This window comes from Primulina tabacum, chromosome 12 (genome assembly GCF_025594145.1).
Source record: "Primulina tabacum isolate GXHZ01 chromosome 12, ASM2559414v2, whole genome shotgun sequence".
Classification (NCBI taxonomy): Eukaryota; Viridiplantae; Streptophyta; class Magnoliopsida; order Lamiales; family Gesneriaceae; genus Primulina; species Primulina tabacum.
The window spans coordinates 29,116,657-29,188,745 of NC_134561.1; the positions used below are offsets into that span (position 1 = coordinate 29,116,657).

At 37.8% G+C, this 72,089-nt stretch overlaps 1 protein-coding gene and 1 long non-coding RNA gene across 8 annotated transcripts; one reads left to right on the forward strand and one right to left on the reverse strand.

Moving 5' to 3' along the window:
- The first annotated feature begins 23,416 nt into the window (after positions 1-23,416).
- On the forward strand, positions 23,417-26,733 carry LOC142521084 (uncharacterized). The gene is made up of 4 exons (XR_012814076.1): positions 23,417-24,098; positions 24,189-24,245; positions 24,328-24,368; positions 25,926-26,733. It is a non-coding gene; the product is annotated as an uncharacterized LOC142521084 (long non-coding RNA).
- A 31,937-nt stretch (positions 26,734-58,670) lies between these two features.
- Positions 58,671-71,344, reverse strand: LOC142520807 (uncharacterized). 7 transcript variants are annotated; one of them, XM_075623952.1, is made up of 10 exons: positions 71,196-71,344; positions 70,992-71,053; positions 69,733-70,428; positions 69,251-69,628; positions 69,068-69,132; positions 68,602-68,676; positions 66,681-66,777; positions 66,492-66,566; positions 66,264-66,368; positions 58,671-59,112 (listed from the first exon to the last, which is right to left on the reverse strand). In XM_075623952.1, the coding sequence occupies exons 3-10, from the start codon at positions 70,426-70,428 to the stop codon at positions 59,053-59,055; spliced, it is 1,551 nt and encodes a 516-aa protein (XP_075480067.1). In that variant the 5' UTR covers positions 70,992-71,053; positions 71,196-71,344; the 3' UTR covers positions 58,671-59,052. The 7 variants fall into 7 exon arrangements, with proteins under 7 accessions (XP_075480067.1, XP_075480065.1, XP_075480069.1 ...); XM_075623950.1 differs by having other exon boundaries at positions 69,733-70,456; XM_075623954.1 differs by having other exon boundaries at positions 66,492-66,563; positions 69,733-70,434; positions 71,196-71,343.
- Positions 71,345-72,089: the final 745 nt, after the last annotated feature.

Sequence of the window (72,089 nt, forward strand, 5' to 3'; positions counted from 1 at the left end):
ATTTAGTTGTAGTTCAAGTTTTTCTTGTCTTCAATGGTCTTTCATATGGTATTTATAGGCATTCGGCTTACCGTACATGAAAACTCAATGATAATGTCTGTTGCATTTGCATGTGCTTCCTTTGGACATGTCTTGTCATTCTGACAACTGTTCTGGAATATTTTTCTTTTCGGTTTTGCTGCAACATCCTTTATTGTACCTTCGTCTATGAATTAGCTTATAGCTTATATATTTGTGCTTACTTGGATTCCATTAAATAGTCTTGTCATGACATGCGAAAAGATCAATTACAACTTATGATTCTAAAATGGTATTGTGAAATCAGTTTGGACAAAATGATTTCACTGTATCAGTTCATTTTTTCAGCTAGGTTCTTCATTAGTAGCTCTTCATCACCTGACTAGGCTTTTAAAGGTCTACTGTTGAACCACCTATCAGCTGGATAATCAATTGAGCTGTTCTTTGATATATTAGTTGGACAGGTTCAATTTTGGCAATTAGTTGGCGCTTTCAGTTGGCTCTCGAAAGATTCAGTTTTGGCTTCGGGAACTGATTAGTTTGGGATCTGATCAGTTTCAACTTTCTGGGCACTAGATAAATTTGTTAGAAATTAAATAATAAGTTTTATTAACATCGAAATCAAGATTGCAAACATGAAATGTTCCAACAATCTCCCTTTTTTTATGATAACAAGACTTAAACATAAAAAAAAAATTAGCGTTTTAAAGAAAACTCAGTTTGAGGAGTAAAGAAAGAAAAGCTCCCCTCAAAATCTGAACTGGAAAATATTTTAAATAAAACATTTTAAAATATAATTTTAAGAAAGTTTCAGTTCGAGGGATAAACTATTGAAACGAATTTTAAAACTCCCCCTTAAAAACTGAATTGAGAACTCCTTTTTAAGATGAATTTTATCAGCCTTGGACATTCAAGTAGTTTAGGGAACAGAATTGAAATAGCAGTTCAGTTATATACAAACTAACTGGAAAAACGTAATGTTTATTTAATCAAATAAGCGTCCCTTGTATTAAAAATTTAATTACTTCATCATTTGTAAGGTAAATTGCTACTACAAAAGCTTATTTTATACAACATGAAATATCAGTCATTTTTATACATGATAGAACTGGACATACCAACAACTGGTTGCCTTGACCACTTGATTTGTTGGATCGATTCTGAGTTTCTTTGCCAGAAGAACATCTAACTTCTTGGACTTGATCTCTTTACTGGAAAACTGGCCTAGCTGATGCAAACTGGACTCAACTGATGCTGAACCGAATTGATCATTTTGGTTTGATCTGATCAGGCAATGAAGCGGCAGCATACTGCTGATGATTAAGCTTCATCCAACAGTTTCAACTAAAAGTTGGGTTTCGTCTGTTGATCATTTGAACTGGTCTGTTCGCAACTGAAATTTATTATGATGATCAGTTTTGCTGAAATGCTGATAGGCAAGACTCAGAACCCTGCAGGTTGATTAAAGCACCAAGCTCGGAGTCGAGAGAAGTGGCCACAATATTAATTGCAGACCAATCCTCTCTACTCTTTTCATTGCTTGTTATATAAAATTTTTAAAATTATCTTGAAAATAATATAAAGTATTTTTAAATAGCATATAAAATGTTTTTAAAGTAAATAATTTTAATCAATTTTCAAATGTTTTTCGAACAGCTAGCACTGATATCAATTGAATGATCGGTTTTGACACCTTTGAAGGTTATTCAAATACAATATTCTCCATAAGCTGCAATAGGTTGTGTTCTAAGAATAAATACGTCGATGAATTAAATCGAGTTTGGTTTTCAAACCAAGAGGAAGATACTCGAAATAATCTTTCTTTAAGAAGACTAAACATTTTAAAACTTTTAGCTTGTGTTTAAACTGTATAAATGATGTAATGTCAAAAAAGCGATAACGTAATCCAACTGCATGCAAATTTAGGAAAAATAGAAATTCTTAATTGAATTATTTTAATTGCATTAATTAAACGTGGTAGGCATGTTTACATGTTCAAAATATGGGTTTCTATTAGAATGCACAAAACTATGTTTTTTAGGGCTATTCGAGACGGGATCGAGGAACGGAGACCGGGGACAATAAAAGAAAACTTTTTTTAATTAAATTATAAATTTTAATTATTTAATATATGGTATATTTTAAATGGAATTTTTGAAAATGATGTTTTTTGAGATGTTTTTACACGCCGAGTCGTTTTTTAAACCAGTATTCGATTTTTGACGAAAATAGGGACTTTTTGGAGGCTTGGTTAATTTTTTTGAAAACTTTCCCAAACGAAATAATTTTTCTACTATCTAATGGGATTAATTGGTCAATTATACCTATATTATTAGGCTTAACTTACTATTTAATTATTTATACCAAAACTTGAGTTGCAAAATCCTAACCTACCACATCACACATAACACATGCACACACCTAGAAAACACTAGAACTCTCCTCTCCCAAGCACACAGTCACACATCACACATAACACACGCACACACCTAGAAAAGACTAGGACTCTCCTCTCCCAAGCACACGGTCACACATCACACATCAGAGCCTTCTCGTGAGTTTGTTCAGGGAAATTTTAGCAAGCTTCCTCCCCATTTCTCCGCCAACATCCCTCGCATCAAGGATTGTGTTTTGTGTGTGAAACACGCAAAGACATGCCTTAATCTTTCTTCACTCATCTTTCATACCATATTGTGTGTGTTTATATATGTTTTCATGAAAAATATGTTACTCTTCTTATATTTTCGTTTTTATGGCTTGTACATGTTGAAACTTGAGTATTTATGCTTTCACATTGATGTTTATGTTGCACAAAGGGGCTGCCATGATAGGGGTATGAAAGGGGACGTTTTTCAATAGGTTTAGGGACTCCTAGATGCATGTTTAAGGGTTAAAAAGTAAGGAGGGAAGGGCTGCACGATTTGGGATCCATAGGGGCAAAGGTTTGCGTTTTGGTTGGAAAAAAGGAAGCGGTTATGCATGGTGCTTTCCAGGTGAAGGTCTGGGCTCATGGGGGTCATAGACACAAACCATGGTGGTCCAAGGACGGCTCAGTAGGGCAGTAGTCGCCAGGGGAGGGCCGCATGTCTCGTGTGTGCGCAACTTAGGAGAAACACACGTCCTTGTGCATGGGAAGTAGAAAAGAGGTCCAGTAGGTTGTTAAGGGCTAGGTAATGGTCCTAGGAAGGTTCCATAGAGTCTGGTTTGGTCAGCCAAGAGCTAGGAACGAAGGGGCATGGTGTTTGTTTAAGCTAGGGTTTCATGTGTATAGGGCCGAAAAGTTCAGTATACGTATAGGCTTGATCATGGGTTTTAATTGGCTTGATTTGGGTTGTATATGGTATGGTTTGGTGTTAATTAGCTATGGTTCAAGTTTGGTAAGTTTTGGTTAATTTTCAAGTCGATTCGTGTTAGAACCGAGACGTAGGTTCAAGTTTTAAAACGAATTCGAAAATTAGTCGAGGAGCTTAAGTTTACATCTACGAAATGTCTATGGGTGTATTTAAGGTGTCGTATTAAGTTTGGATGGATTTGGGTTGTTGTTTCAAGATCTAGGGGCAAATTGGGAAAGTTAGGTTTCCAGGGGCAAAACAGTCATTTTACACCTAAAAAATGTTAGACGTCCTTGCTTTGCCCTTAATAGTGTAATGAATGTTAAAATGTTTATTTTGAAAGTTATGGGATTTTATGATGAAAAACGATAATGATAAAAGATGTGTTGAATGCTTGGTTTAAAAGAAAAATGATATATATGCATGAATTTTTATAAGTGATGAATATAATGAAAAGCTGAAGGAGGTGACTTTTTTGTGACTAATACGAAAGGATATGATGATATGTAAGGCCAAGGCTCAATTGACGGTGAGAGTGTTGTTGATGTCCCTGGTGCCTGGTACCGTGGTTATACGTAGATGAATCCATCGACCAAAAACTGAATAGAAATTCACAATTACTTATCTGGATTCAATAAAATAGAAAATTATATGTATATGATGAAAGGAAAAATGATGTAAAGTTATGAATGTTCATTAAAGGATATTTTATTAAAAGTATTTTCTACTATTGCTTATGAATGTATAAGTATTACTTGCTATTATGGTTAAGATTTGCTGAGTCATTAGACTCACTAGTTGTGATCGATTCAGGTGAGCATGACTTCGTTGATTTTGGAGGACTTTATGGTTGAACTAGCTGGGCTGATGGTGCACATAACTCGACGACATTTGCTAGTTTTCTACATTATTATGATTTAAGATTACTTCAAATATTTTATGACTTTTATACTTTTGAGAGGTTTTGAGAAGATGTAGGAGTTTTTGCTATTTTGAAAATGCTAGGTTTAGGTTTGGTTTGACGGTTTATGATTTTATGTTTTGCAATCGTTCTTTTTGAATTTTAAATATATATATATATATATGCATTTTCAGCTGAGAGATTTAAAGAAAAAAATTCTAGTATATTTTACAGAAAAATGAGTAATAGACGTTTCAGTTGGTATCAGAGCAATGTTCTTGCAAAGGGTTGTGCCACCGCCAGTTCCGTAAAGCTCAGTCGTCAAGCCTCAAGTTTGTAAGTTTAATTGCTTTAAATGATTTTAATGATAGTACCTGCATATTTACATGGTTCATATGTTTCAGTTACATCTTTAAAAGTTTTTTGAAGTGAAATGATATTTATACTTAAGTTGCTAAAAAAATATTTTTATATGTTGCATGATTAGAAGCTTTGATTTAAATGCATGTTGGTTACGTTTAGAAATTTGGAAAACGTTCAGATATATTGTCTCCTAGACGTGCACCTAGTACTGATAGGCCAGCTGATACTCATGAGGACCATAGAGAGAATTCACCCACACCTCCCAATGGAGATGATACTAATAGAGTACTGGAGGGTATGACACGTTTATTTGAGCAGTAGGCTCTGAGGCCACAGCACGATATGTTCGATCAGATCACCGACCCATTTGTTGCTGAGGTTTGGATTCAATCTCTTGAGGTGCATTTCCGTTATCTGAATATGGAGGATGCTGACCGAGTTAGATGTGCTACTTATATACTTATATCCTTCGAGCTGATGCTTCTCTTTGGTGGGAAGGAGCTGAATATGGTATTAATCTAGCTATCCTCACTTGGGTGCAATTTAAGAACATTTTCTATGAGCAGTATTTTACTGTTGACGTCGGAGGACGCTTGAAGAGAGAGTTTATGAGTCCCCGTCAAGGGACATGAATGTGTCTGAGTTCGTTAGGAAGTTTGATAGGGGTTGTTACTTTGTGCCCCTCATTACTGGGATGCTACTGAAAAACTAAGACATTTCTTGGATGGCCTTCCAACTATTTTACGCTGTGATGTGATGTTGATGCGACCGGCAGATTATGCAGCTGCCACTGCTTGTGCTTTCCAAGCTGAGCAAGCCCGGAAAGATATTGACTTTTAGATGCACACAAAAGACAGCGGCACCAGCAAAAATCTTAGCCAGTCAAGAGGCAATTTATGGGACCTCCAAAAGCTCAAGGGCAGCAAAAGCCTCAAGAACAGTGGAAGAAGTGGGGGCAACAGAAGACACCACAGTCCAGAGCACCAAAACCTGAAGAGAGGCCACTGTACAAAGAATGCAATTGCCCGAACCTTGGCAAGTGCATATGGGGAACATACAAGTGTTATATTTGCAAAAGTCATGGACTGCCCAAAGAAGAAAGGACTAGCTGTTGGCAGAGATTATGTTGTGCATGCTGAGAAAGCTGAAGAAGAGCCAGACACGACTTTGATAACTTGTAACCTAGTTGTTTAACATTTTTATATTGATTTTTTTGTATGAAATGTTAAATTGGTTATGGAAATTGATTGGGATAATAATAACCTAGAAAAAAATAGGTTACACGCTCTATCTTAGCTTGATTTAAGGGATGACTTTGAGAATTATAGAATTGGGCATGTAGGATTGGTTTTGACACCCTTGAAGGTGCTTCAAACATAATATTCTCCATAAGCTGCACTTGCTTGTGTTCTAAGAATGAATACACTGATAAGTTAAATCGAGTTTTGTTTTTAAATCAAGCGGAAGATAATCGAAATAATTCTTCGCCAAGAAAACTGAACAGTTTAAATCTTTTAGCTTGTGTTTAAACTGAATAACTGAGGTAAGGGAGATAAGTTTTGGCTTGGATCAGTTCAGTTATAGGAAGAAATGAACTGATATCAGCTGAACTAATCAAATCAGTTTTAAAACAATAGTTAAACAATTAGATACACAAGATATGTTTATGGATGTTCGAATACTCCAACTCCTCCTATGTCACCTCTTCTACCACCTCGGTTAGGATATACTAGAAAATTTTTTTTATGCAACACCTAGTATAAACCTACTCAGCTTAGAACTTACGCTACTGCCTAACTGAACTCCTAGTCTAGACTGAAGGTGGCACCTTCCAGCCAACACTTGTTTAATGTCTATGTGTTAAAGACTACAGACACAAGTTTAACGTCTTTGTGTAAGACTCACTCAGCTAAACAATGAACTCAATTCTATGTGTATGTGAGTGAATGTGTGTGAATGTGTGAGAATTGATCTAATCAGTACAACACGAAGATGTTCTCTCACAGCTGGGCTAGTCGATTATGGTAAGCTGATATGAAATAAGCGTGCCCTTATTTTTCTTCACACACTTGTATTATTTTTTTGTCGATTTTGGTGTCATTGTCTTCAACGGTCTTGGTCTGGTATTTATAGTCGCTCTGGTGACTGTACATGAAGACTCAATAATAATGTCTGTTGCATTTGCATGTTCTTCCTTAGGACATGTCTTGTCACTCTTACAACTGTTCTGGAAGTTTTTCTCTTTTCAACTTTGCTGCAACGTCCATTATTGTACCTTTGTTTGTGAGGTAGCTTATAGCATGTACCTTGTATATTCACGCTTAGATGTATTCCATTGATAGTTATGTAATGATGTGCGAACAGATTAGTTACAACTTATGCTCTGAACTGGTCAGTAGAACTGTTTCTCTGAACTGGTCTGTTGAAATCAGTTTGGACTGATTTCACTGTATCAGTTTATTTGTTCAGCTGAGTTCTTCATTAGTTGAGCACTTCATCAGCTAGCCAAGCTTCTGAAGGTCTTCTACTAAAATGCCTATCAGTTGAACAACCGGTTGAACTGGTTCAGTTTTGGCAATTAGGTGGCGTCTTGACAGCTTCAGTTTAGGCTTCGGTAATTGATCATTTTTTGACCCGATCAGTTTCAGCTTTCTGCGCGCTATATAGATTTGTTAGAAACAAAATATTTAGTTTTGTTAAAATCAAAATCAAGATTGCGAACATTAAATTTTCCAACATGGCATAAAATATAAGCCTTAATCATACAATGGAATGAATAAAACCAAAATAAGAATTTTAGGATTTCAAATTGAAGGGACCGAATTGATAGGCCAAATTTGGCTTAATCTGAAAAACAATTTAGGAGCCAAAATGCAAAAATTGAAATTTTAAGGGCTTAATTGCACTTGGCTGAAAACTCAAGGGCCAAACCATAATTTCTAAGAGGTCTAGAGACTGAAATTGAGAAAACCAAAAACTCTAAGGTGAAATATGGAATTTCAAAAATTCAGGGACTAAATTGCAAATTTTAAGAAGTTTAGGGGTTGTTTTGAAATTCTAGAAAACCAGCGGATATTTCCGTATTTTTTGAAATTTTAGGGACTAAACCAATGATTTTCGAAAAACTTAGGGCCAAAATGAAGAAAATTTCAAACTTTAAAGGTTGTAATGCAATTTCCGAAAGTTATTTGGGGTCAAAAGTGATAATTTTCAAGAATTTTGTGTAATTAATGATAGAAATAATTTAAAAGTTTCGATGCGATTGGATTTGATGGTATATTTGTTGCACGAAGGATATTCATTTTAGGTGTAGCTACCTATGCATTGCTAAATTCAAGAGCTACACACTCATTTATATCTGAGACGTTCATCAAATGAGTAAAGATTATACCTGAAGATTTGGGATTGGGCTTTAAAATTTCAATTCCTTTTGGTGATCAAATGGTTACTACGAGTATTGTGAAGAATCTGAAGCTTCGTTGGCAAAAGGATGTGGTTCGATCAAATCTTATCGTACTCCTGGTGCCTGAATTTGACATCATTCTTGGCATAGATTGGCTATCTATGAATGGAACTTCGATAGATTTTCGGTATAGGTCAGTATGTATTCGACCGCTCAAGGGAAAATCTTTTATCTTTAAGGCCTCAAGGAACAAGCAAATGCCGCACATTTTCTCCTGTATCTGTGCGAGGAAGCTTATGAGACGCAACTCTTGAATTTGTGAAGAAAAAGATTGATAGTATGCGGCTCTGCATTGATTAAAGAGAGCTGAACAGAATCACCATCAAGAACAAGTATCCCTTTCCTAGAATCAAGGATTTATTTGACCAATTGCAAGGAGTTTCGATTTTCTTGAAGTTAGATCTTCGTCCGGGATACCATAAGCTGAAGGTGAAGGAGTCTGATGATGGCTTTTAGACTCGATATAGACACTACGAGTTTATGATAATGTCACTCGGGTTGACCAATGCGCCAGCGATTCGAGCTTGCAATGTATGCTAGGAGCGAGGCTCTTAATCTTTCTACTACGACAGTACAGTCGACTCTGAGGGATAGAATCCGTGAGGGTCAGCTTTCTGACTGAGCAGTTGAAAAAATGGAGACTGAAAGATGAGTCTAAAGGTCGGAAGCTGTATTCCGAGGAGGATGGCTTCGTTCGATATCGAGATCGACTATGGGTTCCTAGTGGCGATTCACTGAGAGAGGTTATTATGAAAAATCTCACAATACCCCGTACTCCATTCATCCTTGAAGTACGAAGATATACAAGGATTTACAATGATTGTATTTGTGAGGACCCGGACGCTAATCAAGTTCATAATCGTTATTCGGATAATTTAATCAATTAAAATAAACAGGGTCTAAATTTTTTTTTTTAAATGCGGAACGTAATGGGATTCAATCTAATATACATATCAGTATTAAAGTACACGTCTTGTACTATATATACAATCATTCAACTAAGGTTCAACAACTAACTATCAAGTGTTCAAACCCTATTTACAGCAACATCAAAGTCCGTGGTCTCCACTCTAATCATGATCTCTCGTCATCTCCTCGACCCTGATCATGTCCCACCTGTTGTCATGCACACATACAAACACGACAACAGCCGGATAATTCCGGTGAGAATATAATACCAGTATAAATCAACGGACATACAATCATATAATCAATATAAAGCATGAAGCAGATATCAGATATATATCAAAATCTGAAACATAATTAATGTAAAACTATCAATCATACTCGTGACTCCACGACTCAGACTAGACTCAATCCTAGTCTAGGGATCCCTGTTTCCAGATGTTGGTATTCCTATATCGACCAACAGTAATAGAACAAACTCTGATTCTATCCATGTCGATATAACCAAACATCCAGTCTCTTGACCTATCCGTCACAAACTGTGGCACTATCGCCAATACACTATCTTGTGACATCGTGCAATGTACCCGTGGCGATCCTACCACTATCAGACACTTCTGTCACAAGATCACTCGTCTAATACTCGTTTAATACATGCTTCCTATAAATCAATAGAACAGCATATAAAATCAAATCAATGCATATAACAACAATAAGTATGTGATTTAGGGAAACCCAAGTATATCCTACTTGAGTCGATCTCCCAATACCACATTGACTTATACCTTTCTTTTATTGAAATTCTGATGTCGTTCCTGTTTGGAATTCAAAGTCTGTCAACCCTCAATCTGGCAATGACAATATCATAGTACCATATCAATATACTACTCCAATCAATACCAACTCTGATCAATCTGGATTTAATTAGAAAACAACTGCATAATGGAATAATCTGAATATCCCCGTCAATACAATCTCAACATATATTAATTACAAATCATAACTCATGTCCAATACCATCTGTAATCAATCTGTAATTCAAATCTGTTCAATTCTCAATCAATATGATCAGAAAATCATAACAATTCCAAAATCAACTTGTTCTTCGATCTGACTTCGATTATACGATGTCTAGTATTCCAAGAACACATAATAATGATCAAATCACAATTTCTCCAACATCATATTTTTGAATCAAGATAAAACTTAATAAAACTTACGACCTTGTGTAGCTCTTGACGAGGGGATCTCAAAACTGTGCTCGGATTAAAATTCGGATAACCGGATCTTGTACAATCAAATTTTTAAGACAAAATGAAGCTTGAGGAATTTTCCATTCATGGAAGTCTCGGTTCTTTGTTGAAGACTTAAAGGGAATTGCAAATGTATATAACAAGTTGTATGGTGGTGACAAGTGTCCCACTCAATTTTTCATATTTGCACTTTAGTCCCTCAATTCTTCACTATTTGCAATTTGGTCCTCAAAACTCTTTTTAATTCCATTTCAAACCTAATTAATTACAAAAATCGTGGAATTTAATTCATCATTCCAAAATTCATAAATTAAATAATCTCGGATTAAAATGATATAATCTCGGGCCTTACAATTCTCCCCCTCTGAGACATGATTTTGTACTCGAAATCTCAAGCAATCATATCACAGGCATTCAAATCAGAAATAACAGAAACTGAAATAGTAAACTCACATCAGTGGAATAACTCTGGGAATTCCTGTCTCATATCTGATTCAGTCTCCCAAGTAGCTTCTTCAATACCATGACGAGTCCACTGCACTTTCACCAGTGGGATAGTCTTCGTTCTGAGTTTCTTTTCTTTACGATCAATAATCTGTATCGGCTTTTCAACATAACTCAGAGATTCATCAAGCTCGGCCTCGTCGGGCTGAATAATATGAGAATCATCGGGGAGATATTTTCGTAACATAGATACATGAAAGACATCATGTATTCCAGATAGAGAAGGCGGTAATGCGAGTCGATAGGCACGATCTCCTATCTTCTCGAGAATCTCATATGGACCAACGTATCGTGGAGACAACTTCCCTTTCTTGCAAAATCTGACAACTCCTTTGAAAGGTGAAATCTTCAGAAATACTCGGTCTCCAACCTCAAATATCAACGGTCTACGTCGGACATTGGCATATTTGGCCTGTCTATCTTGAGCTGTCTTCATTCTCTTCTGAATCAGCTTTACCTTTTCAGTCATTTCTCTGATCATGTCAGGCCCAATCTCAGGAACTTCAGAGATGTTGTCCCAATACAGAGGGGATCTGCACTTCTTACCGTACAACGCCTCGAAAAGAGCCATCTCAATACTCGTCTGATAGCTGTTGTTGTACGAAAATTCACAAAGTGGCAATGCATCTTGCCATCCAATGCTAAAATCAAGCACTACAGCTCTCAGCATATCCTCCAATGTCTGGATCGTCCGCTCTGACTGTCCGTCAGTCTGTGGATGATATGCGGTACTCAGATGCAACTTCGTACCTAGAGCCTGCTGTAAACTCTGCCAGAAGTGCGAAGTGAATCAAGGATCACGGTCTGATACAATTGACTTCGGCACTCCGTGCAATCTGACCACCTCTCTAACATAAATTTCAGCCATCTGGTCATACCTGTATGTCATCTGGTACGGAATAAAACATGTTGATTTGGTCAATCTATCAATCACGACCCAAATCGCATCACCACCTCAGGAGGATCTCGGTAACTGCGTCACAAAATCCATAGAAATGTGATCCTATTTCCATTCACGAATTGATAAACTGTGCAGTAGACCTCCTGGTTTCTTTCTTTCAGCCTTTACCTGTTGGCAATTCAGACATTTTGACACAAATTCAGTGACATCAGATTTCATTTGCTTCCACCAAAATTGTGTCTTCAAGTCATTATACATATTTCTGCCACCAGGCTGAATACTGAATTGACTACTGTGCGCTTCAGTCAATATCTGCTGTCTCAACTCTGAAACATTCGGCACAACAATACGATTATTCACATACAGTACATCCTCACGTACCTGAAACTCTGATTGATGACCTGATCTGACCATCTCAATCGATTTCTGAACTTCCTGATCAACTTTTTGAGCCGCTTTAATCTTCAAAATCAGCTCTGGTTCAGCTTGAATAGCATATAATCTCAACGGTCTACAACATGTCTCAAATACCAATCCAGACAAACAGCAGTCTTCAATCAAATTTGAAACACCTATTGTCGATAAGGATAACGAACATACCTTTCGACTTAGTGCATCAGCTGCTGCATTCGACTTTCCAGGATAGTATTTGATTTCACAATCAAAGTCTTTCAGCAAATCTAGCCATCTTTGTTGTCTCATATTCAGTTCTGATTGTGAAAACAGATACTTCAAGCTTTTGTGATCAGAATAAATTTCAAATTTCTCACCGTAGAGGTAGTGTCGCCATATCTTCAAAGCAAAGACGATGGCAGCCAATTCAAGATCATGAATTGGGTAACGAGTCTAATGTGGCTTCATCTGTCTCGAGGCATAAGCAATAACATGTCCTCGCTGCATAAGTATACCACCCAATCCTCGATGAGATGCATCACAATAAACCACAAAATCACCTGTACCTGATGGAATCGTCAAGATCGGTGCACTGGTCAGTCTTTTCTTTAATTCAAGAAAATTTGTCTCACATTCCTCAGACCAAACAAATGGAGCATTCTTCTAAGTCAACTGAGTAATAGGTTTAGCAATACTCGAGAATTCCTTAATAAATCGACGGTAATATCCTGCCAAACCCATAAAACTGCGTATCTCTGGCACAGATGTCGGTCTAGGCCAACTGATCACGGCCTCAACCTTGCTAGGATCCACAAAAATCCCATCTCCTGATATAATGTGACCCAGAAATACTACATGTCTCAACCAAGACTCACATTTCGACAGTTTAGCATATAATTTCTCAGTTATCAGAATTCTCAACACAGTCCTCAAATGCTCAGCATGCTCAATCATATTCTTTGAATAAATAAAAATATCATCAATGAATATGATAACAAAATCATCCAAATATTTCTAAAAGACTCGGTTCATCAGACCCATAAAAACAGTTGGGGCATTCATAAGACCGAAAGGCATGACAATAAACTCGTAATGTCCATACCTGGTTCTGAATGCTGTCTTTGAGATATCAGAATCCCTGACTCTCAGCTGATGATATCCAGATCTCAGATCGATCTTGGAATAGACAGATGATCCCTGCAACTGATCAAATAAATCATCAATGCGAGGCAAAGGATATTTATTCTTTACCGTTGCTTTGTTCAGTTGCCTGTAATCAATGCAAAGTCGCATAGAACCATCTTTCTTTCGCACAAATAACACTGGAGCACCCCAAGGAGATACACTAGGTCTGATATATCCCTTGGCCAGTAAATCCTCCAACTGATCCTTCAATTCCTTCAGTTCAATCGGTGCCATTCTGTACGGAGCTCTAGAAATCGGAACTATACCTGGCATCAACTCAATACTGAAGTCTATCTCTCGAATCGGAGGTAATCCAGGAATATCATATGGGAAGATATCAGCAAACTCACATACCACTGGAAAGTCCTCCAATGATGGACTCGATTTCAGTAAATCCACTGAATAGACAAGGAATCCATCCGCTCCTTTCTGCAACAATCGAGTCATAGATAATACGGATATCAAAGGAATTCTGGCTCGAGAACCCTTACCGTAAAATTTCCACTACTCGGCCATGTCAGGTTTGAATCTCACTATCTTGTGGAAACAATCAACTGTAGTTCTGTACTTGGTCAACATATCGATCCCGATAATACAGTCAAAATCAGACAACCCAATTACAATGTAGTCTAGCTCAATCTCATGCCCATCATATCGTAGTATACAAGATCTAACAGAAGTCACTGATACAAGACATTTCCCCAAAGGAGAAGAAACAGATACTACAGTAGATAGGGACTCAACAGGTAATGCATGCATCAATGCAAATCTCTCAGAAATAAATGTATGTGATGCACCAGTATCAATCAATGCATAAGCAGGGTAACCAGAAATAGAACAGTTACCTGCAACGATATCATCAGGTGCATCCTGTGCCTGCTCCTCAGTCAAAGCAAAAACTCTGGCCTGCTGTCTCGGAGGCTGGCTCACTGTCTGGCTACCTCCTGGCCTCTGCTGTGACTGGGTCGATGGTGCTGGCTGAAATGAATGGACAACAGATGGTCGTCTCCCTGTCTGAGCCACTGATCCAGATGACTCCACTGCCTGGGATCCCTGAGCACCTCTCTGGGGACATACTCGGGCAAAATTTCCCTGCTGTCGGCATATACGACAAGAGCCAAACACTCCTTGGCACTGCTCTGTGGAATGCTTCCCTCACAAGTGCTGCAATAGGGTCCTGTGTAACTCTGGCTCTGACCAGTCTGTCTCGAGCCACTGGAACTGGAAGAACTGCTGCCAGACTTCTTGAGCTGTCTTCCTCTGGCTTTCAGATAGTCCTTCTTTCCACCACTGCTGCTTCCACTCTCGAATCTAAGAGGGGGTTGCTGTGGTATCGGTGTTGGGGCCACAAACGAAGCTCCTCTCTGTCTCATCAGACCGGCTTCTGCTCCCTTTGCTCTGTACAGAGCGTCCGCAAAGTTGTTTGGTCTCCCAGTGTTCACCAATGTAAATATCTCCGGATTCAAGCTATTGATGAACTGATCAGCCACTGCTTCTTCATTCTCGGCCACATGTGGAGAAAATCTCAGTAGTGTAGAGAATTTAGACACATATTCCTCAATGTTCAACTGCCCTTGTCTCAGATTCGCAAACTCAGCACCTTTATCCTTTCTGTATGACACTGGGAAAAATCTCTGATAGAATTCAGTTTTGAAGACATTCCAGGTAATAGTCGTGCCTCTATGCTCCAGTGCCTTCTTCGTTGTAATCCACCAGTTCTTTGCAACGTCATGCAACTGGTGCCCTATCAGTTTCACTCTTCGCTCATCTGTATAGTCCAATGAGTCAAACAGCATCTCTATGTCATCTAGCCAACTCTCACAATCCACTACAGTCTCAGTACCCTTCAGAGTCGATGGATGGAATGACTGAAATCTCTTCAGAAGTGTTTCCATCGGAGTTGCTGTGACATCCATCGGAGGATTTGAAGTACTGCCCTGTTCCGGAATTCTTCGGGGAGGCATATCTGATTATCAAAATGATTAGTAACCCAAAAAAACAAACCTGTTTCAGTCCTTCTCCGATCATCTTACTGCTGATCTAGAATCGGTGTTGATTCATTCTCAATAAAACATATTACCATATCAAATCAGATAAATCAAGTAACATGTATTAAAGCAGTAAGACATGCTAGCAATCAAAAGTAGGAGAGAAAACTCAATCTACCCCGCTCACTAGCTTCTATCTCGATCTAAAGGATCTATCGCTCTGATACCACCTGTTATGAGGACCCGGACGCTAATCAAGTTCATAATCGTTATTCGGATAATTTAATCAATTAAAATAAACAGGTTCTAAATTATTTTTTTTTAAATGCGGAACGTAATGGGATTCAATCTAATATACATATCACTATTAAAGTACAAGTCTTGTACTATATATACAATCATTCAACTAAGGTTCAACAACTAACTATCAAGTGTTCAAACCCTATTTACAGTAACATCAAAGTCCGTGGTCTCCACTCTAATCATGATCTCTCGTCATCTCCTCGACCCTGATCCTGTCCCACCTGTTGTCATGCACACATACAAAAACGACAACAGCCGGATAATTCCGGTGAGAATATAATCCCAGTATAAATCAACGGACATACAATCATATAATCAATATAAATCATGAAGCAGATATCAGATATATATCAAAATCTGAAACATAATTAATGTAAACTATCAATCATACTCGTGACTCCACGACTCAGACTAGACTTAATCCTAGTCTAGGGATCCCGGTTTCCAGATGTTGGTATTCCTATATCGACCAACAGTAATAGAATAAACTCCGATTCTATCCACGTCGATATAACCAAACATCCAGTGTCTTGACCTATCCGTCACAGACTGTGGCACTATCGCCAATACACTATCTTGTGACATCGTACAATGTGCCCGTGGCGATCCCACCACTATCAGGCACTTCTGTCACAAGATCACTCGTCTAATACTCGTTTAATACATGCTTCCTATAAATCAATAGAACAGCATATAAAATCAAATCAATGCATATAACAACAATAAGTATGTGATTTAGGGAAACCCAAGTATATCCTACTTGAGTCGATCTCCCAATACCACATTGACTTATACCTTTCTTTTATAGAAATTCTGATGTCGTTCCTGTCTGGAATTCAAAGTATGTCAACCCTCAATCTGGCAATGACAATATCAATAGTACTATATCAATATACTACTCCAATCAATACCAACTCTGATCAATCTGGATTTAATTCTAAATCAACTGCATAATGGAATAATCTGAATATCCCCGTCAATACAATCTCAACATATATTAATTACAAATCATAACTCATGTTCAATACCATCTGTAATCAATCCGTAATTCAAATCTGTTCAATTCTCAATCAATATGATCAAAAAATCATAACAATTCCAAAATCAACTTGTTCTTCGATCTGACTTCGATTCTACGATGTCTAGTATTCCAAGAACACATAATAATGATCAAATCACAATTTCTCCAACATCATATTTTTGAATCAAGATAAAACTTAATAAAACTTACGACCTTGTGTAGCTCTTGACGAGGGGATCTCAAAACTGTGCTCGGATTAAAATTCGGATAACCGGATCTTGTACAATCAAATTTTTAAGACAAAATGAAGCTTGAGGAATTTTCCATTCATGGAAGTCTCGGTTCTTTGTTGAAGACTTAAAGGGAATTGCAAATGTATATAACAAGTTGTATGGTGGTGACAAGTGTCCCACTCAATTTTCCATATTTGCAATTTAGTCCCTCAATTCTTCACTATTTGCAATTTGGTCCTCAAAACTCTTTTTAATTCCATTTCAATCTTAATTAATTACAAAAATCATGGAATTTAATTCATCATTCCAAAATTCGTAAATTAAATAATCTCGGATTAAAATGATATAATCTCGGGCCTTACGGTATTAGTGGCAAGGCATGAAACGAGACATCTTGCGTTTTGTGTCCGAGTGTTTGACATGTCAGAAAGTTAAGGCAGATCATCAGAGACCAATAGGGAAGCTTAAGCCACTTCCTATTCCCAAGTGGAAATGGAAAAATATTACTATGGATTTTGTAGTGGGATTGCCAAGAACTATTAATGGATTTGATGCCATTTGGGTGATAGTTGATCGTCTTACAAAATCAGTGTACTTTCTACTGATTAAGACGACATTCACCATGACATAGTACACAGAGCTGTATATCCGAGAGATAGTCTGCTTACATGGAATTCCAGTGTCTATTGTTTCTAACATATATTCGAGGTTCACATCGTCCTTCTGGAAGAGTTTGCATTCATCGATGGGAACAAAGTTGTTGTTCATTACATCGTTTCATCCTCAAACCGATTTTTAGTTTGAAAGGGTGATCAAATTTTGGTGGATCTACTTCGAGCTTGTGTGATCGATTTCCAAGGAAGTTAGGAACCAAAGTTACCTCTAATGGAATCCACCTATAACAGTAGCTACCAGTCGTCAATAGGGATGAATCCTTATGAGACACTTTATAGGAGGAAACGTAGATCACCAATACATTGAGACGAGGTTGGTGAAAGAGGAGAATTCGGTCTGGACTTGATTAAGCAGATAGCGGAGCTAGTAGTCAAAATCCGAGATAGGATGAAGACTGCTCAAAGTCGCCAAAAAAATTGCGCTCATAAGCGACGAAGGGGAGATAGAGATTGTAGTAGGTGACCACGTATTTGTGAAATAATACCTATGAATGGTGTTATGATATTGGCAAGAAACAAAAATTAAGTCCGAGGTTCATAGGACCGTTTGAGATTCTGGAGAAGATTGAAACATTAGCTTATAGAGTGGCGTTGCCACCGACGCTAGCTGGAGTGCATAATGTGTTCCATATCTCGATCTTACGAAAATACATGTCGAATCCCTCATATGTGTTAAACTATGAGTCTGCAGTTATCTCCAAATATGTCTTACAAGGAGAGGCCTATAAAATCCTGGATAGGCAAGAAAGAAGGCTCTTAAATAAGGTCATTCATATGGTCAAGGTAAAGTGGCTAAATCATTTGGAGAAGGAAGCTACTTGGTAAATTGAGACTGGCATGAAGAGTCGCTACCGGGAGTTATTCGGTAAGTTTTAATTTCAAGGACGAAATTCATTTCAGGGAGGGAGGAATTGTAATATACAAAAGCGATAACGTAATCCAACTACATGAAATTCTAGGAAAAATGGAAATTGCTTAATTAAAATATTTTAATTGCATTAATTAAACATGGTAGGCATGTTTACATGTTCCAAATATGATTTTCTGTTAGAATGTATAAAACTGTGTTTTAAGGGATATTCAAGACGCGGTCGAGAAACGGAGACCAAGGTCCATAAAAGAAAAATATTTTTATTAAATGATTATTTTTAATTATTTAATGTATGGTATATTCGAAAATGGTGCTTTTTGAGATGTTTTTATACACCGAGTCGTGTTTTAAACCGGTAATTGATAAAAAATAAGGATTTTTTGGAGGCTCGGTTAATAATTTTGAAAACTTTCCTAAACAAAATAACTTTCGCACTATATGATGGGCCTATTATACCTAGGTTATTGGGCCTAGTTTACTATTCAATTATTTATATCAAAACTTGAGTTGCAAAAACCTAACTTACATCACACATAACACACGCACACACCTAGAGAACACTAGGACTCTCCTCTCCCAAGCACACGGCCACACATCACACATCACCACCTTCACGTGAGTTTTTCCAAGGAAATTTCTGCAAGTTTTCTCCCTCGTCTCTCCGCCAACGTCCCTCGCATCAATCATTGTTTTTCGTGTGTGAAACACGCAAAGGCACGCCTTAATCTTCCTTCGCTCATCGTTCATACCATACTATGTGTGTTTATATATGTTTGCATGAAAATAAGATACCCTTCTTATATTTTCGTTTTTATGACTTGTATATGATGAAACTTGAGTTTTTATGCTTTCAAATTGATGTTCATGTTGTACGAAGGGTCTGCCATGATAGAGGTACGAAGGGGGACATTTTTCCGTAGGTTTAGGGACTCCTAGATGCATGTTTAAGGGCTAGAAATTAAGGAGGGAAGGGCTGCACGATTTGGGATCCATAGGGGCAAGGGTTTACGTTTTTTTTGGAAAAAAGGAAGGGGCTGTGCATGGTTCTTCCCAGGTGAAGGGATGGGCCCGTGAGGGTCCTAGCCATGAACCATGGTGGTTCAAGGGCGGCTCGTCGGTAGGGCAGCATCCACAAAGGAAGGGCCGCGCATCTTGTGCGTGCTCAACTTAGGAGAAACACATGTCCTCGTGCATGGGCAGTAGAAGAGGGGACACTTCCCTTACTTGAAGTGAAGTTACTCTCTTTAGAGCAAGTGAGTCAGGTTAGACTAGATTACGCTTTGGCTTTTAAAGAAAGAGGATCCTTATGCTTAAGGCCTCAATTAGCGTTATATAGAGCCACTTCTTAGCAATATAGCAGTCATTGAGACAAAGACTTAGCACAGGAATGGGATTCGGATGTGTAATCACTCTTTTTATAATGTTGTGTGGTTGAAAGCTGCTAAGCCCAGGCAATGAAACTCACTATTGGTGGGACGTGCCTAGAGTTGTTTTTGCTAGAATAAGCTCTCTCTTTGGATAGTAAATAGAAAACCAAGTAGGTTGTTAAGGGCTCGGTCATGGTCCTAGGAAGGTTGCATAGGGTCTGGTTAGGCCAGCCAAGTGCTAGGAACGAAGGAGCATAGGGTTTGGTTAAGCTAGGGTTTCTTGTGTATAGGGCCGAAAAGTTCAGTAGACCTCTATGCTTGATCAAGGGTTTTAATTGGCAAGGTTTGGGTTGTATAGGGTATGGTTAGGTGTTATTAAGCTATGGTTCAAGTTTGGTTATGTTTCGACTCGATTCGGGTTAGAACCGAGACGTAGGTTAAAGTTTTAAAATGAATTTGGGAAATTAGTCGAGGAGCTTAAGTTTATGACTAAGAAATGTTTATGAATGTATTTAAGGTGTCGTGTTAAGTTTGGATGGATTTAGGTCATAGTTTTAAGGTCTAAGGGCAAATTAGAAAAGTTGGGGTTTCAGGGGAAAAACGGTCATTGTACACCTAAAAAAGTTAGACGTCCTGGCAGTTTCCTGAATGTTATAATGAATGTTAAATGTTTATTTTGAAATTTATGGGATTTTATGATGAAAAACAATAATAATAAAAGATTTATTGCATGTTTGGTTTAAAGGAAAAATGATATATATGCATGCATTTTTATAAGTGATGAATATAATGGAAGGTTGAAGAAGTGACTTGATTGTGAGCAATATGAAAGGATATGATGATGTGTACAACCAAGGCTCAATTGATGGGTGAGAGTGCCACTGATGTCCTCGCCGTCTGGTACCATGGTTATACGTAGATGGATCCATCGACCAAAACCTGAAATGAAAGTAACAACTTATGATCTGAACTCAATAAAATGGAAACGTATACGTATATGATGAAAGGAAAAATGATATAATGAAAGGAAAAATGATTTAAAGTTATGCATGTTTATGAAAGGCTATTTTATTAAAAGTATTTTCCATTGTTGCTTGTGAATGTATAAGTATTACTTGCTATCATGGTTAAGGTTTGCTGAGTCATTAAACTCAATAAGTGTGATCGATGCAGGTGAGCATGATTTTGTTGATGATGAGGGACTTGATGGTTGAACTAGCTGGGCTGATGGTGCACATAACCCGATAACCTTTGCTAGTTTTTCACATTATTATGATTTAAGATTACTTTAAAGATTTTATGATTTTTATGCTTTTGAGAGGTTTTGAGAAGATTTAAGAGTTTTTGCTATTCTGAAAATGCTAGTTTTAGGTTTGGGTCGACGATTTACGATTTTATGTTTTGCACTTGTTCTTTTGGAATTTTAGATAATAGGTTGGTTGGTTTATTTTAAATGGTGCAAAGTGTATATATATGTATGCATTTTCAGCCGAGAGATTTAAAGAAAAAAAAAATTCTAGTATATTTTAAAAAAAAATGAGTTGTAGACGTTTCAACATAAATAAGTGAGATCAGTTCTGGTAGCGCAGCTAGCTCAACCGACTGAATAGGAACAGCTAGAAGTGGTTGTTGAGCTTCGGAAGGAAAATATCTGAGTACAGGAAGAGCTCCAGGAGTAGCAGTTGGTTTGCTCTTCTACGACCTCGGTTTCTTCATCAAAACAGGAGAAGGAGTTTTCTATGAATCACTGGTAGAAAGGACCAGTTTTCTCTTAGACTTGGGGGCAACAGCTGGTTTTGTCTTGTCAATTTTCTTATCCTTTGCTGCTGATTTGGCAACCCCATTCTTCTTCAGTTGTACTTTAGAGGCTGCGAAAATCTTAAATTTGATGAGTGAAGAGTAGGGTAATGGAAGTATCCTTGAGTCCTCAACGAGCCTGCTCAGCTGAAGTGCAAAGCCTTTTGACTGCTTCCTTTGGACTGCTTCGACGTCTGAATCATGTTGCTCAAGATTGAGAATAGAATTGATGACTAGTTCATCTTTATCCTCTTGACAATAGTAGTCATACACTAAGAACTAGCGAATATACGAAGCAATCAAACCAATCAATTGTGATACACTTCACGATCATATTCTCAAGTTTTCAGATCGTATATCTAAGCTCTGCACTCGTAGTATTCAGGATACGAATTAGAGCATATTTCAGTTTTACAAACTCCGTAAAAAGTGTTAGACTAAGAGTTTCAGTTTGGCAGTGTGTAAGACCAACTGAAATGGGTTATTACTATTTGTTGTAATATATAAAAATCTTTTCGTGAAATCCTATCCTTGTAATAGAAGGGGTGACGTAGGAGCATTTGAAGTCTCCGAACATCCAGAAAAACTCCCGTGTTCATTTGAGTTATCATTTGAATTTATTTTAAGTATTCAATCTATATTTTAGTCTTATTCCGCAGTTGTGTAAGTTGACTGATTTATATCGACACACAAGATTCTCGGATCAGTTTGTCAAAGAACTGATTCACATTTCCATAAAAGAAGTTAAAAAAGCCGAGACGTTTATTCAACCCCCCTTTCTAAACACCTTAGTCATCCCAAACGACTCTAACATAATGGTCCAACTATACGGAGCATGAAGCTACATGGGAACTAAAATTAGACTTGTGCAATAGAACCCTTACATTTTTTAGCAACAAAAGGAATCAAGTTTCGATGACAAAACTTCTCAAAAGGAATAAGAGATGTGAAAAACCCGAATTTGAGCAAAGTTAGAAGCAAAGCTAAAAATTTAGAAAATATAAGAATCCTCGATTTTAGCATACGATTTTCAACAAACCATTTTCAGCAGCCAAGTTTCAGCAGCTGCAACCAACTTCCAAAAGATTATCCCAATAGCATAAGCCATAGAGTAACTGACGAGCTAATTCGAATTAATGATTAGTTAAATGACTATAAATGAGAGGCTAACCGTCAAATTGTACCCTATAAATAACACACGACTTCTGAATCCTTGTTACAAAAAAATTCTAAAAAATTCACCCTAATATTTGAGTAAGGAGAAGACTTATTCGAGTGCCATTCCATTAGAAAAGGAATATTTTTGTCAGACATCAACCGAAATTTTGTTAGCCATAATACAATAAATGGGCTTTCTATTTTAACTTGTGTATTCTGATTTAAAACCGGGCATCATGTATTTTGTGTCAAAAATTTCTTGAAATTTGTATGTTTGAAGTACTGAAGTTTAAGAACAAATGGTAAGAATATATATTCTAAACATACCTGATTCATGTTATTCATGATTACTCTCTCACCCAATAGATGATTACAATGTGGGATACTGACATCAATTATTCATATAATTCATAATTTTTTGTTCATAAAATGATAACTACTTGTTCCTGAAAAATATATTGTTTTTGTTCTTAATATTATATTCGAGCTTTCTATGAAAAATATATTAAAAGTTGAGAGGACTTTCTCCCACTTATTGAGTGACGACCATATCACTCACTCACCCCTATCAAATAAGAATGTAGATGAGATTGAAGAAGACAAGAAATCCTATTGAATGATGTTAGTTTTGGACATAATTATGCGTGATTTTGTTTAGTTTTTTTTCAGCCATATGACCAGTTAGGATTAGATAAGATGTGGTTGGAAGAAGGAAAATATTTAAAGTGACAAGAAGATAAGGAATGAAGAGTCCATTGAATTCAAAACATGTATCGAGTCAAGACTTGGCACCTCAGCGCCAAATTATGGAGAAAAAAAAAAGATAAAAAATTGTAGCTCAAGTGCCTCATCATGGATGAACTGGCGACTTAGCGTCAAATATAGAAAATTAAGCGAGGAAATGCATAGCTTCGTTGTTGAGCATAGCTTCTGCGCCAAACTACGGTGCCTCAGTACCAGTGCATAGTGAAGAGATGCGCTTCAGCGCCAGACAACAACGAAGCTATGCATTTCCTCGCTTAATTTTCTATATTTGACGCCCTCAACGCTTGAGCCACGCATTGTAATGACCGGAGAATGAAATTAGGTTCCTCAGTGCCACCTGGCCCAGAGCCCAAGTGCCGAAGACTCCTGCGCAAATCTGAAGACGAGTCCAGCCAATGAAAACGTCTATCAAAAGGAGTTTTAAAGGGAGATACCAGGAGAGTTGAGGAGACACGATATACAGAGGAGAAAACACGGAGAAACACATACATCACACGTAGAAACCACACGAGATCGATCAAGGGAATAACACGATAAAGAATTGGAGAGCGAAGAACTTGGAACAAAGACGAAGACGCAGAATCTGGGGACGGAGAAACAAGAATGACGGTGGTGAAGAACAAAAAAACGAATTGATTTCTAATCGTATTGGGACTGGTTGGCGTGAATGCATTGATTATAGGAAGTTAAATAACGTCACACGTAAAGATCATTCCACACTTCTTTTTATTGATAAAATGATTGAAAAAATTGCAGGTTTTTATTACTATTATTTTCTATATGGTTATTCAGGGTATAATCAGATTGTAATCGCACCAGAAGATCAGACCATCTTCACTTGTCCTTATGGTACATTCACCTTTAGGATAATTCTTTTTTGCTTTGCAATGACCTGCTACTTTTCAGAGGTGTATGATGGCTATATTTGCAGACATGGTGGAAGAAATCATGGACGTCAACGACGACTTCTCGGTATTGGGCTCATCTTTTAATCATTATCTGCATAACTGTAGAACCCGTAAATTAGACTACGTATAAGCCATGCATAATTCTTGTATTTTAAATTAAAATGATTTTATTGCATGAGTATTTAAATGTTTTTCTTTGAAGTTAATTATTTTATGCAGTAGTTTAAATTTTTATCTTTTCAGTTAATTCAGTGAGGCCGGACTGGAGTTGGAGTTTTGAGATAAAATTTAAGATTTAAGAAATCATTCCCAGAGTTTATTTTAGCTAGCTAATAAGTTAATTTAAGTTAAAAGAAGGTTTAAGGAATTATTTAAGTAACTTGAGGTAAGTAGGAAATAAGTTCATTTAGGTTCCATAATTAAGGTGTTAAGTCCCTAAATTATTTAAAGGATAGGTAAGGCTCTTAAGGTTTAAAATACACTAACTAAACAATATTTTCCTTCCATTTGTTAGATTAATTCGGCCACCCCCTTAGTGTCACAACAATTCTTTGACAACTCACCACCTTTGACTCATTTTTTATTATTTCTTGGCATGATAATCCTTTCATCTATTATGTAATGCCTGAAGTAATATCACAAGTAGTTGATTTAGTAATGTAATATTACTAAATAGTTAATGATTTTTTAAGAATGAAATATGACATATTTTGGTCATATGAAGTCCAAATGATTTGAAATTTGAATTTAACGTAGAAAACTCAAAGATATAGAAGTTTCATGTTTTGAGTTTGAAAAATTTGATCGTTTGACTTGTCCAAAGAGATGTATCGGTGTTAAAATGTTAAATATATTATATTATATTATTTTATTAGTATAATATAATATAATTAAAAAAAAGAAAATAGTTGAGTCGGTGGAATTCATTCAAATATGAATTCCACCAAACTCACAGAAGATATACGACAGAGAGAGATAAGAGAGGAGAGGAAATAACATTTTGAATTTTCTTTTCGATCGTGCGACTTATCGGTTTATCCAATCGACGAACCAACTTCAGTTCTGGGATCGTTGACACGAAGTCTTCGATTTGATGTATAAATTTTATAGTTTTGGTGATGTTTGAAATTCGTCGATTTCTGGAATAAATTTGATAAATTATTAAATCATACTGAAATTGAAGATTGTTGAGTAGTGTATGATTTTAACGAAGTAGAGAAGATTATAGTGGTGTTATTTTGAATTATTCCTAATTTGTTTTAATTAGGGATTTTTAATCGTTGGATTGAGATTGGAGAGTTATTTGTCAGTTGTTATTAATTCTGATTATATATTCGGAGTCTACGAAGTATAAGCTACACGTTGATATAAAGTTTTCGTAATATGACGGATGTTGTAAAATAGCCTATTATTTGAAGTTAATTAATTAGGGTGTATTTGATGGTAATATTGTGAATTAAATACACCAGAATATTAAATTGTTGAACAATACGAATTTATAATCGAGTTTTATATTTTGTTGAATTAATTGTTGTTGGGCTATTTGATGTTATATATTGAGGCTGTTATAACTGTGTTGATACGGTGACAATGATCTGATCATTATTGTTGAATTATTTAGATACATCGCAAGCCTCAGGATCAAAAAAGTAGCCAAATTTGATATATATACTCGATTATCAGGTACGTGTTGACGTACGAGCATATGTTATTATTGTTTAGTATTGATGAATACTATTGAGTTGAATGATGATAAATCATCGGAATTGGGTGATTTGGTATTATATTTGTTGTTGTTTATTATTGTTGATATTGTTGACTATCATTGTTGGGAGAAGTCTTGTTGATGTTGTCACGTTGATGTTGTTCGTTCAACGATATTGCTGTCGCCGGAGTTGGGGTGCGACGTATCGTTGATGTTATTCGTTCGACGATATTACTGTCGCCGGTGTTGGGGTGCGACGTATCGTCGATGTTGTTGTTCGTTCGACGGTATTGCTGTCGCCGGAGTTGGGGTGCGACGTATCGTCGATGTTATTGTTGCAGTGTGATGTTGTTGAGGTTGTTGATGGTTGATTGTCCAGAAACGGCAAAGGGGGTATTTCTGTTATCATTTCAGTTATATCTTATGTTGTTGTTAATATAACTGTTATGTATTACGATGATGATTGTTGTATATGCTCACCCTTTGGGGGCTGTTTCTATTGGACAGGTTACAGGACTATGCCGTGAGACAGGATAGTGGTGAAGGACTAGGTGTGTCTAGTCAAACAGTCCTGTAGTTGATAGTAGATAGAGACAGTATAGCTTATTGTCTTATTTGAGTTGTTTTGTATTTATTTATTGTACTGTTTCTGCTACACTGACGTAGATAGTGTGGTGATGGCATTATTTTGTCGTATATGCATTATACTATTACGTCGTCGAAAAGAAAATTTTTATGCTTATGACGTCACATGTTGTATGATTACGTGGCGAGGTTTGGGGCGCCACATTTGGTGGTATCAGAGCAAATGTTAGATGTCTGGGATGGTTAGGAGTTGGGTTTGTGATGAGGGAGTTGGATGGCGATATTATTTGCGTGTGTCTGTGCATTTGAGTTTGTCTTGATGATTTCTCAATATGATTGATTGTTCTTTAGTTGCGTATGCTTTCGTGCGAAAGGTGTGATGATGATTACTGGATTGTAATTGTTAAATGTTATGATTAACAATTTGATTTCCAGTGATGGCAGCTAGAGAACAGGTACATCCACACGAGGAAACAAAAGAGGTTGACAGTGGGTTTGGACAGATGAATCCATTGCCACCTCCTCCTATGAGACAGGCACCTGCAGATCAGCCTTTATTGCCTGTTGAGTTGACTTTGGCACAGTTCAGAAGTTATCTTCCGCCGAGATTTGATAGTTCTGAGACTGGTGAGCGAGCCGAGGAGTGGATTGAGAGGATAGAGCAGATATTTGTGACCGCTCCGTGTGCTAGGTCTGCTTGGTTACGATTGGCTACATTTCAGCTTTCGAGGAATGTATTATTGTGGTGGCAGACGACTGAGGTCGGATTGAGAGCTCAGGGCCATACTGTTGATTGGGATGTGTTTCGGTCTCGTTTTATTGATAAATATTTTTCTATAGCAGCCAGACAAAAGAAAGAGAAAGAATTTGAGGATTTGAGACAGGGTAGTATGTCTGCTGCTGAGTATGAGACTCGATATTCTGCATTGCTGAAATATGTGCCACATATTGCTATGAATGTTCATGCTAAGATGAGGCATTTTTTGAAAGGGTTGAAGTTACAGTTATTTGATCGTGTGCAATCGAACAACCCAGTATCATTTGAGGATGCAATGACGAGAGCTGAGATGGCTGAGTTGGTGATGCAGGAGTATGGGGCTCAGGGACGATTATCAGAGCCGACTAGGGAGTCATTGCGACCACAGGGACAGTCTTTTAAATATCAGAAGGGTTCATCTTCTTCTTCGGCATCATCTGGGAAGCGTCGATTTGATTCACGACGTGTTGAGAGTCGTGGGGGCAGTTCTCAATCTGTTCAGGGGCAGAGAGGAGAGTCCAGAGCAGTGAGATGTTTTCGTTGTGGGGGACCTCATCTGATCAGACAGGGTACACAGACCGAGATCACCTGTTTTGAGTGTGGCGATGTGTGCCATATAGCCAGACAGTGTCCTAGTCGTGACGGACATCGAGAGCCCAGTAGTGATAGAGGTAGATCCTCAGGGAGAGGAGGACGACAGCCTCAGCAGTCTACACCGCGACCTTCTGGAGGACAGCCACGTATGCAGGGAGCTGGTCCGCCTCAGGCACAGGTGTATGCTTTGACCCGGGAGCAGGCATAGGAGGCACGAGAGGAGATGATAGCGGGTAAGTGTTATTTGTGTTCTTATCATGCTTATATTCTTATTGATACAGGTGCCTCGCATACATTTATATCGAAGAGGTTTGTGGTTGAGCATCATATGCGCTCGTCTCCATTGTCTATGCCTCTTTCTGTTTCGACACCTTCTGGAGTTGATATATCAGTTGTATCTATGATATCAGATGGTATTATTTCTTATGAGGGCTATGAGCTGAGATCTGATATGATTATTCTAGAGATGACTGACTTTGATTGTATTATGGGAATTAATGTGCTGAGGAGATATTGTGCGACTGTTGATTGTTATCAGCGAGTAGTATATTTTTATACAGATGAGAAAGAGCGATGGACATTTTATGGGAAGGGTTCTCGTCCCCGTGTTCCGTTGGTATCTGCTATCCGGATGTCTCGGTTATTGGAGCATGGACATGAGGGTTATATTATTTATGCTGTAGATGTGACAGAGAAGAAGAAGGAGGTGGGAATAGAAGAGATACCTATAGTTGCTGAGTTTGCTGATGTATTTCCTGATGAGATTCCAGGCTTCTCACCAGTTCGTGAGGTGGAGTTTGGGATTGAGTTGATGCTAGGTACTTTCCCTATTTCTCGTACTCCTTACAGAATGGCACCAGCAGAGTTGAGAGAGTTGAAAGCCCAGTTGCAGGACTTGCTGGACAAGGGATACATTCGCCCTGGTGTATCGCCTTGGGGTGCACCAGTCTTATTTGTAAGAAAAAAAGACGGAACAATGCGGCTTTGTATTGACTATCGACAGCTGAATAAGGTAACGATTAAGAATAAATATCCCCTCCCTCGTATTGATGATTTGTTTGATCAGTTACAGGGAACCTCGGTATATTCGAAGATTGATTTGAGGTCAGGATATCATCAGATACGAGTTAGAGAGGAGGATATTCAGAAGACAGCATTCAGGACCAAATATGGGCATTATGAGTTTTTGGTTATGCCGTTTGGGTTGACAAATGCTCCAGCTGTGTTTATGAGTTTGATGAATAGGGTATTTCAGCCTTATCTCGATCAGTTTGTTATTGTGTTTATTGATGATATATTGATATATTCCAGGAGTGAGGCTGAGCATGCAGGGCATTTGCGTTCAGTGTTACAGGTGTTGCGATATAAACAGTTGTATGCCAAACTCAGTAAGTGTGAGTTTTGGTTGGATCGAGTGGTCTTCTTGGGTCATGTTATATCGAGAGATGGGATTTCTGTTGATCCAACGAAGGTTGAAGCCGTGTTACAGTGGTCTGCACCTATATCTGTACCAGAGATCCGTAGTTTCTTGGGTTTAGCAGGTTATTATCGTCGATTTATCGAGGGATTTTCAAAGATTGCTAGACCTTTGACACAGTTGACCCAGAAAGGTGTGCGATTTCAGTGGTCTGAAGCATGTGAGAGGAGTTTTCAGGAGTTGAAGCATCGACTGACGACTGCACCGGTGTTATCAATTCCTACCGAAAATGAGAGGTTTGTTGTTTATACTGATGCATCATTACATGGTTTAGGATGTGTTTTGATGCAGGATCGACATGTTGTGGCATATGCCTCGAGACAGCTGAAACCACACGAAACAAGGTACCATGTGCATGACTTGGAGTTGGCAGCCATTATCTTTGCCTTGAAGATATGGCGACACTATTTATATGGTACCTCGTTTACTATTTATACTGATCATAAGAGCTTGAGATTTCTGTTTACATAGGCCGAGTTGAATATGAGACAGAGACGATGGCTAGATTTGCTGAAGGATTATGATTGTGAGATTGAATATCATCCTGGTCAAGCCAATCTTACAGCTGATGCACTGAGCCGTAAAGTGAGTTATACTGCAGAGGATGTGAGTCGTTTATCAGCTATGATGATGTCTTGTTGTTCCTTGTTATATGATTTTGATATCTCGACGACTCCTATCCAGGTATCTACCTTATTAGCTGAACCTGATATATATGGTTGTATTCGTGATGCACAGATGATAGATGAGAGAGTTCAGCGATGGAAGGAGTTGATTTCTCGGAAACAAGATACTTGTTTTAGAGTGGCTGATGATGGCAGTTTGAGGATGAATGATAGACGGGTAGTTCGTGATATATCTGAGTTGTGCAAAGGCCTGTTGCGGCGTGCACATTGTAGTCGTTATTCTATCCACCCTGGTGGCAAGAAGATGTATAAGGATCTACGCTCTCAGTTTTGGTGGAAGGGAATGAAACGTGATATGATTGATTTTGTACGTCGATGTCTCAATTGTCAACACATCAAAGCTGAAAGGAGAAGGCCGGGAGGTGAATTGAGGAGTTTAGAAATACGGACTTGGAAATGGGAGCACATATCGATGGATTTGCTGACTCATTTGCCAAGAAGCACTGGAACTATTGATGCTATTTGGGTGATTGTTGATCGATTGACGAAAGTTGCACATTTTATACCCTATAGCATGAGTAGTACGTACTTGACGATGGCACAGTTGTATATAGGAGAGATTGTACGACTGCATGGGATTCCAGTGTCTATTATATCTGATAGAGATCCTCGATTTACTTCTCATTTTTGGGAAGGATTGCAGACTGCGATGGGGACAGAGTTGAGATTGAGTACAGCTTATCATCCCCAGACAGATGGTCAGACTGAGCGTACTATTCAGACGCTGGAGGATATGTTGCGTGCTTATGTTATGGATTTTAAATCTGTTTGGCAGTCATCTATTCCATTAGTGGAGTTTGCGTATAACAATAGTTATCAGAGTAGTATTCAGATGGCTCCATTTGAGGCATTGTATGGGAGACGTTGTAGATCTCCTTTATACTGGGATGATGTTGATCGAGCTGCAGTCACAGGTCCTGATATGATTCATGAGATGGAACAAAAAGTAAAGTTGATACAGCAACGATTGAAAGCAGCGCAAGATAGATAGGCCGCCTATGCAAATAAAAGACGAAGACCCTTAGAGTTTCAGTAGGGCGATCGAGTATTTTTGAAAGTTTCTCCTTTTCGTGGCACAGTGCGATTTGGCATGAAAGGAAAGTTGGCACCGAGATATGTTGGCCCGTATGAAATATTGCAGCGGATAGGCACTTTGGCTTATCGATTGGCTCTACCTCCATCTTTATCTGGTATTCATGATGTGTTTCATGTGTCGATGTTGCGGAAGTACGAGCCAGATCCTTCACATGTATTGGATATTCCTGATGTTCAGTTAGATCCTGACGTGTCTTATGTTGAGAGACCAGTTTGTATTTTGAATCGATCTGAACGGAAGCTTCGTAGTAAGCTTATACCGATGGTGAAGGTTCAATGGGAGCATAGAGGTGTCGAAGAGGCTACTTGGGAGACAGAGCGGCATATGAGGGAGCTCTACCCCTACTTATTTTGATGGTATGACGTATCTTTATTTACGCATGATATTGTTGCTTTTACTTAATTTCGGGGTCGAAATTCATTTAAGGGGGGTAGAAATGTAATGCCTGAAGTAATATCACAAGTAGTTGATTTAGTAATGTGATATTACTAAATAGTTAATTATTTTTTAAGAATGAAATATGACATATTTTGGTCATATGAAGTCCAAATGATTTGAAATTTGGATTTAACGTAGAAAACTCAAAGATATAGAAGTTTCATGTTTTGAGTTTGAAAATTTTTATCGTTTGACTTGTCCAAAGAGATGTACCGGTGTTAAAATGTTAAATATATTATATTATATTATTTTATTAATATAATAAAATATAATTAAAAAAAATAGTTGAGTCGGTGGAATTCGGAATTCAGAATGAATTCCACAAAACTCACAGAAGATATACGACAGAGAGAGATAAGAGAGGAGAGGAAATAACATTTTGAATTTTCTTTTCGATCGTGCGACTTATCGGTTTATCCAATCGACGAACAGACTTCAGTTCTGGGATCGTTGACACGAAGTCTTCGATTTGAGGTATAAATTTTATAGTTTTGGTGATGTTTGAAAAAAATTCGTCGATTTCTGGAATAAATTTGATAAATTGTTAAATCATACTGAAATTGAAGATTGTTGAGTAGTGTATGATTTTAACGAAGTAGAGAAGATTATAGTGGTGTTATTTTGAATTATTCCTAATTTGTTTTAATTAGGGAGTTTTAATCATTGGATTGAGATTGGAGAGTTATTTGTCAGTTGTTATTAATTCTGATTATATATTCGGAGTCTACGAAGTATAGGCTACACGTTGATATAAAGTTTTCGTAATTTGACGGATGTTGTAAAATAGCCTATTATTTGAAGTTAATTAATTAGGGTGTATTTGATGGTAGTATTGTGAATTAAATACACCAGAATATTAAATTGTTGAACAATATGAATTTATAATCGAGTTTTATATTTTGTTGAATTAATTGTTGTTGGGCTATTTGATATTATATATTGAGGCTGTTATAACTGTGTTGATACGGTGACAATGATCTGATCATTATTGTTGAATTATTTAGATACATCGCAAGACTCAGGATCAAAGAAGTTGCCAGATTTGATATATATACTCGATTATCAGGTACGTGTTGACATACGAGCATATGTTGTTATTGTTTAGTATTGATGAATACTATTGCGTTGAACGATGATAAATCACCGGAATTGGGTGATTTGGTATTATATTTGTTGTTGTTTATTATTGTTGATATTGTTGACTATCGTTGTTGGGAGACGTCTCGTTGATGTTGTCACGTTGATGTTGTTCGTTCAACGATATTCCTGTCGCCGGAGTTGGGGTGCGACGTATCGTTGATGTTATTCGTTCGACGATATTGCTGTCGCCGGTGTTGGGGTGCGACATATCGTCGATGTTGTTGTTCGTTCGACGATATTGCTGTCGCCGGAGTTGGGGTGAGACGTATCGTCGATGCTATTGTTGCAGTGTGATGTTGTTGAGGTTGTTGATGGTTGATTGTCCAGAAACGGCAAAGGGGGTATTTCTGTTATCATTTCAGTTATATCTTATGTTGTTGTTAATATAACTGTTATGTATTACGATGATGATTGTTGTATATGCTCACCCTTTAGGAGCTGTTTCTGTTGGACAGGTTACAGGTCTATGCCGTGAGACATGATAGTGGTGAAGGACTAGGTGTGTCTAGTCAAACAGTCCTGTAGTTGATAGTAGATAGAGACAGTATAGCTTATTGTCTTATTTGAGTTGTTGTGTATGTATTTATTGTAGTGTTTCTGCTACACTGACGTAGATAGTGTGGTGATGGCATTATTTTGTCGTATATGCATTATATTATTACGTCGTCGAAAAGAAAATTTTTATGCATATGACGTCACATGTTGTATGATTACGTGGCGAGGTTTGGGGCGCCACATATTAAACACCATTAATTAATATTAGATCATTATCCTAGCCTTGGTGGACATGTAGAATCGGTCACCCCATCTATTTCCCTCTTCAACAAATCATTTTGATAGCAAACCAATTCAAATTCAAAAGAGAGCAAGACTTGGTCTTGCCATCCCTTTTAAATTGCAACCCCTTCCCTCACTCTCCTAACCACTTCCCCCTCTCCCTCTTCACCGAAACCTGAGAGTGATTCAGAGGAAATTCAGTGTAAAATCGTGAGGTAGCTAGAGAATAACAAGAGAGAAAACAAGAAAGAAAAGCGCTCCGTCTCCTCCGCACCGCGTCGTTGCGTTTCTTTTGTTTTCTTCGAAATAGAAAATATCCAGGCATGTGTATATTCCCCTTGCTCTTCAATCAAGTCATATTAACATTTTTAAACATTATATGATCATCATTTCCATGGCATAACCGAAATATATCAAGAACTTTTCAAAATAAAATATGCAGATTTCGGCTCTTCCATTTCATGCTCCACGGGTTGGCTTGTTTTCATTGTTTCTGGTGTTGGCTCGTGTCCAGGCTTCCAAGGCTGCCCCTAGGCATGTACTAGGATATGTTAGAAACACATTTGTCCATTGGTTCGAGTCCCATACAAGCCGAAATCCAGATATGACAGCAACACCCCATTAAGTGTCATCTTGTGCTCGATTTTTGAGTTGCTGTCCATAGAGGAAGTTTCTGATCTTGGCTGCCCTAGGGGCCTATAGCCATGGTTAGAACACTTCCCTATCATGTCTAAGACATGACCAAGTTGCCCTTTTGAGGCTTGGTCCATGGTGTAATCGTTTTTTAAATCAAAACACAAGAACAGCCCCTTCCCCTTTCAGCCCTTCTCATTTTACAGCAAGTGTGGTTTCGAGTTTGGTGGTGTGGTGTGAATCTTGGTTGGCCTCTGGCCCATAGCCATGGTTCATACCATACCCCTTGATGTCTAGATCGAGCCATGGTCAATCAAATGTCCACTGGAACGACACGAGACAGCAAGCGAAGCAATACACCTCACGCACGCAAGGGTGCTCTCGGGTGGGACTTTTCGGTCGGTTGCATGGCGTCGTTCGAATTGTGGCTGGCATAGGGCCCTTAGCCAAGGTTCAAATCATTCCTTAGGATGTTTGTAAGAGCCTCTGGTCGGTGGTTCAAGCCCCAATGGCCGATAGTCTCGAAAACAACACAAAGAAGCGAAGGCACGGCTGCTGTATTTTTGTGGACAGCAAGTGGTGCGTTGGTTCAGAGGCTCGTTCGAGTTCTTGGTTGGCTTCTAGCCTATGGTCTTGGACTGGACAGTGCCTCATCAAGTTGGAAAGGTCATGTTTTTGGCCGTTTGTGATTCGGATCATTTTAGAGGTCGTACGAGAAATTACGGTGCGATGTGCCAAATTGACTCTCGAAAGAGCGTTTCATGTTTTGGCATCCATTCATAAAAATTTCAACTTGCATCATTTTAGGAGCATTATTTTATCATTTTAAGTATATTTTAATCATGACTAAATGATGGTTTGGTGTTGTTTCGGGCTGGCACGGAGTCATGATTAAATACGAAGTCGTTGGGCGTAATTGTCTCGTTTTTGGATTCAATTACAAAGTTTGGTCAAGAAAATCATTTGCATATTTTTCATGTTAAATTTATGTCGCAGCGAGCCTGGGAACGATCCAATCCATGTGATAAAATAATACAGGATATTTCATTACGCCATTTAATTATATTACGTGCATAAAAATATAAAATATTCATTTTTGAGATTTATGCGATATTGCTTGTGGCCATTTCACTATCATGGGATTATTGTATCACCCGGTCGCCAGTTACCGGTCAGTTCAGTTCAGTTCCACCCAGTATATTGTAGCATTAGTCTGATCAGACGATTATTATTTTACCCGGTCGCCAGTTACCGGTCAGTTCAGTTCAGTTCTGTGCAGGAGCCACTTGCGTAGACCATAATCTCACCAGAAAATTATTACATGCTATTTCATTATAGGGCTCTATGGAGCAAACATTTCACTTATGATTTCAGTCAGTTATGCACGTATTATAATTGCTCATGACAAGTTATTTTCACATTATGCCTCATGACATGATATTTTTACTCTCATGCAACTTTATTATATTATTTACTCGTTATTTACGATATATGTCTGCTGAGTCTTTAGGCTCACTAGACTTGGTTGTTGTAGGTACTGATGATGTCGGGGCCGAGGGCGGGGACCAGTGAGCTAGCTTGGGTCGGCAGTAGTGGAACCCCAGGACCTCATTTACAGCACTTGCCATTTTTATGCTCAAACATTTTTATCAGTTGTTGGATTACTTTACTTGTTATTTTGTGAGGAATAATTTCTTCCGCTGCTATTTTTAAACATTAAACTTGATTTATCAGCTTATTTTGTGAATGAAGCATTTTAATTATTTTAAAAAAGAAAATTTTTAATTTTTTCACAAATTTTCAAACACGAATTTTCGGGCCATTATAGCTGGTATCAGAGTAATGGTTCTGTAAAGGGTTGTACTACTACTGACCACGAGAAGCTCATGAAGTCACGTCTTCGGTCTGTAAGTTTTACATTTACGCATTTTATTCAAAGCATGAATTATTTAACAGCATGTTTTCATGAAATGTTTTACGTCCAGATTTTTATTGTTCAGTATTTAAATTTAAATAAATTATGGAATTATGCATGTTGGTTACGTATGGGTTATGTATGGAACAGTATGCCCCCTAGACGTATTCTCGAGCGCACTAGAAATGATGAGCCTCGCCAAGAGGACGGGGAGGAGCAGAGGCAGGAGAGAGACTTACCACCTCCACCACCCCCTCCACCTGACATGAATGCCCATATGCTAGCTGGGATGACTCAGTTCTTCGCACAATTTGCGGGGAACAATGCTGTGGCGACCAGGCCGACAGGGCCCGAGGCTGTCTATGAGAGATTCATGAAGATGCGTCCTAAGGAGTTTTCAGGGACGACGGACCCCATGATTACCGAGGGCTGGATCAAGTCCCTCGAAGTTATCTTCGAGTTCATGGAGCTTGGAGATGCAGACAGAGTCCGATGTGCCATCTACTTATTCGGAGGAGATGCCCGCTTATGGTGGGAAGGAGCGTCAGTAGCCCTGAACTTGGCTACGCTGAGCTGGACACGCTTCACGGAGGTATTCTAATCCAAATATTTCACTGAGGAGGTGCGCACCAGGTTGACCACGGAATTCATGAGCCTGAGACAGGGAGATCTGACTGTTACGGAGTTTATCCGTAAGTTTGAGAGGGGTTGTCATTTTGTGCCCCTGATCGCGAATGATGCTAAATCCAAGTTGATGCATTTCTTGGTAGATCTATGGCCAATCTTGCGCCGTGATGTTAGGGTGTCTGACCCTACTACTTATGAGGTCGCTGTCTCCAAAGCTCTAGCCGCAGAGCAGGATCAGTGTGATATCGAGAGAGACCGCCAGGGCAAGCGCCCAGTCCAGGTACCACACCGCCCTACTCCTCAGCAGCATCAGCAGCAGAACAAGAGTCCTTTTCACGAGCCGCCTAGAAACAGAGGTCAGCAGCAGCAGCGGGGACGCCCAGCCCCGAGGACTTTTGAGCACCCAGTTTGCCCTTAGTGCTCATGTCGCCATCCTGGAGCATGTATGTTTGGTTCAGGGAAGTGTTATAAGTGTGGTAGTCCAGACCACTTACTTCTGCAGTGCCCTCAGAGGAATCTGCCTACCCAAGGCAGAGTTTTTGCCCTGCATGCGACAGAGACAAACCCAGAGACCATGCTTATGACAGGTATCTAACGGCTTTAAGTTTATATTTGAATTTTAATGTTTTGGGAATTGGGTTAAGATTTTTGAACATAGAATTGCTGTAGGATTGCATGATCTACTCAGTATTATTTGGAAATTTAGGTTAGAAGAACTTTGACCTTTGCATGTCTATAAGTTAGTTCTTGTGATTATTGGGTTTAGCTTAGTATTCCAACCTTTCGGGGAGAATATTTATATCTGGTTCCGCTACAAAGGCCTTAATAGATTCAGGGGTCACTCACTCATTTATTTCGGAGGTCTTTGCTAATTTCCTCAAGGTCAAGACCATTGGGCTAGATGTAGCCTATTCAGTAGTATTGCCTTCTGGTGAGGAGATGGCAGCTACCAATGTGATCCGAGACATAGATCTTGAGCTCCATGGCAACCTCGTTTATGCGGATCTGATCGTGTTGCCGATGCCAGAGTTTCACATCATCCTAGGGATGGACTGGCTATTGCGAAACAGAGTTTTGATTGACTTCCAGCAGAGATATGTTTTAGTCTGACCGCCTGGAATGACGCAGTTCTTATTCGAGCCGGACAGATACTTTCCCTTATCGCATATTATTCCTTATGTCAAGGCTAGAAATCTCATGCATAGAGGGTGTCGGGCGTTTTTAGCAACTTTTATATCTGTCCCCGAGGCACACAGTCAGTCAGCCGCAGATGTTCCGATTGTTAGAGACTTCTTAGACGTTTTTCCTAAGGAAGTTTCTGGTATGCCACCCGAGAGAGAGGTGGAGTTTTCTATTGAGCTTACGCCAGGTACGGCCTCAATCTCCAAAGCACCGTACCGACTAGCACCGACAGAGATGGCAGAGCTTAAGAAGCAGATTCAGGAACTTCTTGACAAGGAGTTCATTCGCCCAAGTTTTTCACCATGGGGCGCGCCAGTCTTATCTGTGAAGAAGAAGGATGGCTCTATGAGGCTTTGTATTGACTACCGGGAGTTGAACAGGGTTACAGTGAAGAACAAGTACCCACTTCCGAGGATCGAGGATTTGTTTGACCAGTTGCAGGGAGCTTCAATATTCTCCAAGATAGATCTGCATTCCGGTTATCACCAGTTGAGGGTGAGAGATGCTGATGTTTCCAAGACTGCTTTTAGGACTCGTTATGGTCACTATGATTTCCTTGTGATGCCGTTCGGTCTGACGAATGCGCCAGCGATCTTCATGGATCTCATGAATCACGTATTTCAGCCGTATCTTGACCAGTTTGTGATAGTATTCATAGACGACATTCTCGTCTACTCGAAGAATCAGGAAGATCACGGCAGACATCTGACCACAGTGCTGCAGACCTTGCAGAGGCACAAGTTATTCGCAAAGTTCAGTAAGTGAAAATTTTGGTTAGATAAGGTGGCGTTCTTACGCCACATTGTTTCTAGCAGTGGTATTGAGGTAGACCCAGCGAAAGTTGCCGCAGTCAGAGATTGGGTTGTGCCGCAGAATGCATCAGAGATCCGCAGTTTTCTTGGGCTAGCAGGATATTTTCGGAAGTTCAATAAGGGATTCTCCTCTATTGCCGTTCCACTCACATCATTGACCAAGAAGAATGCTAAATTTGTGTGGAGCGAGGAGTGTCAGAAGAGCTTCGATACTTTGAAGCAAGCTCTTATCTCAGCACCAGTTTTGGCCATGCCGTCAAGGCCCGGAGATTTTGTTTTGTATACCGATGCTTCGAAGCTCGGTTTGGGCGCAGTATTGATGCAGCATGGGAAGGTGATAGCGTATGCTTCTCGACAGTTGAAAGTCCATGAGAAGAACTACCCTACCCACGATCCGGAGTTGGCTGCCGTAGTATTTGCCCTGAAGATTTTGAGGCATTATTTGTATGGAGAGAAGTGCCGGATCTTTACCGAACACAAGAGCCTCAAGTATTTCTTTACGCAGAAGGAGCTGAACATGCGTCAGAAGCGTTGGTTGGAGCTTGTGAAGGATTATGACTGTGACATTAGCTACCACCCGGGTAAAGCTAATGTAGTTGCGGATGCATTGAGCAGAAAAGTCGCAGTGATGGCTCATTTGACGATTCAGAGACCTCTTCAGCTTGAGATGCAGAGGTTTGATCTAGAGTCATATCCTCGAGGTAGAGTTCCCCGTCTATCTACCTTGACTATTCAGTCCTCTCTTCTTTACCGTATTCGCAATGGTCAGTCAGCAGATGAGCAGTTAGCGAAGTGGAAGCAGAGAGATGAGGCCAAGGGCAGTGTCTTGTATTCGGTCAGCGACGGTATTGTGAGATACCGAGACAGGATGTGGGTTCCCAGTAGTGGTTCTATTCGAGCAGATATTCTATCAGAGGCCCACATGTCGCCGCACTCTATTCATCCAGGGAGTATGAAGATGTACCGAGATCTGCAGTCATTGTATTGGTGACCTGGGATGAAGAAAGACATCAGACGATTTGTATCCGAGTGTCTGACTTGCCAGTTAGTGAAGGCGGAGCATCAGAGACCAGCAGGTTTGCTCAAGCCTCTTTCCATTCCCGAGTGGAAGTGGGAGAATGTTACCATGGACTTCGTGACCGGATTGCCGAATTCAGTCAGAGGATCAAATGCTATCTGGGTGATTGTAGATCGTCTTACCAAATCAGCGCACTTCTTGCCTATTAAGATGACTTTCACCATAATTCAGTATGCAGAGTTGTATATCCGGGAGATAGTCCGACTTCATGGTATTCCAGTTTCTATCGTATCTGACAGAGATCCCAGATTCACTCCCTCATTTTGGAAGAGTTTGCATTCGACCATGGGTACGAAGTTGTTGTTTAGCACAACTTTCCATCCGCAGGCAGATGGGTAGTCAGAGCGAGTTATTCAGATTTTGGAGGATCTTCTCCGTGCTTGTGTTATTGATATCTCTGGGAGTTGGGAGTCGAACTTGCCATTAGTGGAGTTCACCTATAACAACAGCTTCCAGTCGTCTATTGGTATGGCACCGTATGAAGCACTATATGGCCGCAAGTGCAGATCTCCTGTTCATTGAGACGAAGTAGGGGAGAGATCAGAGTTGGGTCCGGAGATTATTCAGCAGGCTGCCGATGTAGTAGTCAAGATCCGGGATAGAATGAGGACTGCTCAGAGTCGACAGAAAAGTTATGCAGATCAGAGGATGAGAGACCTAGAGTTTGCCGTTGGCGACCATGTCTTTGTGAAGGTAGCACCTATGAAGGGTGTCATGCGGTTCGGAAAGAAAGGGAAGCTCAGTCAGAGATTCATTGGACCATTTGAGATCCTCGACAGAGTTGGGACTCTAGCTTATCGTGTGGCTCTTCCGCCGAATCTGGCCGGAGTACACAATGTGTTCCACGTCTCTATGCTGAGGAAGTATATGGCGAATCCTTCGCATGTCTTGAACTTTGAGCCATTGCAGCTTACTCCGAACCTGTCTTATGAGAAGAGACCAGTGCAGATCTTAGACAGACAAGAGAAAAAGCTTCGGAACAAGCTAGTTAAGCGAGTGAAAGTCAAATGGCTCAACCATTCAGAAGAGGAAGCTACATGGGAGTCTGAGCCAGAGATGAAGAGTCGGTACCCCGAGTTATTCGGTAAGTTTCAATTTCGAGGAAGAAATTTCTTTTAAGGGGGGGAAGAGTTGTAGAACCCGTTAATTAGACTACGTATAAGCCATGCATAATTCCAGTATTTTAAATTAAAATGATTTTATTGCATGAGTATTTAAATGCTTTTCTTTAAAGTTAATTATTTTATGCAGTAGTTTAAATTTTTATCTTTTCAGTTAATTCAGTGAGGCCGGACTGGAGTTGGAGTTTTGAGATAAAATTTAAGATTTAAGAAATCATTCCCAGAGTTTATTTTAGCTAGCTAATAAGTTAATTTAAGTTAAAAGAAGGTTTAAGGAATTATTTAAGTAACTTGAGGTAAGTAGGAAATAAGTTCATTTAGTTCCATAATTAAGGTGTTAAGTCCCTAAATTATTTAAAGGATAGGTAAGGGTCTTAAGGTTTAAAATACACTAACTAAACAATATTTCTCTTCCATTTATTAGATTAATTCGGCCACCCCCTTAGTGTCACAACAATTCTTTGACAACTCACCACCTTTGACTCATTCTTTATTATTTCTTGGCATGATAATCCTTTCATCTATTAAACCCCATTAATTAATATTAGATCATTATCCTAGCCTTGGTGGACATGTAGAATCGGTCACCCCATCCATTTCCCTCTCCAACAAATCATTTTGATAGCAAACCAATTCAAATTCAAAAGAGAGCAAAACTTGGTCTTGCCATCCCTTTTAAACTGCAACCCCTTCCCTCACTCTCCTAACCATCTCCCCTTCTCCCTCTTCACCGAAACCAGAGAGTGATTCAGAGGAAATTCAGTGTAAAAATCGTGAGGTAGCTAGAGAATAACAAGAAAGAAAAGCGCTCCGTCTCCTCCGCGCCGCGTCGTTGCGTTTCTTTTGTTTTCTTCGAAACAGAAAATATCCAGGCATGTGTATATTCCCCTTGCTCTTCAATCAAGTCATATTAACATTTTTAAACATTATATGATCATCATTTCCATGGCATAACCGAAATATATCAAGAACTTTTCAAAATAAAAGATGCAGATTTCGGCTCTTCCATTTCATGCTTCACGGGTTGGCTTGTTTTCATTGTTTCGGGTTTTGGCTCGTGTCCAGGTTTCCAAGGCTGCCCCTAGGCATGTACTAGAATATGTTAGGAACATATTTGTCCATTGTCTCGAGTCCCATACAAGCCCAAATCCAGAGATGACAGCAACACCCCATTAAGTGTCATCTTGTGCTCGATTTTTGAATTGCTGTCCATAGAGGAAGTTTCTGATCTTGGCTGCCCTAGGGGCCTATAGCCATGGTTAGAACACTTTCCTATCATGTCTAAGATGTGAACAAGTTGCCCTTTTGAGGCTTGGTCCATGGTGGAATCGGTTTTTAAATCAAAACACAAGAACAGCCCCTTCCCCTTTCGGCCCTTCTCATTTTACAGCAAGTGTGGTTTCGAGTTTGGTGGTGTGGTGTGAATCTTGGTTGGCCTCTGGCCCATAGCCATGGTTCATACCATACCCCTTGATGTCTAGATCGTGCCATGGTCAATCAAATGGCCACTGGAACGACACGAGACAGCAAGCGAAGCAATACACCTCACGCACGCAAGGGTGCTCTCGGGTGGGACTTTTCGGTCGGTTGCATGGCGTGGTTCGAATTGTGGCTGGCCTAAGGCCCTTAGCCATGATTCAAATCATTCCTTAGGATGTTAGTAAGAGCCTCTGGTCAGTGGTTCAAGCCCCAATGGCCGGTAGTCTCAAAAACGACACAAGGAAGCGAAAGCACGGCTGCTGTATTTTTGTGGACAGCAAGTGGTGCGTTGGTTCAGAGGCTCGTTCGAGTTCTTGGTTGGCTTCTAGCCTATGGCTTTGAACTGTACAGTGCCTCATCAAGTTGGGAAGGTCTTGTTTTTGGCCGTTTGTGATTCGGATCATTTTAGAGGTCGTACGAGAAATTACGGTGCGATGTGCCAAATTGACTCTCGAAAGAGAGTTTCATGTTTTGGCATCCATTTACAAAAATTTCAACTTGCATCATTTTAGGAGCATTATTTTATCATTTTAAGTATATTTTAATCATGACTAAATGATTGTTCGGTGTTGTTTCGGGTTGGCACGGAGTCATGATTAAATACGAAGTCGTTGGGCGTAATTGTCTCGTTTTTGGATTCAATTACAAAGTTTGGTCAAGAAAATCATTTGCATATTTTTCATGTTAAATTTATGTCGCAGCGAGCCTGGGAACTATCCAATCCATGTGATAAAATAATACAGGATATTTCATTACGCCATTTAATTATATTACGTGCATAAAAATATAAAATATTCATTTTTGAGATTTATGCGATATTGCTTGCGGCCATTTCACTATCATGGGATTATTGTATCACCGGTCGCAGTTACCGGTCAGTTCAGTTCAGTTCCACCCAGTATACTGTGGCATTAGTCTGATCAGACGATTATTATTTCACCCGATCGCCAGTTACCGGTCAGTTCAGTTCAGTTCAGTTCTGTGCAGGGGCCACTTGCGTAGACCATAATCTCACCAGAAAATTATTACATGCTATTTCATTACAGGGCTCTATGGAGCAAACATTTCACTTATGATTTTCAGTCAGTTATGCACGTATTATAATTGCTTATGACAAGTTATTTTCAAATTATGCCTCATGACATGATATTTTTACTCCCATGCAACTTTATTATATTATTTACTCGTTATTTACGATATATGCATGCTGAGCCTTTAGGCTCACTAGTCTTGGTTGTTGTAGGTACTGATGATATCAAGGCCGAGGGCGGGGACCAGTGAGCTAGCTTGGGTCGGCAGTAGTGGAACCGGAGGACCTCATTAACTGCACTTGCCATTTTTATGCTCAAACGTTTTTATCAGTTGTTGGATTACTTTACTTGTTATTTTGTGAGCAATAATTTCTTCCGCTGCTATTTTTAAACATTAAACTTGATTTATCAGTTTATTTTGTGAATGAGGCATTTTAATTATTTTAAAAATGAAAATTTTTAATTTTTTCGCAAATTTTCAAACATGAATTTTTGGGTTATTATAATAACCTTTCCTTTAATTTGTAGAGATGTCAAGAAAAGAACCTAATTTTATTTGGGAAAAATGTCACTTTATAGTTCAAGAAGGCATCGTACTTGGTCATAAAGTTTCATCAAAAGGATTAGAAGTTGACAGAGCCAAAATGATTGCTATTGAAAAGCTTCCACCACCAAAGAGCGTCAAGGGAATAAGAAGCTTTCTAAGACATGCAGAGTTTTAGCGCTGACATATTAATTTTTTCCTAAAATCACAAAACTTTCATCAAATTTACTAGAAAAGAGTCCACATTTATTTTAATGTTTATTTCTTGCAGTAATTTAACAAGATCAAGGAAGAACTGGTGAATGATAGTACCAGACTGGAAAGCGCGATTCAATTTAATGTGCAATGCTAGTGATTATTTTGTTGGCGCTTTATTGGGACAAATAAGAGAATAGATATTCAGATCTATTTATTTTGCGACTCGAACAATGGATACAAAACAAAAAAACTACAACATCACTGAAAAGAAGATGCTAGCAGTGGTGTTTGCATTTGAAAATTTCATACTATATATCATTGAAACCAAAGTAATTGTGTATACTGATCATGTAACAATCCATTACATGTTTTCCAAGAAGAAATAAAAGCAAAGATTGATTAGGTGGCTATTGATGCTGCAAGAGTTCAATTTAAGTAAAAGATAAGAAGGGAAGTGAAAATCAAGTGACGTACTATTTGTTGATATTGGAGTTAGAAGAGAAGAATGCTGAGAGAGTAAAAAAACAAACCTTCTGTATGCAAATTAGATAATGCATGAAAGGCAAACACAATCTAGACACAGTTGCACCCTCAGTTCAATGGAAAAAAAATTCTCGTAAAGCCTGGTCTTTATCTTTGGAACAAGTAGCGTGATATTCACTCCTAAACAATGTGTTTTAGTAACAAATAATATAAAAAAATAATTCATCTCAAGAGAACCTTCAAAGAATTCATCTTTGACAATTCTCATGAAGAAATAATGACAAAAGTCATTAAGTATTAAACTTTGATAAGTTTGATTTTAAATAATACACAAAAGATGTAAACAAAGCCAAAAATTTTCGAGAGAAAATATTCTTAACATATGTTAAAAATAACTAAATAATAATGTTTATAACTTTGTTTGTTTATAACAAAGGCAACAAATTATCTAAGTCTCGCAATTTAGGGATTTTTTTTCTTAAAATTTGTGTCGTGGCGCGCGGGTGCGTGCTGAAATAGAGAGGATGGAGATGTCTCAAGTACCATATGCAATATAGTAATCCAATCTCGACCCCTCTTTCCGTTAACTTCAAGCTATCCTCCAAGATGAGTCCTATCGGTGAAACAGAGAGGATGGAGATGTCTCGAGTATCATAAGCATCAGCAGTGAGAATTTTGATGTTCGTCATTATCTGTACAAAATTAGACATTGCACAAGAAATGGGAGCAGTTAGTCGGTACATGGCGAATCCTAGACGAGGGAATTGGAGTATGATTTAGAGGATCCTTAGATACGTTAAGAGTTCCTCAAATGCTTATATTTTGGATGTTCGGATTTTACACTCGGGGGCAATGTCGGTTTAGATTATGCAGGTGACCTGATAAGATAATCTACTGCTGGTCATGTGTTTACACTTGCAGGGGCAGTAAGGTAAGTTTCAAAACTGCAAATATTTGTGGCGTTATCTAAAACAGAGGCAAAATATATTGTAGCTATTCAAGCTTGCATGGAGGCAATATAGATTAAAATGTTATTGGAGGAGATTGGACACGAACAAGAGAAGGTTTATTTGTGTTGTGACAGTTAAAATGCATTATACATCGCAAGGAATTTAGCCTTTCGTTCCAAGACTAACTGCATTTGAGTTCAATTTCACTTTGTTCGAAAAGTAGTAGAGGAAAAAAACGTGGATATGCAAAATATTTATACAAAGGATATCTTACCTGGTGTTCTATCTAAGCCAATAAACATTAAAAAGTTTGAGTGTTGTAGATTCTCAAGTAGACTAATAGAAATGTAAGTAACAGGAAATGACAAGATGAAAATTATGTGTGGAGATGTGTTTGATTCACAATCAAATCTCAAAATGAGAGAATGTGAGACATCAATGATAGCGGTAGGGACAAACATTAATTATGGTAGGCGTTGGTTGTCACGCGCAACAGAAAATTCAATGATTGTGTGGCTTTTTTGACAAATGAATATGGAAGGAAACTACGATACGCGATTTCACACGGGTGAAGAGATCTATAAATAAAGAACCCTTCTATCATGCCAAAATCATCTCATTCATAGTTCTTTTGTCTCATCTCATAGAATTTGAATGTTTATGAAACGTCTGCTTATTCGTTTTCTTAAAATGTACTAGAATTTATTTTTTAAAACCTCACTTAGCATTGGCCGAACCATAAAATATTTTTGACACCATTTTATAAATAAAACATCTAACTAGTACTTGAAAATCCAAAGAGCAATAGTCAGGACAATAAATCGTAAAGCGTTTTACCAAACCTAAAAAGCAATAAATATTTGAAAAGTGTAGCCCATACTACCTCTCAAAAACCTCTCATAAGCATAAAGTAAAATGTCGTAAAAATCTTTAACTTAAAGTCATAAACTTAAATGCGGAAATAGAAGTGCTAGTCCTCGGGTTATGTGCATCGACAGTCCAGCAAGTCACTCGTCAAGACCTCCAATATCATTGCTATTTATATCACCTGCATCAACACACCTAGTGAGTCTAAAGATTCAACACGTCCTACCTTTGATAACAAGTAATACGTAATACACTCAACATATAACAGTGAAAAATATTTGTACTTAAAATATCATTTTCATGAAGATGCATAAACATAAATATTTTCGTAAACATTTTCATGATGCATAAAAACAGTTTCATGAAAACGTTTTCATATAAACATACACATATCCCATAAACATATTCATATCCATATCCATATTCGTGTCCATATTCATATTCATATTCATGTTCATGTTCGTGTTTGTTGAATTCAGATCGTGATTGTGACTCGTATTCTTAAACGTATTGGGCGATGGATCCATCTAGAGAAAACCACAGTACTGGGCGGCGGGGATACCAGCAACACTCTCACCGGTCATTGGGCCTTGGCCTACGTATTAACATATTCGTATCACGTATTCATATTCGTATCCGTATCCAAGAAAACACGATCGTCGGGCTCCCACTGGGACCATAACCCTCACGATATTTCCAACATGTAGTAGTCACAATCCCTTCACTTCCTTCAACATGTTATCATCACTTAATAAAAATCATGTATATGCATATCGTTTTATTATTGAAACCAAGCATGCAACATATCTTTTAAATGTCAAAAATTAAACCATAAAAATCCATGAGCATTTAAAATAAACGTTTTAACATCTTAAAAATTCATAACCATTTAAAATTGACATATTATCATACAAAAATTCATAAAAATCCATAATCATGGAAAATAATCATATTAGCATATAAAATAGCATTTAGGACACTGCCATGACGTTTACTAATTTCTAGGTGTAAAAAGACCGTTTTACCCCTGGATGTAAAATTTCCCGTTTTAGACATTTTCTTAATTTCATTGGCTCTAACATGTCCCAAATAATTATTTAAGCTTATATAGATTTTCTCAAATTTTTATTTAGCAAAATTCGATGACTTTTAAATTAATCTTTAAATGTGACATATTAATGCGTTTTAATCTCGACTTAAACCAAACCTTAATATAAAATTCCCAAATTAAAAACTTAGACTTATAATAATTATTTAAACTTAAACCTAATTTTTCATAATTTTATAAAGCTTAAAACTAGGTGTTTCAATTAACTCGTTAATTAAAGTTTCGTGAGGCGATTAAATCCCGAATAAATCCAAATCTCATTATTTTGATCCCAAATTTTAAACATAGAATTTTTATTATTTATTCTACCTTCCCAAGTCATGAGCCACCCCCGTGGGCCCTTGGATCTATTTTTAGCCTTTGAATTTTCGCCTCCAGCCCTTAACCACCTGACCCCTCATGACCCTCACCTTCCCTGGACCACGCCTAGACCTAGCCCAGACCAACCCACACCCTAAACCCAAGCAGCAAAGCCCCTGAACCAAAGGACAGCAGCCTCGCATCCACCCTTGCTGTCATGCAACTTTCTCACGTTTTCTGATGGTAGGCTTCTAACCATCGAGCCACCCCTTGAACCAGCCCCTCAAGCACCCTCCTAGGAGCCTAAGGACGCACCCTGACCCAGCCCGGGCCCCCTGGACCGAGCCCACAAGTCTGCACAAACACAGAAGTCGCGTGTCCCTGCATGACTCCTCTCGGGTAGGAGTCCTTGCTGTCAAGGACTCCTCCCAGCCTCTTAGCTCGAGTCCTAGCATGGCTAGGACTCTTACCTTGATTCCCTCACGACCTTGGCTACCACCTGGAACCATCCAACACCCAGCCTAGCCCTGAAGAGCAACAACCGAACCATATATCCCATGACAGCAAATTGTGCATCCACTTGTGTTTGTGATTCATGTGTGGTGTTTTGGGTGCTGTTTTTGGTGTCTAAATTCGTCTAAAACAATGTCTAAGCATGTCCTGATCATGGCAGCCCCTTTAACACATATAAAACATGATTTTGGTAATTTACAACACCAATTTAGAACACATGCACATGGAGTTACGAAAATTTAACATGCTGCTATGTTTTCAGAAAAATTCATGCATAAAACAAATAATATGATGTGTTGATGGTTTGAAGGAAGATTAGGCGTGCCTTTGCGTAATTAACGCACGAAAAACCGTTGACGATTTGCGAAGAACGGACAAGAACCTTGGCTAAGAATTTCTCTTGAACTTTTCCACCGATTTTCTTTCAAATTTGATGATGGTGTGTGCCGTGTGATTGAGTGGTGGGGAGAGTTTTAATTGGTGCAAAGTGTGTGGCCGTGAGATGGAGGTGCAAAGTGTGGGGTTTCGGGAAAGGTTTACATATTATATAACTTAATTAAACCCTAACAAGGCTTTAGGCCTATTAAGCCCCTAAATTAAGCCCATTAGTCATTAATTAGAATTAAATAAAATATTAGTAAAGTTTTGGTAAAATAGTTTGTGAATTAAATAGCCGGGTTGTCAAAAAGTTAGTATTTTTGTTGAAAAACCAACACCGAAAAAAAATTACGTCCCGGCGTATTAAATCATCTCAAAACCCCCTATTTTCCAAAAATGAGAAGAAACCATCAACTATATTTTAAATCATTAAAAATAATTATTTACTAAAAATATTTTTCGTTTTTCAGCCATCGGTCTCCGTTCTTCGATCGCAACTTGATTAATCCTTAAAAATACAATTTGTGCATAATGACAATGAAATCCTATTTAACATATAATCATGCATATCACATAATCAATTAAGCAGTTAAAATAATTTAATTAACCATTTTCCGAATTCCTAGATTTGCATGCCGTTGGATTACGTCGTCTTAATTTTGGACCTTACAATTCCTCCCCCCTTAAATAAAATTTTGGCCTCGAAATTCGCTAATCCTAATAACCCAAGGTTTAGATTCTAATATCCCAAAATCCATGCTTCCGTTGCTCTACTCTGATCAAACTGAAGTTCTAAAATGTTCTTACGTCTTCTTGATCCCAATTAATTTCTAATAACCTATTTAACATTTCATGCAATAGTAAGCAATATAAAAATGTTAAATGTATAGGTTACCCATGATAAGCGTAGTGTCTGTCTCATTAGCATTCATAACATATGCTCGTCCCACAGTAGGTGCACCCTTCTTCGGGCAATCAGCAGCTTTGTGCCCTTCTTCCTTGCATATAAAACACCTAGAAGTAGCCCACACACATGGCCCATAGTGTAAACGATTGTACTTCTTGCATGGTTGTCCTTCTGCAGGCTTTGGTACTGCAGGTGGTGGCTTTGGTGGTCCTGGCTGCTGGTTTTGACCTTGGGGCTGTTAGGGCCCTTGAGGTCTAGGAGGGCCCGAGTATGGCTTCTTGTTAGGCTGATTATTGTTCTGATGTTGTTGCCTCTTATGCTGTAACTCCAAGTCGATGTCCTTCAAGGATTGCTCAGCCTGATATGCATAGGTAACTGCTGTAGCATAATCCACAGGACGCATCATCATAACCTTATCCCGAATGGTAGGTCGTAGGCCATTGACCGACGATTTCGATTGGGAATAAATCTAGCAAGCGGACTAGGTCAAGTAATAGTATTTGGATATGAGTCCAGGTATCGTACCCACAGAGATCGATGTTTAATTACTAGAATATGAATTATTTTTCCTAATTTAGGCTAATAAAATTCAAATGATGGGAGATAAATTAATTAAAACTAAATAACACGATTTAAATAAATTAACTAAAGCAAAACTAATCCAAACTATTAATTTAGACGAAAATTCAAATTATTTAAAAACGACTAAGGCGCACAACGGTACCGAGACAATTTATAATCTACGTGTCAAATTCATATTCAATAAATTAATTATTTAATTCACGACGGAATTCCCAAAATTATTTATTAATTGATTCCTCGAATTAATAAACCTAATTAAATCTAACAATCCAATTATTTCTAACTGAATTTAATTAGATTCAACCGCATTAGATTGCTGTGAAATTCCAGTTTTTCAACCTAAAGTCGCACACTGAAATCGAATACTATTTCTAGTCAATTTAACCATGTGTTGATTGATGTGTGAAGCAAATATTAATCTATCGCCTTCCGGTTTTAGATTAACCAACAAATATTCTATTTAATTGGCCAGATTAAAAGAACACGTGATAAAGACATCAATCAATGAATAAAATAAATAATCTAATTGAATTAAACTCAAAACATCAAAAATAATATGTCTCGGCCCTATCATGGCCTTAGTCTATAAAAATCTACTCCATAAACTTAAAACAAAAGTCAAAATCAGTGTTTAAATTTAATGCAGAAAACATGATTAAGAAGGAAGGAAAAAGATTCTCTGTGATTTGTAGCATGTGTGAGGAATTCCTCCAACAAAAGTCTTCTGTCTTCCTCTCTTCTTTTCCTTCTTCCGCGCTGTTCTGCTATTCCGTCTGCTGCTCCTGTGCTTCTGTTATCGGCTGCTCTCCTGTTTTCTTCTGTACGCTTCTGCCCTTTTATTCTTCTTAATGGGCCTCCTCCTTCCTTTCCTTTTTAAGCCCATCTCTGTAAAAGAAAGTGTAGATAAGATATTTATACAGATTTACATAGATTTTTCCAAGATTTCAATATCATGAAGGAATAGAATATAAGAGTATTTAATTTCCTTTCTTCTGATATTTTGTTCCCTTTGAAATCTAGTAAATTTATATTATCTCTCAATTTAAACACTTTTCACATTTTATTCAAATCTACAATTATTAATTAAACTAAGCACATAATTAGGATAAAAAGTCTAGATAAGGGCAAATATTATCAAATCAAATCCCTAAAATCTTTGTAAGATTTGGCCTTATCAATCCCCCCATACTTAGCCTTTGTTCGTCCTCGAGCAAATCAAAAGAATAAAAATATTATGAAGGAATATTCAATGATTCACAACACAAAATGACACAATCAACACTTTTCAACATACCAAATTCCGTCACACTCAATCAAAAGATCACACTTTGAAAATCGTAAAATTCACTTTCGTTGCAACTTTAAAACTCAAGCATTCACTAGAAAAGATCAAGATAATGAGACGTGTGTAGTGTGGAAGTCAAAACTCATATTCCTCAAAGGTGTTTTAGTTCAAGGAGTGCTCATATTTTCTGAATTTTTTTTTATATATATAAAGAAACTCTCCATAAGCTTATCTTTCATATCTTTCTCCACTAAATGTTGGAGGAATATGATCCGGTCAATAGGTCTTTTCAAGCTTATAATGTTAGGCCACAGCTCACGGCTACAATAAAGGTAGGGAGATTCAAAAGGAGAGAAAATAAACAATTTAATCATGCAGCGCACTCCTTCATCTCTTATCTTCCTTCCCTTATGGAATTCCATCATTCATCCACCTAAGTTTTTCATCTTCCTACTTTCATTCATATTCTCCCATATTATTTTTTTCTCTTCCTCCAGTTTTTTTTTCGATCTTCAACAACATTCTCTTTTAGGTTTTTTAATCACTACATCATACAACATTCAATCCTCCTTTGTTATAATTATATATATCTTTTCATCAACTCCTTTCTCATTCTTCATGAATTTTTTTTCAAACTCCTCCAATTTTTCTTATCAATCAGCACACGAGAGTTATTGAAAATTTTAAAGCGCTAAAAGGTTTATTTCTCTGAAAATTAAGATAGATGAATAGTGTATGAGCTAAAATTGGGTAGTTGATGTGGGATTTTGAAGGTATACGAATGGTGGCTAAGTGTATGTCTTTGACACACTCCATTCGATTTATTAGGCTCAAAAGGGAATACTAGGGATATGAATGATGCATTGGGTAGGCTCGAAAGGCTCAAACGGTCCAAAGATCGCCTAAATCATCCCTAAGTCATTCTCCTCCGTATTTTCGCCTCGAAAGATAATCAGACAAGTTTTAGATTGTTTATTTTCTTTCTCTTTTTTTTCGAATTTTTTTATGAGCATACCTCTTGCCAATTCACAATTAATTCATATAAGTATGACTTAAAGTGCATAGATGATGTCTCAAAACATGATACAAAACTAGTTTGTGCTCAAATCCTTCTGTTACAACTACAGCTCATCTCAATCAATTCTAGCTGTGATTCAATCTCTCGAGTGATCAAAAATCTAGAAAGTCAATTAGTGTGTCATGTAATCACAAGTGCAGTTTCTCAAAGAATAACCAGAAAAAAAAATTTCATGCTCGAGGATTAAACATTGAAGCACATGCTAAGTTTGGTGACGTGAAACAAACACAAATCAAATCCCCCCCACACTTTAGATTTACACTGCCCTCAATGTCATGCCATTCAAAAAGAATATAGAATTTGGATGTAGAATAGTAAGAGGACACTTCCCTGGCAGTGTGCTTTAATATCCATGGAGTACAACATGGGGATGGTAGAATTCCTCAGTGCTGATAATCTCTTATTTCAACAGTTTAGCTTTTCCAGAGTCTAAGTCATCTTACTTCATTCCAATATTCCCTACACACACCAAAATCACAGAGGATTAACCTAATAGAATGAAAAAGTAAAAAAAAATAAAAAAAATAAAATGAAACGAAATAAAATAAATCACTGGGTTGCCTCCCAGCAAGCGCTAAATTTCTTGTCTATAGCTTGACTACGGAGAAGCATCCATAAAATAGCGGCTTCCGCCCATAGTAAATATCATACAATATTACATATGGGTCTTGATTATATGTGCCCTCAAGCTTGGCATTATATTGACATTGCACGCTCGTCGCTCCAACAACACTCGGCAAAGACTGATTATTAGGGGAATAACAATCTAATCTATGATAAAGCTCGTAGAGGATGTAATATTCTTGAGTTTGCGTTGATGGAAATAAATAATCTGTTGGTGGAATATATGTTAAGACCATGTATGAGTTCAAATCCTTCGACTTGTGTTCTTCTACATCCTCCAACCTCTCTTCTGTCTCATCTTCGCATAGGAATTCCTCGAAGAATTCTTCTTCCTTCAAAAATAAATATTTTAAATGAGGAGGAAGTGGTTTGAGTTCGAGGAATGGGGCTTCTTCTATGGAAGGTTTAAGTGATTTTGTAATATGTCCAAGCTCCCCAATCTTCGAATTCACCGATCTTGGCAAAGGCTTTGATCCCTCCAAGTAGTTCATACACTCCTCCACTTCTTCTCTGCTGGATTCCGTGGACTTTGGGCTAACCAAAAGCTTTTCCAGTGGGTCTTCAATAAAAATATCGTGCAAACTACACTCAACAATATCATCAATAACATCTATTATATAACAATCAGAAGATCCAGGATATTTCATACTACGAAAAACATTAAAAGTCACCTTCTCATCATTCAACCTCAAAACTAACTCACCTTTTTGAACATCTATAAGAGCTCTTCCAGTAGCTAAGAAAGGACGGCCTAAAATAAGGGGGATCTCACGATCCTCCTCCATGTCTAGCACAACAAAATCAACTGGAAATATAAATTTATCAACTTTAACAAAAACATCCTCTATAACCCCTCTAGGATATTTAATAGACCTATCAGCAAGTTGAAGGGAAATAGTGGTTGGTTTAACTTCTCCAATCCCCAATTTCTCAAAGCATGAATAAGGCATAAGATTTATGCTAGCACCAAGATCACACAATGCTTTGTTAATCACACATTGCTATTTATATCACCTGCATCAACACACCTAGGGAGTCTAAAGGCTCAACACGTCCTACCTTTGATAACAAGTAATACGTAATACAGTCAACATATAACAGTGAAAGACCAATTTAACATATAATCATGCATATCACATAATCAATTAAGCAGTTAAAATAATTTAATTAACCATTTTTCCGAATTCCTAGATTTGCATGCCGTTGGATTACGTCGTCTTAATTTTGGACCTTACAACCTAAGTAAGATGAGAAGGGTGAAAAGATTGAAGATTGAGTGTTATTGGCCTTAGGTGCTATATCTTGAGATAATAATATGAAAATAAAGTATAAAATTGGACTAATAGATTTACGTTGAAAACTCCTAAAAATTATAAGGGTAAAAACCATGAGCGAGATGAAAAAAATTAACTATAATATTTTATAGTGTACAACCAGTCACTGCATTTTCAAAGAGAACACAAACTCTCTTAATACATGAGAACAAATAACTCACAAATATTATAGAAATAAACTGTAACGTCCCAGATTAACGACTGTCCTCACTGTATCAAGACGGGTCTTTCCAGCGTGCTTATGTCCTCACTCACACGTACCTTGGGAAACTTTTCAGGAGGTCACCCATCCCAAAATTGCCCCAAGTCAAGCACACTCACACGCACCCTAGGAAACTTCCCAGGAGGTCACCCATCCCAAAATTACCCCAAGTCAAGCACGCTTAACTTTGGAGTTCTAATGTGATGAGCTACCGAAAAGAAGATGCACCTTCGTGATATGAGTAGTACAAATCAAATCTTTTAAGCCCTCTTCAACTGTACAGTTCATTACATTGAACAATCTCGGAATCCCTCTCCTTCCGGTGTAAGAACGGTTCATTCATGTTCCCTCCACCTAGAAGCCTGCCAGGAGCCGCTCATTGTCCGTGCCACCTCATGGCACCAGCGATCACCTCCCGCCCTCTTCGGCCCCGGGCCTCACATAGGTATTTGGATGAAGAACCGTCAAGCACTGAAATCAGAACTTGTATAAAAGGGAAAAATGGCTTTTAAAAAATTCGAAAGTAAAATGTTCTCGGTGGTTATCATCTTACCCACGTCATGTGATGAGGGAATGAGAATAAGAGAGATGATTATTGTAATTTGAAATTAGTCATATGACTTATCAAAATAGTTATTATCATCTTTTTAATTTTAAGAAAATAGAGAGATTATTATTGTTTTGTAACTCAAGTATCTTAGCTTTTTCCCGACTGATCTTGGGGGAGGACGGTCTTCTCCCCGGGTAGGGATTGTCACGCCCCGAGTCCGAAGCGTCGATGACATCCGGCATTGTTTTAACAATTATTTGAAAACAATTAAGCCTCGTATCAAAATACCAAAAACCAATCTTTTTCATAAATGAAGCATTGTCTTTACATTGACAATAGAATTAGAAATACATCAGAGTTTCAAATAGCGGAAACGAAAGGAAAGCAAAATCTTTAGTTCTGATCTTGATCTCCGGTTCACCAACCCCAGAAAGCATCTTGCTCTTCCTCATTCAGTTGCTCCTCATTTTTATATGAAATTTGTAAGGGGTGAGTGTTTTGGGAAAAACTCAGCAAGTGGGGGTCGATCGATTCCAAAGGTACATATAGAACTTAGTTTTCTTAAAACGTTCTTTTAACAGACTTTCAAAACTTAATATTCTTAGCTTATCAGGACATAGACAAATCGAATAAATGACAGAATTCATCAGATGATTCAGAACAATTCAGAAACAGATCAATTCAGAACAGAACATATCAGAACAGACAGAACACTGTTATTCATCTCATTTTCATGGTCAAATTGTCCCCAATATGTTAGTCCTCTAAGGGGTGAGGCCAGAACATGGTTTTATACTCACCAATGGGGGTCAGAACAGAACATGGTTTTATACCCACCAATGGGGGCCAGACAGAATTACAATTCTCGTCCCATATCAAATTGAGTCGTAACAGTATACAAAGAATTCAGAAACAACAGACAAACTTATCAGATTTCTCAGAGTTCAACATTTCAGATTTTTAGACAGACACAGCGGAATCAAAGATATTCGAAGAGCGAACGAAGCATACAATCGATCGAAATTTTAAAAGGTAGACTGACATTTTCGAGATTTAGGACACACATTCATGCATGTCATATTATTGATATCAAAGTTTAAAATACAACAAAATATGTAACAAAAGCCCACTTACTTGAATTTTTATACAAAGCTCTTTCTTGAAATTTCGGCAGCACTTCGGCGCAACTTCACAAATACCGTCTTCGATCGAGGAACACTTCGGTACGGGGTTATTGTACTGGACTGCACGAACTTTCCTTCTTTTCCCTTGCTTGACTTGGCCGAATTTTTGGAGGGTTTTTGAGAAGAAGTGAGGGCCGAAATTTTGGAGAGTGAGGGGAAAGGGAAAAACCGAAATTTCTCAAGGCTTTTTGGTACACTTTTCTATCATCCTTGAGTTGGTATTTATAGAAGAAAAAGGACCTTCCACCTAGCTCCTCTTGGCCGAAATATTGCCCTCCAAGAATGGGTTAAATGTGATCATGATGTAAGTACAAAGTTTCATGCATGAAAATCCAAAATCTCATGCATTCTTCAAGTTCTAGATTAGTCATGAATGCGGCTCAAAATCTCATGCATTCCTTAAATGTCATCTTGATTTTCTAAAGGGTCATTTCCTGCATCATCAATATGTCCTAGCTCTTAGCTCCTCCCGCAGCTCCTTCATGGGTTAATGCGAAGGTCATTTCTTGCACATTTAATTTGTCCAAACTCTTGGCTCAACTTATAGCTCCCTTTTTTTGTCTTGTTAGGACAACCTTGGTTGAGCTGCTTTGAGCTTATAGATCGTGTCCTTGAGCTGGGGTTTTACTCCTTCCGTGACAACACTTCGATGGATGCGGTTACTTGTGGCTTGGCCTCCTGCTGAGCTCATTTCCGAGCTTTGAAGTTGCTTCCTCGAGTTAAATTTAATGAAAATCTAAGTTAATAGTCAAGTTATTTAGTTGGAACAAACATTTTTGAGCTTAGTTTGAGTAAAATTTCAAGCTCGTATTACTTACTTGATTTGCTTCGGATCGTAAAATCTCGGGTTGTCACAGGGATGGCAACTTTTCTCACGAGTTTGGAGTCCCACGGAAAAACCCGAAATGGGGATGGGGATCCCTGATTTTTTCAGGTTTGGGTTCAGGTTAGGGGATTTTTTTAAATCCCTGATGTAGTTCGGGACGGGTATGATATTACTATCTCATCCCCAAACCCTCCCCGAAAATAATATCAATAATAAAATAATAGTATTATTAGTATTATCAATAATATTATTATTTTTTAAAATATTAATATTAATATTATCACTAATAATAATAGATAATAATAAGTTTTGGTTTGAGAAAATTTTCGAATCCGTCATCGTATTGCCATATTAATATTTTTGAAACGTAGATGGGTTAAGGATGGGAAGTTGATCCCCGAAGTTTCGGGGTTTGGGGATTCCTCGAACCCGAAAAAACGGAAATTAGGACGGATATGGGGTGAGGATGGAATTCGGGGACAGGGATGGGATGGCAAACTCGCCCCCGCCCCATTGCCATCCCTATCCCCGGGTTCATTTTCCATGTAAATCTACATGCTATAATAACATATATACACTTGGATTCTACTCACTTAAATGTTTTTACATTATAGATAGTAATAATCATGAATAAATGGGGCTCAATAACTCAAGAAACTTCTTTGTTAATTGTTGTAAGATGCCCCGATTGAATGATCAATAAACTATAAAGTATAGGAATATATTTGTTCAAATATATATACATAGATAACATAATGATATATAACTCTATAATTTTAACAAAAGACGAGTCAAACATTAAATAAAACAAGAATGTATAATCAGTTAATGTCTTATTATTCACATCAAACGTGCCTTAGATCATACTTCATAGTTGGAACATGGAAATAAGTTTGAAATTAAATTGACATTCTCAATCTTATATCAAGAATGATGTTTTAAGCATACTTCACAAATGTAAAAATGTCCATTGATCTTGGAATGCTCCTTCCCACGTGCAGGCAAATACAGACATTCCCTTCATCCACCTTGAGACTTACTTATTCGCATTTCTTCATATTATTAATTTTGATCAAAAAAACCTTGATTACTTTTATGGACTTAATTTGTGTCATTTTCCTATTACATAATTCCGTTTGAAACGATTTTAGACAATAAATCTCCATTTATTTAATTTTTATTTGAATAAAATTAGGAAGTATTTGCCATGATGATTACATACTTTCTCTTTAGAATATTGCAAAATTATGTAAAAAAAAGTCCTTAATCTTTTTTAAAAAAACATTTACAAATACTACTGCAAAACTTTATAAAGAAAAAATTATTTTTTTTAAACATTCGCAAACATTACCTAAATATACCATGACATAGAATACATTTCTCTGGAATGTTTAGATAATCAACTCACAAGACCCTTAACTAGAATTAAATTTTTCCCAGACTCCATTTTTTCTACATAACCTTGTAACCATTTGAAAGGGCTGTCTGATTATCCTTGCGACATAATTACACACGATCCCTCCGACATGGATAAGAAGACGAGAGTTTCTACCGCCTACGCGCGATATACGCCTAAAAGTTCAACCAATCTCTCTCTCTCTCTCTCTGCAGCAATACGGATATGTACATAAAATACATACTCTTTCCGTCTCCAACAATGCTTGAGGCTGATAGGCGATATTTCGTTGCGAATGATGCAGTTTTACCTATTTGATGATGCAGCAGCAGGTCGACGATGAACCGTCTTATTTCCAGCACTATCCTGCAAAATCATAGCATAGTAATAGGTTGAGCACCAGAAATTTTAGATGCATCTCCACTCAAAAATCGTCTTGTAAATAACGCAATATTTGAATAGTCCACAAATGCAAATTCGAAAAATAAATACATATATATTAAAAAAAAGAACTTGAAAACATAGAGACACAAATAATCAGAGCACTTTTGGAAGCTGAGAATGGTCCCATGCCTTTTTGAATAAAACAGCACCAATGGATCAGATTACAATTTATATACATCATTTCAAAACATCGATCTTTTCATAGTTTCTTTATTTCTTATAATTATTTTCAACTAAAATAAGTCACTCACCTTTTAAAATAGCCAATATTGATACGATTTAGTCCGAATAGGATCTTTAAGACTTTAACAGCATTGAATGCAGTCAAAAAACAACCATTTATCATGTAGGATATGGTATTCGCTTTTGTGATCTAACGGATGCTTCTATCGAATCCCATAGGACGCATTCGAGCTCATCATCCAGGAATTATCCGACTTGGTGGTGACAATTTTTAGCACTATCCCATTCATTATGACATATGTGTTGGATCAATTTATTCATATGGGCTTATATGTGAATAATTATGTTTTGTGGGTTGTCTATTAAGTTAAGCCAAAAATAAAGTGATCAACTATTGTTTCGGGTTATTGGGCTTTAATGTATCTAATGGGCTGTGGGCCTTTAATGTGTAGAGACATAAGTGTAATTTCGGTTTTATGATGGGCTAAAACAGAAATATCAGAAGATATTGATAAACATTATCTATAAATATGGGTCATGGTCCCCAAATCTCGCGTTATCACTTTCACTATTCTCTCCTCCATTAAGAAAATAGTTCTGAAGAGAAACTAAAGGACTCTCTCAAGGAAAAAGCGCGTAGATCTGGAAGATCAAGACACGTTCTAAAGAATTCAGGATTATGGCTTTAGGTACGCTTCCGCTTAAGATTTCAGTCAAATTCTTAATCGGTTTATGGGTTTTTTCCCAACAAGTGGCATCAGAGCCATTCATGTTTGAATCATTGAGATTTGTTTATTATTTGAGTCCAGGTCTGGAAAAGAAAATTTTGTTTAAAACCTTTTGATATGGCTCCAGATCTGGAAAATATATTGATATATTTTCAGATCTGAAAATTTTTTGATATGGTTTCAGATCTGGAAAATATTTTGGTTGAAAACCAAATCTTTTAAAGTTTAAGTTTTGGTAAAAAGATTTAGTTGTAAATTTAAAAAAAAAAAAATTGGTATAAGATTTCGATTTTCCTTCCAGTTTTGTTCAACAAAATATTTTAGAGGAAAATCGAAAATTCGGATTAAAAAAAAAATTTTAAAAAAAGGTACGGATTCGGGTCGGGTCGTACGGACCCGGGTTGACCCGACCCATACGGAACCGGTACGACCTGACCCGTACGGAATTTCCGAAAATTTAAAAAAAAAATTCGGTTCAGGTTTATTCAGTTAAGGTTAAATATTCATAAATTCAAATAATGATAAGGTTATATGTATTTTTAAAATTGATTAATTGAAATAAAATGTCGCCAAAGTGATCTATTTTATGGAAATTGATTTTATTTTGAAATACAAAAGGATTTTGGGTATATATGATTTATATGAATATTTATCGGCCCAAAGGAAGATTAATATTTAATATAATCACATATGCAATTGTGGTGGTAAACATGTGATAGTTGTTCGATTTTTCATGCGAATAATAAATCGGCCCAAAGGAAGGTTGTTATTTGACATGATATTTACTATCAGTGTTTGACTGCTGCACAGGATATCACTTACAAGTTAATCTTTTGTCCAAAGATGAAATATTAATGGAGTGCACGATATTCTGTTGATGGAGTTTACATTATTTGAATTTATTGATTATTTTATTTGGATATTTGGTTGAACATGTATGTTTTGTTTTTTTTTTTGTTCTCTGTTCACATTTGACTCCTGCAAATATTCATTCCAACATAAATTCTATTCCTATGTTAAATGGCTTGAATTTTAAATCGTGGCAAGAGAATTTATTGATAGTTCTCGGAGTCATGGATTTGGACCTTGCCATAAAGGTTGACTCTCCTCCCGCCATTACGGATAAGAGTACCTCTGATGAAAAGAGGGAGTTTGAAAGGTGGGAGAGATCGAATCGCATGTGTATGATGATCATGAAGAGGGCCATTCCAGAAACATTCAGGGGCACAATGTCTAGCGACATTGCTACGGCTAAGGCTTTCCTTCAAGACCTCGAAAAGAGGTTTGCTAAAAGTGAAAAGTCTGAAATTGGTACACTTTTTGCAAGCCTCGTTTCAATGAGGTACAGAGGTAAGGGCAACATCAGGGAGTACATTATGGAAATGTCTCATCTTGCTTCAAGGTTAAAAGCACTGAAGCTTGACCTCTCTCAGGACTTTCTAGTGCATCTTGTTTTGATATCTCTTCCTCCTCAGTTTAACCAGTTCAAGGTGAGCTACAACTGTCAGAAAGAGACTTGGTCTCTGAATGAGCTCATCTCGCACTGTGTTCAGGAAGAGGAAAGGTTGAAGCAAGACAAGACAGAAAGTGTTCATTATGCCTCTACCTCGAAGGATAAAGGAAAGAAACGAAAGGATAAGGAAGCTGCGGATACACAGCCTCCGAAGAAACAACAGAAGAATCCTAGTGATTCTCAAAGTTCTGGTTGTTTTTTCTGTGGCAGTGATGGGCATATGAAAAAGCAGTGCAGTAATTATCACGCATGGCGTGCTAAGAAAGGTATGCTTCTGAATATGGTTTGTTCTGAGGTTAATTTAACTTCAGTGCCTAGACACACGTGGTGGATAGATTCTGGTACAACAAATCACATCAGTGTGTCTATGCAGGGTTGCCTGGATTGCCGAAAACCAAGTGATGCTGAAAGATTCGGCAACAAAGTTGAAGTTGAGGCAATAGGAAAATTTAGATTATTGTTAAAGACTGGAATATATTTGGATCTTTATGAAACATTTGTTGTGCCGTCTTTTAGACGGAATTTGATTTTCATTTCTGCATTGGACAAATTTGGTTATTCTTGTTCTTTTGGAAATGGAATATTCAGTTTGTTTCTCGATTCAAAATTGGTTGGTTCTGGTTCTTTATCAGGATACGATAATCTCTATTCTTTGGATGTTATTGTTTCATTTAATGAATCCCTGCAAACAAGTAGAAGTATTAAAAGAAAATTAACCAGTGAGAATTCAGCTGCGTTATGGCACAAAAGATTGGGTCATATCTCTGAAAAGAGAATAAGGAGACTCGTGTCAAACGAAATTCTCGAACCTTTAGATTACACAGATTTTAATAATTGTGTTAATTGTATAAAGGAAAAACAAACCAACAAAAAGAGATTTGAAGCCAACAGGTGTTCAGGCGTCTTAGAACTTATACATACTGATATTTGTGGACCATTCCCTTCGGCTTCTTGGAATGGTCAACAGTATTTTATAACGTTCACAAACGATTTTTCAAGATATGGCTTCATTTATCTCATTCATGAAAAGGCACAGTCATTGGATGTGTTCATAAACTATAAAGCTGAAGTTGAAAATCAACTTGGCTTAAAGATTAAAAGCGTTAGATCTGACCGTGGTGGTGAATACTATGGTAGATATGACGGTTCAGGTGAACAACATCCAGGACCTTTTGCTAGATTCCTGGAGGAATGCGGTATCGTCCCACAGTACACAATGCCGGGTTCGCCCACTATGAATGGTGTTGCTGAAAGACGAAACAGAACGCTTAAGGACATGGTGAGGAGTATGATCAGTCATTCTACCTTACCAAAATCACTCTAGGGAGAACCACTAAAGACCGCAGCATATATCCTTAACAGGGTTTCAACTAACGCAACGACCAAAACCCCTTATGAACTTTGGACGGGTAAAAAGCCCAGTCTTAAGCATCTGCAGGTTTGGGGATGTCCAGCTGAGGCAAGGCCTTACAAGCCTAATGAAAAGAAACTGGACTCAAGGACGGTTAGTTGTTATTTTATTGGATACTCTGAAAGATCCAGGGGGCACAAGTTTTATGATCCCACGAGTAAGTCGATTTTTGAGTCAGAAAATGCCAGGTTCTTTGAGGATGTTGAGTTTGCGGGGGGAGATAAAGTAAGAGATATTGTCTTTGAAGAGGAATATGTAAATATTCCTACAAGTGTCTTGGACATTGATCGTGATTACATTCCTCACTTTGACCAAGACACAATACAGTAAGACAATATTAGAGATCCTCCCATTCCAGATGAACAAACTCAAGCACCTCCAGAATCTATGCCATTAAGAAGATCCACTAGAGAGCGGAGAAATGCATTGCCAGATGATTACATTATATTTCTTCAAGAACATGAGGCAGACATTGGATTGATGGAGGATGATCTTATTAACTTCCGTCAAGCCATGGAAAGTTCTAACTCTCAAAAATGGAATGATGCCATGAATGAGGAGATAAAATCCATGAAGGACAATGACGTATGGGATCTTGTCTCATTGCCTAAAGGTACGAAGCCCATTGGTTGCAAATGGATATTTAAAACCAAGAGGGATTCGAAAGGCAATGTGGAAAGATATAAGGCTCGTCTTGTCGCTAAAGGCTTTACACAGAAAGAAGGCATTGATTATAAAGAGACTTTCTCTCCGGTTTCTTCGAAAGACTCTCTAAGGATTATAATGGCTTTGGTGGCGCATTTCGATCTTGAGCTTCATCAGATGGATGTAAAGACTGCGTTTCTAAATGGTGACATTGATGAAACGATTTATATGGTGCAGCCAGAAAATTTTGTGTCCAAAGACACAAATAATATGGTTTGCAAATTAAAGAAATCCATCTATGGGCTCAAGCAAGCATCTCGACAATGGTATTTCAAATTTCATCAAATGATCATCTCGTTTGGTTTTGAGATGAATTTGGTCGATGATTGTGTATACCATAAGTTCAGTGGGAACAAGCAAATTTTTCTGGTTTTATATGTTGATGACATTCTGCTCGCTAGCAACGATATAGAGTTGTTGCATGAAATCAAAAGATTTCTAGCTAAGAATTTTGAGATGAAAGATCTTGGTGATGCATCTTTTGTACTGGGTATTCAGATACATCGGGATCGTTCTCGGGGTATTCTTGGATTATCTCAGAAAGGCTATATCGAGAAAGTTCTCAAGCGATACGGGATGCAAGATTGTAAACCAACAGATACCCCTGTGGCTAAGGGAGACAAATTTAGTCTCAAACAATGCCAAAGAATGATTTTGAGGAAAAAGAAATGCAGAAGGTTCCCTATGCATCTGCAGTGGGGAGTCTGATGTATGCTCAGGTTTGTACACGTCCAGATATCGCGTACGTGACATGAATGTTGGGACGATATTTAAGTAATCCAGGAATGGAACATTGGAAAGCAGTCAAAAGGGTTTTACGGTACCTACAGAGAACAAAAGATTACATGCTCATATATCGGAGGTTGGATCAGCTTGAGATCATTGGGTATACTGACTCCGATTTTGCTGGATGCCAAGATAGTATGAAATCTACGTTGGGCTACATCTATCTCCTTGCTGGAGGTGCCATTTCCTGGAAGAGTACTAAACAGTCTCTTATAGCTTCTTCCACCATGGCAGCTGAGTTTGTAGCGCGTTATGAGGCATCCAATCATGGAATATGGCTGCAAAATTTTGTCACGGGACTGCGCATTGTTGATGGCATTGAAAGGCCACTAAGATTACATTGTGACAATAAATCAGCAGTTATGTATTCCAATAACAACAGGAGCTCGACGAATTCAAAACACATTGACATCAAGTTTCTGATTGTTAAAGAAAGAATTCAGAGTGGAAAGTTGTCTAGCATATCGGTACAAACTCCATGGTTGCGGATCCGCTTACTAAGGGACTACCACCGAAACAGTTTCATGAGCACACTGCTAGTATGGGTGTTATGTCAATTAAGGAAATTCAGTTTTAGTGGGAGTTTCTTGTTTTAAATGCTTTTCAGTTGTAGACATTTTCAGTTACAGTTATGTAAATTTATTTTCTACAGAAATAAATTTCAAGTTAAGTCACACTCTAATTATGATTTAAAGTTTGATCTCAATAAGGTTAAAGGGAGGACCAGTTGGAAATAGGCATGTTACGGTCACATTGCATGAAATTTCCATGCTACACATCCACTTCATGATCCATGTCATTCAGTTGTGTCGGCATATGTGACCATTGATGAGTCTAGTTACCTTGAGTGTAGCGAAGACTGCTTTGATCCTATGTTGATGTGATTGATGGACCGGATTGGTTATAAATATATTTCGGAATGACAACAATTTTGAGCTCATAAGGTTATTTTCACAAACATAATTATAAAGTTGCACATATAGCCCAAGTGAGAGATTGTTGGATCAATTTATTTATATGGGCTTATATGTGAATAATTATGTGTTGTGAGTTGTCTATTAAGTTAAGCCTAAAATAAAGTGATCAACTATTGTTTCGGGTTAAAAATGGGCTGTGGGCCTTTAATGTGTAGAGACATAAGTGTAATTTCTGTTTTTATGATGAGCTAAAACAGAAATATCAGAAGATATTGATAAATATTATCTATAAATATGGGTCATGGTCCCCAGATCTCGCGTTATCACTTTCACTATTCTCTCCCACATTAAGAAAATAGTTCTGAAGAGAAACTAAAGGACTCTCTCAAGGAAAGAGCGCGTAGATCTGGAAGATCAAGACACGTTCTAAAGAATTCAAGATTATGGTTTCAGGTACGCTTCTGCTTAAGATTTCAGTCAAATTCTTAATGATTTAGCGTGATGGATTTTGCGGTTTATGGGTTTTTTCCCAACAATTTGTTCTTCATATTTCGTATAAAGGATACTATGGCAAATGCAAACTCTAATGACAAATCCGAGGGATAATTTTTTAGGCAGATCGTCGACATTGTATGCTTTTTCTGGGTTTCACAGGCCGACCAAACATTAAATAACAAGTGATTATTTCTCTCTCACACCCTAAGATCACGACTTCACAAGATAACAGTGGTCACATTCTAGACGAACAAAAATCAGCTCTCATGAGGTGAAATCTATTATACTTTAATGCAAAAGGTCTCAACAATGCTGATGTCGAGGGAGGAGCATACCTTTTCTGGATTATCTTTTCCTTGACGTCTATAAAAAGATGGCAGAGGATTGGCCTTAAAGTTGTGAGATTGTCGCAACTTTCTAATCTCAGGCGTCTTTTCGTCCTGGATCAAATGTGTCTTGTTGAGTCATAGTTGATGTGTAAACGGGGGTGCTATCAACTGTTAAGGACCTAATATATTGAAATGGAGTATTCTTCTCAATCTTTTCATGTAAATAAAGCATACCTTTGATTTTGCACTAAGTTGTGCATTTTCGGCCTCTCTGGCAATTGATTTTGCCTCCAAATTCCTCAGAAACTGCTTCAAGACCAACATCAGTGGCACAAATGAAGCAATTCAGTAACAAGATTCATCAATCAAAGCACCAAATCAACATGTACAGATGCTAAAGAAGGATAGGTTTGGTAGAAATACCTCTCTCCGTTTCTCATCTTTTTCGTCACCTTTCAAGCCAACAGACGCAGAGACAATTATGGTATTCTTTTTGTCCAGTCCAGAACTTTTATGTGATCTGTGGTAGACTTAGGACAGTCAATTCAAGGATAAGATCCTAGCATGGAATTTTTTACATAACCTAGATAATTATAAAGTTACCCACATATATTTGAAAATTAGTAAAAGGTTAAGTTAGTTCGGTTGTAAGTTCCTTTCCTCCTCATTTTAATAATCATTTAACTAAATGTTTTCAAAAGATGGGACATTTGGAAAAGAAAGATGCGTACACATTCCACTAATTTCTGAAGAACGAGAAGCAAGTTCTGCTCCAAGAACGGATTGAAACATCTTTCAAGCAAATATAACAAGAAACAAATCTATATCCACTCACCGATGCAAATAGTATATAAATCAAATATCTACAAGCCATTGTTTAAAGGGGTACGGTTTGCTAAGACTCGGTTGTAATAAACAGTTTTTATTTTAATATAATTAAATTTCATGGTTTCTTTTTACTTTATCTGAATACACATGCTAAAAACATAGGTGTTTCATGGTAGGAGCACAGAGATGTCCAATCATACACATGGGTAATCATATGATGATTGTACCGAACAACACTCCCTCGGACTTTCCAAGTGGTTATCATTCATCGAGAGAAAAAATCCGTAGCTATGATTGTACATCATTAGTGCTTAAGATCCAGGACAACACTTAGGCCCTATTTATTAGGATCGTGCTTTAACTCGTTTACCGACTCCGCGAGGGTCACAAGGTGGCGAGGATGGGTGCAATTGCGACATGTGTAGGAGTCAGTGCATTGTAGTCGGGGATTCACTGCTCACCTTCGGGTGTCAATATCATATATGATCTAACGAAATAGTAGTGCATGAAATCTCTGACCAGAGTGTAAGATGTACACTAAGGACAAAAGTTCTCTAGTTGTGCATGCGGTGACACTATGAATATTTCTGACATTCTCATTATCAAATGTTGCTGCGTAAAATGGGACAAATTCAGGTAAACCCGAATAAAGGACAATGTCCTAAATCACAAATAGTTGTGAACCCACGGCTAGCTGTATTCCTGAACCATTGAGGGTCACACAAGTACTGGATATTTTGTTCCCGTCGAGACAATAAATTCAACGAGTTAAATTTATATAAATTATGACACAGTAAATTCAACGGGTTGATTTTATGATAATTAAATTTGGAGATAATAAATTCAAGGAGTTGAATTTATGGAAAATTGAGATTTTAAAAACATTAAACTCAAAATTTGAGTATGTATAATAGGCTTGTAGAAGTACAAGTTCAACATGCTAATTAATTAAAATTTTTAATGGACTTTCAAATATTAGTTAATTAAACTAGTTGGACTAGTCAAATTAATTAACTAAACCCATTATTGTTTTGTTTAATTAAAGAGTATAATGTGTTCTAAATGGCGGTCGAGGACTCATGTTTTAAAAAGGGCCACAAAAACCATAGCCTCCATAACAAGTTTTTCGAAAATCTCTCTCAAAAACGTCTCAAGTTTTCGGCCCCACTAAGCAAATCAGGGTTTGAGACGTCAACTTGTTCTTCGATCTCAACGTTAAATTTTTTCTAAATTTTCTAGTGCAATTTAGAAGAGAAACAAATATTCTAATCGTGGACTTGATTGGAGATTGAAGAAAAGTTTCATGAAAATCGCTCCGTCAATCTCGAAATAGTTGATGCCAAGTGATTTATTCATTCAAAGTATATTCATAAATACTCTATGAATGATTATTATTGTTCAAACCACACAAGTGTGTAAAGACGTTATTTGAATCTCAAATTAAAAATTTTAAAATTTTGCTGCGTTTTGGACACGAGAAAACAAATTTCCATCAGTAACATATAAGAAATATTACCCCAAGAGCAAAGGCTTTGATTGCTGTTCCGGCTGTTTCCTTAGATTCACCATCTTTCCTGCAGCAATTCTCAGTCTACAGTTGAAACGGTAAATCAATTCCACATACAAAGCCGAAAGCAGTGAAAGAACAGGAAAGGAAAACAAATTGGTTATGTTGTTACTGGCCAATATTACTGTTCATAAACAGCAAGTGCCTCAGTAATTAACATTTGGAATAATTTTTTTTTTAAATGGATTTTTCGGAATACTTTCACGGGAATCTTCATATTGCAAGAAGAAGAGCTCAATACACACAAAAATTGTTCTTGAACTAGATTTCCAACTCAAAACAAAAATTCAATAGGCCAACAAGGAATGTCCATTGCAGGTGCTTTCGTAGCATAAATTGAAAGGATATTAGAAGATAGAAGAAAAAGAGGAAATTTTTTGCCACCAAATAGATGAAAAAGGAGAAAATTGATTACCCTTGATTTTCCTTTTTAGGAGTTAGAGAATGGGAGATCTTCATCTCAGATGCTGTTGATGAAACCTGGCCAAATACATTATTGAAAATTCAAGTTTACACACATACCACGGCAAACAAAATACAAAGACATAAATACATCACTCACTGACGGAAAGTAGCAATCCAATAAAATCATACAAACCTGCTTTAATGTACTAGATTTTTCATCGGTGGGATATCCATTTATTTGACACTGGAAACTCTTAAAAGCTCGCCTAACAATATCCTTATCCCCCATTTTCTCCATTATCAGAGACTTCCTAGTCATTCCGAAAGGAGTTGAAGATTTTGCAGGCCCCAAGCTAAGAGACATATGCAGGGATGTTGGAGCAGCTCTCTTGCTTTCTACCACCATTGATCGGTTCAACTTCTTCTTTCCGTACAGGGAGGCAGAGGTGGGTGTGGAAATTAAAGATGGCTTCAAATATTTAGGAGTAGAAGCCTGTGAATGCTTAGCAGCAGGTGATACAACTTTAATTTTTGTACCAGTCAAATTTCTCTCCTTTTTATTTTGGGTTACCTATCAACCAGAAACAATTACATAAAAAACCAGATCAATTTAGTTGTTGATGATAATAACATGGTTACTCATACAAGAACGTGCAGGCAGTAGAAATATCTTACCTTTTGATTTATATTTCCTGCATTGATCTTGGAACTTCGTTTCCTTGGTTCGGTTACTTGTTCTACTATATTCTTGCTTTTAGGTGGATGTTCTGCGTGTTCAGGATCCTTTAGAGGAGTCTCTTCCTCAGCTGGTACAGCTTCTTCTCTGTTCAACCAGTGATCAGCTATGAGAACATTCAACTCTTTCTTAGCTTCCTCATCCATAAGATTTAGATCCTCCACAGCACTACAAGCTTCCTCCTTTTCCTCTTCCAAAATGGCTATATCCGTGAAGCCATTACTGCAGGCTCCCTGATCAGCCACTAGAGTTGATACCTCTTCACCTTTTGCCTCATCGGCCATAGCTTCGTGCGCAACTACACCATTGCATGATTCAAAGTTAGCATGCATCCCAGATGAACTCTCATTATGATTATGGATTGTTGGCTCTTCTTGACTAGAAGCAACAGGAGGTTCCATTGGGTTATCTTGCTCCAATTGCTCGGATTTTTGAGTAGCAATCTTCTTGTAGTGGGCTTCAAAGTATGCTTTCTTCTGGGCTACAGATCCAGGAGTTGATAAACTTCCAGCTTCATCCAAATACTTATTTGGAGAGAATGTTGACCACTTCTCCCAAGAAAGTGCATCGTTCTCAAACCTACCAAATGAAACTGACACTTCAAGTCTAGAATCAGATTTCACCGGCTCATCCATCTGCTCCTATAAATAAAGATCTTTATCTCAGTCAAAAGTTAATGGACCTCAAGAATTAAAACTCCCAACAACACAAGGGCAAGCAAGGGACTCTTCAATTATGTATTATTCACCTAGACTCCACAACAAACACAGAAAGGATCGAACTGTAACGAAATGGACCACCATTAATATTTCAATTTCAATATACAACAAATTATATCCATTATCAGGGATGATTAATCAGAAAGCTACCTCAGTCGAAGCAAGAATGGGTACAACATCGTTTCAAAGAACTCAAAAAAAGAGGTCACAATCAAGACAAGTAGAAGACAATGAATAAGCAGCCAGTTGAAAACAACACCCATCTGCTGTGTTTCTTACCACCACTAAGTATCCACAAGATTGCAACTTTTTTACAGTTGCACACAGCTGGACGCCACAAGTTCTAAAGCAAATCCCTATCATAATAACCTCAATCATCGGCACACGAAAAGTGCAATAAAAATATAAAAGAAAGTACAAAAATTTGCAATTAAAAAACAGATCAGGAACTAAAAAAGGTAATCCCTTTTGCGCCGTACCTTTTACACTGAAAACCCACTTTCTAAAATGAGCAAAACTTGATCCTTCGCAATCTTTAAGCCTGCAAAGAACATTCAGCACCATATTTAACGGGTTAAGTGGAGAAAAACTTCAAGCGAATGCCACTGTTAACCAAATAATAAAGGTTTAATCTATAAATTAAGCACCGGATCGATTAATAGAAGGGAAATTCAGTTTTTTACTTGAAGAATCCTGATGATTACAGAGTAGATAGAGATGGATTCGAAGGCCCACTGGAAGGGAGAGTGAAGTACAATGCAGTGAAGAAACGAAGCATGAAAATGGCATGGCACGTGCCAGATCTCGTAGTTCCATCATGGAGGGAGAATGGGGCACGTGTGGGTCCTGTAAATATAAATGAGTAATTATTGTTGATTATTGAAATTTTAAATATGTAAGAATACTTTAATTAAATAATATTAACACACTAAAAAGATTATATAAATTGTTAATGCGTAAATAGTTCATCAGCCTACGAATATCCAAAATTTAGGACAAGATGTTATTCTCAATATCATTTGCAACAAATCTCACCCTTCGATCAAAATTTTTTTATATAAATTTTAAAATTAAAATAAAAACATGCAGCGAAATATAATTTTTAATATAAAAAATAAATTTTTTTACAGTCACATAAATTTTTTTATGTTTTAAATCCTTTATCCTAAAAATTTTGAATCACTTCCACTTTTATATAGAGATGATCGATTTGATCTATTGCACCATATGACAATTTCTCGTTCCAATCTAGCATATGAATAAATTTTTATACCAACATAAATTCCATTAATGTAATTAGGAATGTAAATGAGCCGAGCCGAGCCGAGCCGAGCCGAATCAGGCTCGGGCTCGGCTCGTTAAGCTATTTGCTCGGCTCGGGCTCGGCTCGGGCTCGTTACGAGCCTTTGGTTTGAAGCTCGGGCTCGGCTCGTTCGGAAGTTATGAAGCTCGGGCTCGGCTCGAGCTCGGCTCGTTAATGGCTCGTTTATCTTGTTTAATGAGCCTGGCTCGGGTTCGGCTCGTTAAAGAAGCTCGTTAAGCGAGCTCGTTTCTGCTCCGAGGTGGCTGTGCGAAAC

What these genes read in the sequence shown, in the direction of transcription:
- LOC142520807 (XM_075623952.1), bottom strand. Translation starts at nt 70,428, where the DNA reads ATGGATGAGCCGGTGAAATCTGATTCTAGACTTGAAGTGTCAGTTTCA. An exon ending in TCAAAGCCTTTGCTCTTGGG is followed by an intron (nt 66,778 to 68,601) that starts GTAATATTTCTT and finishes AGTCTACCACAG; the next exon opens with ATCACATAAAAGTTCTGGAC. An exon ending in AAGATGAGAAACGGAGAGAG is followed by an intron (nt 66,567 to 66,680) that starts GTATTTCTACCA and finishes TTGGTCTTGAAG; the next exon opens with CAGTTTCTGAGGAATTTGGA.